The sequence below is a fragment of the Staurois parvus genome, unplaced genomic scaffold (assembly GCF_062004578.1).
Source record: "Staurois parvus isolate SC_StPar_1 unplaced genomic scaffold, SC_StPar_1.0 ptg000154l, whole genome shotgun sequence".
Lineage (NCBI taxonomy): Eukaryota > Metazoa > Chordata > Amphibia > Anura > Ranidae > Staurois > Staurois parvus.
This window is the reverse complement of record NW_028317950.1, coordinates 6,777,712-6,849,800: the sequence shown is the minus strand read 5'-3', so window position 1 is coordinate 6,849,800 and position 72,089 is coordinate 6,777,712. Positions and strand designations below refer to the sequence as shown.

The 72,089-nt window shown below is 44.5% G+C and overlaps 2 protein-coding genes and 1 long non-coding RNA gene across 5 annotated transcripts in view; 1 reads left to right on the top strand and 2 right to left on the bottom strand.

Annotated features, from left to right (window-relative positions):
• LOC149463454 (uncharacterized) overlaps positions 1-7,391 on the bottom strand; it is a 66,416-nt gene extending 59,025 nt beyond the window's left edge. For both annotated transcript variants that reach the window (XR_016312405.1, XR_016312406.1), the window contains exon 1: positions 7,321-7,391. This is a non-coding gene — a long non-coding RNA (uncharacterized LOC149463454). The remainder of the gene's footprint in view (positions 1-7,320) is intronic.
• Positions 1-25,168, top strand: part of LOC149463453 (LHFPL tetraspan subfamily member 3 protein-like) — a 29,862-nt gene extending 4,694 nt beyond the window's left edge. For both annotated transcript variants that reach the window (XM_089674981.1, XM_089674980.1), the window contains exons 2-4: positions 1,313-1,701; positions 16,524-16,760; positions 25,018-25,168. In XM_089674981.1, coding sequence (XP_089531107.1) covers positions 1,323-1,701; positions 16,524-16,760; positions 25,018-25,040 — 639 coding nt within the window. In that variant the 5' untranslated portion in view covers positions 1,313-1,322 and the 3' untranslated portion in view covers positions 25,041-25,168. The remainder of the gene's footprint in view (positions 1-1,312; positions 1,702-16,523; positions 16,761-25,017) is intronic.
• A 9,577-nt stretch (positions 25,169-34,745) lies between these two features.
• On the bottom strand, positions 34,746-47,241 carry PCSK1N (proprotein convertase subtilisin/kexin type 1 inhibitor). The gene is made up of 3 exons (XM_089674976.1): positions 47,084-47,241; positions 38,466-39,070; positions 34,746-37,963 (listed from the first exon to the last, which is right to left on the bottom strand). The coding sequence occupies exons 1-3, from the start codon at positions 47,147-47,149 to the stop codon at positions 37,675-37,677; spliced, it is 960 nt and encodes a 319-aa protein (XP_089531102.1). The 5' UTR covers positions 47,150-47,241; the 3' UTR covers positions 34,746-37,674.
• Between the last annotated feature and the right edge of the window lie 24,848 nt (positions 47,242-72,089).

Here is a 72,089-nt window from a genome sequence, read left to right as displayed (position 1 = left end):
ATGCGCGCCCGCACGCTCCCGCGCACTGGCACCGCCACGGCTCGAGGGGATTCATCGCACGGCTGCACGGCGACAGGATCCCTGACAGGTGCTGACTGAAGACCATATACAGTATCTACTGAATAAAGGAGGCAAGACCAAGTTTCTGTATCAGATTGCACACCTTATACCTATGACATAAGTCCTAGGTCCTGAATCACACTGGAGACCATGGGGTTTATTTACTAAAGCTGGAGAGTCCAAAATCAGACTCCCTTCTGCATAGAAACCAATCAGCTTCCAAGTTTCATTGCCAAAGCTTCATTGAACAAGCTGAGGTTAGAAGCTGATTGGTTTCTATGCAGAAGGGAGGCTGATTTTGGACTCTCCAGCTTTAGTAAATAAACCCCCATATGTCTATGGAATGAAGTCCTAGGTCCCATATCAGACTAGATACCATATATCTGTTGAATGAAAGAGGCAAGTCATCTTTATCTGCTCATGCAGAAGGAGGTGGAATCTAGGGTGATATCTATTCAGAGTAATGGTGAGATCAATTCTATATCAATTACGGTATCTATATATGAAGAGGGAAAATAGTTTGTTGACCTGGATATATGAGTTCAAAGGGGGAAGACTAATTTGAGATCAGATACTGTATGTGGACCAACTGAGAGGGGCGGAATTCTAGAATCTTTACAAAGAGAACACATATATGAAGAGAAAGATTGGTTCAGTGTTTTCACTGAACGATCAGCTTAAAGGTTTATTCCACCGAAAAACAATATTCTAGTTATAGAAAGGGCCTGGTGAGATGAGTCAACCGCTGGCTTTTTAAATGACTTAAATGTTCCAACAGCAAGATCTCTCTAATACATGGTTGAAAGAGTTGGAAAAAGATGCAGGCCCACCCAGTTTAATGTGTGTCTGTGTGTTTTAGTCACTAATATTGCTCATACCCCTGTATAGAGAATCATATTTAAAAGCTGACACTGTTCTTGTCCACCTGGAAGTTTTTTGTGCTACTGTTCAGCTTTATGTGTTCCAACTCCTTCTGTTACCTTCTCCATAATATAAATAAAACAAATACCAGAAATAATGTAATCCCCTCATAATAGTCAAAAAAGTGTGCACACCCAGGAGGAACTCATCACCGAGATGTTACCAATAATGTTCCTGAGGGATAGAACTAGATATTAGGTGGTTTAACTCTGCAGCATCTACAAATAGCTGAAATTTTAATTCTGAATGGACTAACCTTTTAAGAGCTAGTTGGTAAGTCATTTACTTGAGTCTGCCTCTATTTTATTTTGTATTTGTTTTTGTCATCCAGGTGATTCTCAATGGAACCTCATGGACACGTGCAGCTGTACGACACAGACTTTGTCCAAAATGGCCGGGCAGTCACTGTTCTGTGGGCTTCTTGTACCCTTTTCCTAGGCATCTTGGAGATTGTGGTGCTCCTGCAGCCCGCCTGGGTTTTAGGTGGGGAGGGTAGTGGGCAGTTTGGACTTTACCAGGTGTGTGAGGAATCAGACTGGGGCACTGAATGCAGGGGACCACCAGCTGCTCTGGAGGCTCTCCCTCCTTTCCAGACAGCAGCCGGCTTCATGGTTGGGGCTCTCCTGCTGGTTCTGTTCAGCCTGGCCTGCATTGGACTGCTGTGGTTCTGTCACTCAGGGACGGTTTATAAGCTTTGTGCTTGGCTTCAGATCACTGCAGGTAAGACATGGAATGGACAGTGTTAACATATTTGGGGTTTATTTCTTGAAAGTAAACATTTCCTTATACTGAGGCTGCCATTGCTTCCCACCTTCTGAAAATTCCAGCTGTACGGCTGGTTTGATGAGCCACAATTTTTATTTTTTTCCTCAATGCCTGACTTGGAGCATGTTTGCACATCAGGAAAGTCAGAGTAAAATCAGAAGTCATTATCTTCATAATTGTGCTAGGTTAATGACTCAATTAATTGAAGGCAGAAAGTCAACATGACAGCCAGTCAACTAGAAGTTTCAGGAAGGGGGATCAAAGCTATTGCAATATTTGTAGAAAAGTATATTTGAGGTGACTTCCAAGCTTTCAAACTAATGAATGTGGTAGAGCCAAAATTTAAGTCAGGTCATTTCTGTCCATGATCCCATTAATGAGATTTTTCCTCACTTTCTGTCCTTGTGATGCCCTTAAAGAAATTGGGGGAGCTGTTGTCATCAGGACAGGAAGGTATACACAGCAGTAAAAGCAAAACTTCCAACACTTCCCCACTCTACTAAAAGCATATTGAAGTGATTGTCATCACTTCTAGTCCTGGGATCAGGGGCGGACTGACCATTGGGGAACTCGGGCACTGCCCGGGGTCAGTAGGGGGCCCCATGAGATGTCCCTGGTACCTTTCATAGGCTTTGTGGGGAGTGGTTTGAGTGTGGGTGAGGACACAGGGGCCCCATGATCCCCTATAGCCTGGGGGCCCCATGAGTTGTTAGTCCGCCCCTGCCTGAGATCATAATACTTGTCTGTCAATGCCTTCATCCGCTCTTTTTTCCCCAGAAGAATGGTGTCATCTTTTTCAGCCATTATTTGTGGCCACCATCTATTTCTTGGACTGAGATGCAGGCTCAGAGATGACACACTCACGTAAACCCGGATGTGCAGTGCTTGGCTGTGTTCACAAATGTCATCCCCTTGCTGCAGCCTCATGACCTACAAAGTTACAATGTACCCCGTTGATCACTGGAAGGAGAGATGATTAAGTAAATGCTTCCCCCTGCCTGCAGCTGACTGATGACATCATCTCAGCCTAGGCAAAGTCACTTGACATGAGCTCAAGGACTGTTTGTTAAAGTGTTACTAAACCCATTACCCTGCATTCACTATATCTGGTCTCCCACAGTACACACAACATGGAAATGCAATTATTTTCGTAAAAATAAACTGCTAAATACCTTTTCTCATCAGCAGATAGAGCAGTCTTGTGACTTCTATCAGTGTTCAGCAGAGCACTAGATAAAGCTTGTAGGAGGAGTGTTCTTTCTGCTCTAAGAGGATGCAGAACCCCTGAACTCTGTCTGGACAGTGCTGATTGGCCCTGTGCTGATCACATGCACTCTCCCAAGAAAAAAAAAAACTCTAGCAATACACACTAAACTGAGCATGTGCAGAATGGCTACGGGTTCAGTCTGACTTATCAGGAGATAAGAGGAAGATATTTGAACAAGAGGAGGAGCAGAGAAGTCAGGATCAAACAGCCTTTTTACATAATGCAGATGATTAACCCCTTAGGTTCCACAGTGAGTATAACAAGCAGTATTAAAACATTAAAGCAACATTTTAATGTTAAAAAGTAGAGCTGTTAAGAAATTATTCTCTGGTACCTCCCTTCTCCACTTGGTAGCAGCCCAGGTGCCATCCTCTGTTTCTGGAAAGTGACCTGGCTTGAAGGAACAGTGGTCAGTAGAAGGGGAGGGGATAGTACTACAAGAGTCAGCATTAATTCATTTTTTGTAGAGAGGTCAGGATGCTGTGTTGATATAAGAAAAGGTATGTGCATAGGACATCACACCCACATACACCAAATAAATCTGTAATAAGTAAATGGGAAACTTAAAGTGGTTGTAAACCTCAGATGTGAAATTCAAAAAAGCGCATATTACTATAGTGTTTACTTGCTCTCTAAAGCACTAAGTGTTACTTCACTTTGCTTTCTGCTTCCTCTGTTATCAGCATGATTTACTTCTGACAAGTTTTCCTGACACCAAGAGGTAAAAAGATGATGGGAGGGATCTCCAGCACACAGCTTGTGATTGACAGCCTCAGCTCTGTTCTTGTGTGCTGTATGAAGAAGAGTGGTTTATCTTTTCCCTCCAATCAGCTGTCAGAGCTCTTGTACAGTATGTAACTGTAACTCCACCCTCCTGCTTTATGAATCTGGCTACATTCACACCCAAGCTTCATGTTTTCAAGCATTTCTTCAAGCTTTTTTTGGAGCAGAATTGCAAGTTTTTGCTGTTTTTGTCAAGCCTTTTTTCAGGCGTTTTTCCAATTAAAACGTGGAGTGCTGCTGAAAAAAGGGTGGAGAGCTGCTGTTTGCTCAAAAACTCTCAAAAAATAGCTCATATCGTGCTTTTTAGGTATTTTCATTAAAGTCTATGGGGACAAATACGCTTAGTTCTGCCTGTAAAGTATCTAGCATACTTTTTTGAGCGACAAGCATTTTGCTACAGGTGAGATGCTCAGATGTGAACAAGGGCTATTGAAAACAATAGGTTTTTTGCTTGTTGAGCATTTTTGAGCTACAAAACACTCAAGTGTGAACAGGGCCTCAGTGAAAAAATCCATTTCATTTCTGCATTTTACAAGGATGTTCAGGACAAATGGCTGCAAATAAACAGGTACAACTTATGTAAGTGGATTTGTTTCATTGCTGTGTATCACCTGAAGTCAGTCATGTCACTGGGTATATGTAAGGGTTTACAGCCACTTTAAAGTAACATTAAATGCAATTTTTTGGAAGAAAAACAAGCTTTTCTCCATTTCTCTCAGTCCTCGCTGTAGGCTCCTCCCCTCCTTTGGGTGCCCACTGTAGTAAGCCTAGGTGCTAAGGAGGCACCCGTGGATGCACATTCCCATCAGGTCCCAGAGTAAGCTGTGAGCCTATGGCTCCGCTGCCCTCAGTTTCTCCTGTGAAACTGGGGAGCTGGAAATAGCATTGGAAAGGGGACATGGAGCCTGTAAGGGACAAGTTGAGGTAGGACAGGTAGTGGGGCATTTTTTACCATAATGTAGTACTACTTCAAAGTATAACAAAAGACAATACAACATTTTATAGATTTTCTGACAGGTTTAGAACCACTGAGCAATTTGTATTTCTGTCTGTGTTCCCGCTGAGGAAGTTCACTCTTTCTAGTTATCCGGATCATCACTTTTGCTGGGAATGAAAGAAAGAAAATTCAAAAATGTTGAGTTGCCACCAGAAAAGGAATAAAGAGGAAATCTTTCAAAGGAGACACTTGTTCAGATGAGAACTGTCTATGAGGGCATTATACTCACAATGGAAAGATATCCTCTTATTTCTTGTTGAATCTACAGAACAAAATGAGGAGGAGAATCTCCTTAATGGAAAAGATGGCAAAATACAATCTGGTGGCTATTTCAACCCGACCCTAGTCTATCCAATATTAAAATAAAGATTTTGACTTTGCTCTTGGCAGTTCCTGATCTAAATGCTTTCTCTGGGTCAGTGAATAAATATATTGAGGCCGGAGACAGCCAGAAAACTAGCATTTTCAAGAAAGGTAAGCAATGCCAGTATTGTCATATGCTCCAGTTATCAGAACTATCATGTTATTAATTTTCACTGCTGAAAAACAACACATCAAAAATGCTAGACCTGAGGTCAAAATGACGGTCGAAAACAGTAAGAAACTGTTATTATCAACTATTATTAGTGTAACTGTTAGCTAGTTATTACCAATCATCTACTTGAGTGATCCACTGTTTACTTCTCTCTTAAAAAAACATAACTTTAAATAACCACTCCGACAACATAAATCCTTTTGACTGGGTTAATACTTTAGTATGTATCGGCCACAGCTTGATATATGTAAATAATGAACGATCAAACGATTAACATATGTATAACTAGCTCCAGAATCCTTTTTGCAGGGCTGAGTGGGTGTCTCAAACTCTCTTTCCTTATCAGGAGCCAATTCAGCCCCCAGCCGTCCAGGTTATGTTCGGGGCTTACTGGGGCATCCTGTCACCAATTCACCCAACTCTATCTCCCACCTGCCACCTCAGCCCTCAAAAGGGATAACGGACATCATCAGGCAAGTGACGATTCCCTTGTTGACTCCCTGACTGCCACAGAGAAAGAGCCCATTCATTCCAGTCCTGTAGGAACAGGGTAAACATGTCAAGAACCACATTATTGAGGTGGACACCATTCGCCCCGAAAATCAAAACATCTTCCCTCCATGTCCAGATGAGGAGCGACCAGACCATTCCCTGAAGCAGTAAATTTGGTCATAACCATATTGAATTTAATGCGAGCCTTGTAAATGGCTCTGCAATCCCTGGCCTGTTTTCATAAAAAATGCGGAATGATCTCTGATCAGACCAGAAGAACATTAAAATGCTTGTCCAAAAAGGCTGTCAATCATGATGCATTGCTCCAAGAAGGGCTGTAAAAGGGATGACTCCGAGGTTGTTTCCCCCCAAAATGCAGAAATAAAATGTCCGGAGATCCCTCCAGAGCTACCCGATCATGAAGCAATGGGGGCACTTAGGCCCAAGAAGCCCCTGAATTTCTAGCCATACCAGTTTCACCTCGGCTGACGGAAAACCTTATTGCAGTCCACTGCGCCAAATTTCTGCTCTACGAGCCACCCAAAATATAAAGGAATGACCCACGATCCATACCACCAGCCACTTCTGACCTAAAATTAAATTAAATTCAGTGTAGCAACAGAGCATGATATAGGCTGAACCCACAAGACTAACTGCAAAAGAAAGAAAAAATCCATCAGTCTCGGAGTTTAATGAGCCCTTCAATCTATGAGGCCTCAGGTACGAACAGTAGTGGATTGATTCCCACCTACCTATTCTCTGAACCACTTCCTGGGACATGCTCAGCCTAGCAGCTTCCGTGGCCACCCCAATACGAAAACAGTGCACACCATAGTCTGATGCTGACAAACTCGTAATGTGGAAGCCGGAGAGGAACACGCCATCCTCGTGTATGAGGAGGAGCCCCCCAACCTGATGCTGAATTGCCATAAATTTCGCTAAACAAGTCAGAGGGCATGTCCAACAACCATGCAGTTCGGGTAAGTGGAAAGAAATGCCCTGATGAAGCTGATCTGTTTTTGAAAAGCGAAGGAGAATTTAAAAACTATCGCTCCTCTGTCGTACATCTTAAAACTGGAGCCCCCTGAACAGCCGCTTGGTGGGGCTAACTAGTTCGCTGATGCGGAAGGCCTCGTAAAATGCCAGGGAGAAAGCTAAGGAGTAAAGAGCAACCTCATAAGAAGAGTTACCTCTCCCAAGAAACTCACATTTACGCATCCTCTTCTACCCTTTCAAAGTCTGATGAACTAAGAAGGACTTAGTGAAGTCAGGCCATCCTAGTAGCTTAAAAAGGAAGGCTATCATTACCATCTTTCTGTTTATAGCTGCGGGTGCCTTGTTCAATCAAGTCACCTATGAACCACAGAAACAGATCACACCAATTATGTCCCCATTGCAGCTCACCAGCCAACCGCTCCATCCGAAACCACTGCAGACACACCTTGACATTTGCTGACCAGGTAGATGAGGCCAAAGAACTCCTAATGAACCCCCACATACCTGTTAGATGAGGGTCCAAAACCAGTCCAGACAGAAGCTGCCTGCCTGTCCGGATATCTAGCAAGCCAGAGTCGAAACGCCTCTATGCTCACTGGAGACCTCCCCTTTTCCAGCGCTTTCCCCTTGTTTCTGAAGCAAGACTTTGCCTTTTTTGAGACAGTGACTAACGGAGTGGCCATCCCTGCATCCCGAGCACTCATGTCGGAAATGGCAAGCTAAGCCCCGCTATCACTGGGAATCACTGAAACACCAACAGACGCCCTTGCTGTTGGTTCCATGTGCCCTTGCTCCTGCAGAGGTGGTGTCAGACTGGAAGGGACAATGTGTTGAGACTTGTTGTACAGGCCCCACTTAGAATTCATGACCTGCATTCACATGTCCCTATGATCCCAACTAAGGTCCAGGTGGGCAGACATATGCTGCCTGAACTGTTTGTTATATTGGAGCCAGGCTGTTCTCCTGTAAACCCTGTGGGCTTCCTAAATGGAATCAAGATAATCAAAAAGGGTGCGAACAGAGCTCCGGGTGTTTCTCACCCACAACGCTACCCAGGATCGTAAAGGCCAGTAGCCAATTTCTGAAAGTATGGGGAACCAAACGATAGCGCCGCTTGACGTCGTCCTCCTCCTTGCGATGCTCTTACCTTTTTCCCATTTTTTATTCTTTAACTTTCTGTTATAGATGAGCTCCCAAAGGGCCCTCATAACAGACCTTATGAGTGCCTGTTTGCTAAATTCAAAAATAGGGGTAGGCCGGCCAGGTTGTGTTTTTCCCTGCCTGGCACCAAAGCGACACACTCAGTCACAGCAGGCGTCTCTGCCAAGGCCATAATGACCTGAAAACTAGCAGAGGAGGACAGAGGTCCCGTTGCTGTTGCAGTTGCTGAGGGTAAGGAACCCTGCCTCACAACGCTATTCTGTGTAGATTCCCAAACCTTACTGGGGTTCACGAGCCTACTGTTAGACCCAGACTAGAACCCCTCCAGTAAGGCCCTGATGCCCTGTACAAGTCTGTGAACCCTGCCAACCTGTGTGCTGGCCATATGTGTATGTGAAATGGGGTGCAGTATCTCACCTGACAGCGGCATAGACACTTCAATCAAGTATTGGGCCATCAGTACCTGCTTATCCTGAGGCCCCCACCGTGCTGTTCTGCCATCATTGGAGGTGCAGTTTGGCACTCGCCATTAATCCCACCTGACTCCCCAAATTTAATGGCCCCAGCATCCCCTGTGAAGGGGGGAACCGGGGTGGCAGCATACTATCCAGGGCCTGCAAGGAAGGAAAAACAGGGCTGTGACACGGGGGCAGGAGGGAATTGTCATGGGAAGAAAGTAAAACAGGAGAGGAAGAAATGTGGACACTAGGCAGCTGCAAGGGGGAACCAGGGGTGAGGGACAGTGGAGGAAACAGCAGGAACAGGGAGTACAGGTGTCAGGGATCCCGGCCGCTCAGCGTCGCGCGCATGCGCAGATCGCCGACTCTTCCTGGCCGGCGAATACAGAGATCGCGGCGGCGGCCGCGCATGCGCAGTAGCGATCGCGGCCGCACCAATGGAAACTCAGGGCGCCCTATTTAAATCTGCCCTGTGCATTTCCAAAGTGCCGCAAGGTCTTGTTCCTGTTCCTGTGTTCCTGCTAGTACGTTTCCTTGTTGCCAAACTCTGCCTGTTCTGATTACGCTGACCCTCTCCTGCTCTGACCCCGGCTCATTCCTGACCATCCCTCTGACTGACTCTCTGTACCACGCTGCCCGCTACCTGCTGAACCTGGCTTGTGACCCCGACCATCCTCCGCTTGCTCCCTCTGTACCACGCTGCCCGCACGATACCGACCCGGCTAGTCTGACCTCGCTCACTCCTAGCAGTCGTCCATCCATCCCGCTCGGATCGGGATCTGTCATCCCATCCATCCCGCTCGGATCAGGGTCTGTCATCCCCTTCACAGCAGACTCATCCCGGGCACATACCCTCAGCGGGACCCCTCTGCCACCGCCGGGGGTGCCCAGGGACGCGACCTGGTTCCAGTCTTGCACCAAGTCCATCCCCACCATCAGGGGCTCTGGTGAAAAGGCAGACTGGGACTTAGACTCCGCGTCCTGGGAAACCCCGTGCCGTGGACCACTAGAGATCCCGCTGGGCGGAGCCTGACAGTACCTTGCGGCCGTGACTGAGTCTGGAAGGGGAACCTTCCCCCTGGACGATCTGTGCCAACACATTGCCACCCTCACAGAGGGGGTTAGGCTCCTCCAGGAGGGCTATACAGAATTAGGTGACTGTTTGCAGACCTTAGCCACCCCTACCGGGCAGGTTAAAGAGCGCCCTGGGGAAACACTAGTTCTGACATCTGCACCGGAGCCCCGAGTTCCCTTACCGGAACATTTTTTCGGGGATCGAGGTAGATTCAGGAGGTTTCGTATTTCCTTCCAGTTATACTTCGACCTCCAGCCTCGAACGTTCTCATCAGAAACCATAAGGGTCGGGTTCATTATTTCTTTATTACAAGAGGAACCCCAAGCCTGGGCCCACCGACTACTAGAAAACCGAGACCCTCAGTTGGGTTCAGTAACAGCATTTTTTAAAGCGATGGCGCTCTTATATGACGACCCAGATACGGCCACGACGGCCGAAATGTCCCTACGTACCCTAAGGCAAGGTAATCGGGCAGTGGAGGAATACGCCGCCGAATTCAGGCGTTGGGGTGGTGACACCAAATGGAATGAGGCGGCCCTGTCTCACCAATTTCGCATGGGGTTAACCGAACCACTGAAGGACGAGCTGGCCCGAGTTGACATGCCTGAAACTCTTGAGGGCCTAATAACCTTATCTATCCAGATTGACCGCCGGTTGCGGGAACGTAGGAGGGAAAGGTCCAGCCAAGAGCAGAGATCAGCCAGGCGACTTCCAGTCCAGACCAAGTCTCCACGGGTCAACCAGAACCAGGAATTCACGAATACGTCAAATCTCAGGTCAGCAGGAGGGGTTCGGTCTCCACTAACGTCTGAGGAGCGCCAGAGGCGTCAGGTAAACCGGCTTTGTTTTTATTGTGGGGAGGCGGGCCATATAGTACATACCTGCCCTGCCAAGAGGAGGAGGTTTCCTGCGATATTTTCCACGGTTACTCCTAAGGTTAAGAACGACACCAGTTATCTAGCAGTATCTATCTCCTTGCAGCTGCCAGGGAGAACTGTGGTAACTACCGCAATTATAGACTCTGGAGCATGTAGTTGCTTCATAGATCTGGATTTCGCAGCTCAGCAGCAGATTCCTTTACAGTCAAAGGAGACAGGGTTAAATATCTTCTTAGCTGACGGGTCCCAAATTAGGTCAGGGGTAGTGGACCGTGAAACTCCACCTATTTTTACTACAGTGGCCAACCATCACCAGGAGCTTCTCCGCCTGGATGCCATCGCATCCCCCCTGTTTCCGGTGATCTTGGGCCTCCCTTGGTTACAAGCCCATGACCCGCAGATTAATTGGAAGTCTGGATCAGTTCACTTCACGTCATCCTATTGCCAGCAGCATTGCCTCCCTAGTGCGTCTCCGGCACCGCAGGCTTTGCTCTGTCTGGATATGGAGGCAGAATTGGCTCAAGCCATTCCTTTAGCCTACCATAGTTATTTAGATGTATTCAGTAAGCGGGGGGCAGAGGTCCTGCCCCCGCACCGAACATATGACTGCCCGATTGATTTGCTCCCAGGCTCGGAGATACCATTTGGGCGAATATTTCCGTTAACTGAACGGGAATTAGGGGTTCTAAAGGAGTATATTGACGAAAGTCTCCGCAAGGGGTTTATTCGGCCCTCCACTTCACCAGCTGGGGCTGGTATCTTTTTTGTGGAAAAAAAAGACAAATCCCTATGACCCTGTGTAGACTACCGAGACCTGAACAAAGTAACTGTCAAGAATCGTTACCCGCTACCTCTAGTCCCTGAGCTCTTTCAGAGATTAAAGTCAGCTTCTATCTTTACTAAACTGGACCTGAGGGGAGCATACAATCTAGTCCGCATCAGAGAGGGGGATGAGTGGAAAACAGCATTCCGCACTAGATTCGGGCATTTTGAATACTTGGTCATGCCCTTCGGCCTATGCAACGCGCCCGCCACTTTCCAACACTTCATTAATGATGTATTTAGGGACTATCTGGACATCTTTGTTGTCGTATACCTAGACGACATCTTGATCTTTTCCCCATCCTTAGAGGTCCATAGGGGGCATGTGAGGTACGTGTTGGAACGACTCCGCCAACACGGTCTATATGCTAAGGCAGACAAGTGCTGCTTTGAGCAGCATAGCATTTCCTTTTTGGGTCTGACCATTTCCACTACAGGTATAGCCATGGATCCCCAAAAGGTGTCAGCTATCTTAGATTGGCCTATACCCACTGACAAGAAGGCGGTCCAACGATTCATAGGCTTCGCAAACTTCTATAGAAAGTTCATTAAGAACTTTTAAGGTTTAGTTTCCCCGATTACTCAGTTAACCAGACAGGGGGTCTGTTTCCAGTGGACACCAGAAGCGCAGGAAGCGTTTACCACTTTAAAGAGGTTATTCACTGAGGCCCCTATCCTGAGCCATCCTGACTCATCTATGCCCTATATCCTGGAGGTGGATGCGTCTGAAAACGCAGTGGGGGCGATTTTGTCGCAGAGGAAGGGCGTTAAAGAGCTCATGCACCCAGTGGCCTTTTTCTCTAGAAAACTGACTTCCGCAGAAAGGAATTACGATATTGGGGACCGGGAGCTTCTAGCAATCAAGGTGGCACTAGAGGAATGGAGGTATTTATTAGAAGGGGCAGTACACCCAATATTGATATTCACAGATCACAAAAACCTGGAATATTTGAGGACAGCAAAGCGCTTGAGACCACGTCAGGCTAGGTGGGCACTTTTTTTTCGCGATTTGCTTTTCACATTACCTATAGACCAGGATCAAAGAATACTAAGCCCGACGCGCTTTCCCGTATGTTCGGGGACCCTGAAGAGACGCCCCGACCCGACACAATCTTGTCCTCAGGGAACTTTTTGATCCTACAATCTGAGCTCCGCTCCAGACTGCAGACCGCATCCATAGGCATGCCAGGCACACCCGGTATTTCCTTAGTGAATCGGGAGGGGCTTCTTTGGAAAGAAGGCCAGATTGTAGTTCCCGAGGAGACCCGTACCTTGGTACTTGGATACTGCCACGACCACCCGTTAGCGGGACATTTTGGAATACGCAAGACCCTGGAACTATTGCAACGCACCTTTTGGTGGCCCACTATGGCCAGGGATTGCGAGAAATATGTTAAGACTTGCACCGTGTGCCAGAGGAATAAAACTACCAGAAACAAGGCCTGGGGCCTATTACGCCCACTACCAATACCTGACAGACCTTGGAGCATGATCTCCGTTGACTTTATTGTAGAGCTTCCCCCCTCCCAGGAACACACAGCAATCTTTGTGATTGTAGACCGGTTGTCCAAGATGGCTCATTTTGTACCCTTAAAGGACACACCGACAGCCCATGAGACCGCACAGGTTTTTATCAGGGAGGTGGTAAGACTCCACGGAATCCCCAAGGATATTGTGTCAGATAGGGGGGTTCAGTTTACGTCTAGATTTTGGAAAGCTCTATGTGAGACGCTTGGGATTAAACTGTCATTGTCCTCTGCATATCACCCACAAACAAACGGCCAGACAGAACGAACGAATCAGACACTTGAACAGTACCTCAGATGCTACACTACCTTCCTCCAAGACGACTGGTTGACCCTCCTGCCGCTAGCGGAGTTCACCTATAATAACGCGAGTCATTCTGCTACAGGCCAGGCTCCTTTTTTCGCAAATTATGGGTTCCACCCCACTTTTTTGCCGGATTTGATTCCGGAAGTCACGGTTCCGGCCACGCAGGACATGCTGAGCTTTTTATCCTCTAATAGCAAATTGCTCCAAGAGGCGATGGCAAAGGCCCAGGAGAGCAATAAGAGGGCTTTTGATAAAAAGAGAAGAGGGGAGTTGAGTTTGCGGCCGGAGGACCAGGTTTGGTTGTCCACCACAAATTTAAAGATGTCCTGCCCATCGAAGAAATTGGCTCCCAAATTCCTGGGTCCATTTCGGGTCAAACGCAGGATCAATGAGGTAGCATACGAGCTCGCTCTGCCTGAATCTATGAAGATTCATCCGGTCTTCCACGTATCCCTACTGAAACCAGCAACTCCAGACCCCTTCCCGGACCGAAGGTCTAAACCACCGGAGGCAGTAAACGTGGATGGGGAGGAGGAATTTGAAGTTGAGGCTATCCTGGATTGTAGGAAAAGGGGAGGCCAGACTCAGTTTCTGGTGAAATGGAAAGGGTATGGGGCGGAAGAAAATTCGTGGGAGCCGGCCCAAAATGTGCACGCCCCAAGACTTGTGCAGAGATTTTTTCGGAACCAGGCATTAGGAAGGGGTCGGTTGGGCATCCGGAGGCTGCCCGTAGGAGGGGGGCAATGTCAGGGATCCCGGCCGCTCAGCGTCGCGCGCATGCGCAGATCGCCGACTCTTCCTGGCCGGCGAATACAGAGATCGCGGCGGCGGCCGCGCATGCGCAGTAGCGATCGCGGCCGCACCAATGGAAACTCAGGGCGCCCTATTTAAATCTGCCCTGTGCATTTCCAAAGTGCCGCAAGGTCTTGTTCCTGTTCCTGCTAGTACGTTTCCTTGTTGCCAAACTCTGCCTGTTCTGATTACGCTGACCCTCTCCTGCTCTGACCCTGGCTCGTTCCTGACCATCCCTCTGACTGACTCTCTGTACCACGCTGCCCGCTACCTGCTGAACCTGGCTTGTGACCCCGACCATCCTCCGCTTGCTCCCTCTGTACCACGCTGCCCGCACGATACCGACCCGGCTAGTCTGACCTCGCTCACTCCTAGCAGTCGTCCATCCATCCCGCTCGGATCGGGATCTGTCATCCCATCCATCCCGCTCGGATCAGGGTCTGTCATCCCCTTCACAGCAGACTCATCCCGGGCACATACCCTCAGCGGGACCCCTCTGCCACCGCCGGGGGTGCCCAGGGACGCGACCTGGTTCCAGTCTTGCACCAAGTCCATCCCCACCATCAGGGGCTCTGGTGAAAAGGCAGACTGGGACTTAGACTCCGCGTCCTGGGAAACCCCGTGCCGTGGACCACTAGAGATCCCGCTGGGCGGAGCCTGACAACAGGAGTAGCAGCTGGGGCTGCTATCAGCTCAGATGACACACACAGCATGGAGGATCCTCCTGATTCTGCTGCTTTCCTCCTGTGGCTGGTACCAGGACGGGGGCCCCTGCTGCTCAGCTGCTGCAGAGCCCAAGGTGGAGAGGGTGTGAAGTGGTATGCTGATTGCCATACATGGCTCGGTCGTACCTTAGGAGCCGGGGGGGGGGCGGCGACCCTGTGACCAGACCCTGCGACCAGTCTTCTCTTCGATGTCTTCTCTTCTATTGTCCCTTCCTTCTTATACTCTCTACCAAAAACCTGACACTTAATTCGTGCCATCCCTTTTCCTCCACCATTCGCCCATGCACTAAACCTTTTTGCCACCAATCATTATGCCGAAGGAATTGTCAGTAGTCACGATTCCTGCTGTGTTTATAACTCTCTGGTCTGCTCTGATTGTTTGACATGGGGTGCTACTTTTGAACCATTATCAATGCATTTCTCTGTTGTATTTACCCCTTTCGCTGCCAGCTCCATACGTTGTACAAACCTGACAGCAGGGGGTTGTACACACAATCTGGTTTCTGCAGCCAGGGCCAAAACTAGGGGGGGGGGCATCTGCCCCAGGCTCCAGATATAGAGGGGCGCCACCAGGCTCATCCTATCTTCTCCCCCTCCATCTCCCCCGGTACCCAATCTTCTTCACATTATAGGTGCTAGAGCTGCGTCAAAGATCAGGCACCAGGGGACATTGGAGCCACGTTCTTCCTTCACAGATATGAGGTGCAGATTAATTACTAAAAGCTGGAACAGTGGACTGTCAGCAATTTCCCCAGGCCGCCTCGCTTCACATGAGTCCTGTCCCTTCTAGAACCTAGGGGCGCCGCCGCCATTGGGGAGTCACGTGGCCAAGGAGGCCACGTTGATCCAGTCTCCTTTGCGAGTCAAGTGTGTGAGGAAGACGGGAGCACGACATAGGAGCAGCACAGCACTAGAGGATGGGGTGGTGCCCGAGAGAAGAGGCCGTGTTAGGTAAAGAAATCATAGCTAAGTTGGAGTCGTGGTACCAGGAGGAGCACTGTTGCTGGAGGCTGAACCAAGAGAGGAGGTGGAGAGCAAAAGTGAGTGCCACACACTAAAATCTCACCATTTCTTGATCTTGTCACACTTTCAGTCCATTCTGTGTTCATCAACCTGCACTAGATGTCTATGGAAAATAAACATGGCTCCATTGTTATTAAAGACCTAGCAACCACCTCAGTGTTCTATTACTGACACCATCCTCTGCTACACTGACACCATCCACCGCTCCACTGACACCATCCTCTGTCCTACTGACACCGTCCTCTGCTCTACTGACACATCCACTACCCTACTGACACTGTCCACTGCCACCATCCACTGCTCTACTGACACTGTCCACTGTCACCATCCACTGCTCTACTGACACTGTCCTCTGCCCCACTGTCCACTGCTCTACTGACACCGTCTTCTTCCTCACTTGAACAGTCCACTGCCCCACTGACACCGACCACTACCTTACTGACACCATCCACTGCCCCACTGACACTGTCCTCTGCCTCACTGACACTGTCTACTGCCTCATTGACACCATCCATTGCCTTAATGACACCATCAACTGCTCTACTGACTCCATCCTCTGCCCTACTGACACCATTCACTGGCCCACTGACACCATGCACTGCCCTACTGATACTGTCCACTACTAAAAATGTGTGCAAAAAAAATGCAACCGAGCCCGGGCCAGGTTGATTGATCCAGCTGGTTCACTTGTGGAATGGAATGGCTTGCTGCAGTGTGAATGCAAACTGTACTGGAGCACAGTCCTCTCCATAGAGAAATGTGCAGTAAAACAGATCCCTGGTATGGTTAGCAGGGATGTGTCCCTGGGCACACTTCCTTACAAACCCATGGGGGAGTTGGGAGAATGGAACTCGGGCACAGTTCACTTAAACCAGTGTAGGTGTGAGAATAGCCAGACCTTTGTCTCTGTTAACTTTTTTTTATTTCTATTTATTTTAAGCCTCATGCCAAGCTTTGGGTTGCATCCTCTTCCCAGATGGATGGGATTCTGCCGCCGTCCGCCCATTGTGTGGCTACCGCTCAGACAGATATGAGCTGGGGACGTGCTCCGTGCACTGGGCATATATACTGGCCATACTGGGAATATTCGACTGTCTTGTTCTGTCTGTACTGGGGTTCACCCTCGGCAAACGCCATGACGCCCTGAATCCTAGTGAGTTCAAGTACCCCAAAAAAGGTGAGTGATCCTTTACGGTATGTTCGCAAGACAAATTTTCTTTCTTCTTCTTCTTGATTGTTGGCAATTGGAACATCATTGGTATTAACCACTTGCCCTCCAGAGGATTCACCCCTCCCCCCCTTCCTGACCAGGCCATTTTTTGCAATATGTTAGCTGACAGCGACCATGCAACGCTGTACATAAATTACATTTATGTCTTTTTTTCCCACAAATGGAGCTTTCTTTCGGTGGTATTTGATCACCTCTTTTTTTTTATTTTACTTTTTTTTGCTATAAACAAACTGACAATTTTGAAAAAAAAACCCTATTTTTTTTATTTTTTTTGCGATAAAACATGTCCAATAAAAAAATTTAAAAATCAAATTTTAACATAAACTTAAGCCAAAATGTATTCTGTGACATGTTTTTGCTAAAGAAAATCCCAATATGTGTAAATTAATTGGTTTACGTGAAAGTTATAGCATTTACAAATGGTGGTATATATACTGGAATTTGTATTTTTTTATACTAGTAATGGCGGTGATCAGCGACTTATAGCGGGACTGCAGTAGGCATTCTGACACTGGGGATGCCACTGACATCCCCAACGACACTTATACAGTGATCAGTGCTAATAAAAAGCACTGACACTGTACTAATGACACTGGGCAGGAAGGGGTAAACTGTGTGCTGTTTTACCTTGGAGACAAAGCAGAGAAATACACAGCAGCATGTCCTTGCTGGCAGGAGAGAGACCTGTGTTGTTTACAAACAGGTCTCTCCCCTGTCAGGTTTGCATGGCAATCTCCAGGTGTTGGTGGGGAATCTCTGGTGGGGACCCGGTAATTGACAAGCCTAGCCACTAATGGCGGTACCGGTAGGAAGGCATGCACGCGCGTGCTCCTGATAATGCAGATCACGCATACATACATGATTTTGCACTGCCCTGCTGCCCTATAGCAGAGGTTCTACTATAGGGCGGTGGGGAAGCGGTTAATAGTCTATAAAGATCAGCATTTTCCATATATCCAGCTTGTGCAAAAAGCTCTCTTTGAGCCAGCCAGATCCTCAGGTTAGGTTCACACCTATGCATTTTTCATTGCGTTTTCAGATTTGCAGAAACGTACCACAGTCCATTTAACCTGATTTCCTATGGGTCACGTTCACATCTATGTGTTTTCAAATGGTATGTTTTTTTTTGGTCAGGGACTTTTTTGCCCACAGCAGATTGCGGTTTTGTTATAGGCTTCAATGGAAGTGCATGAAAAAGGCATGTTCATGCGTTTTTGTTGCATTTTCTACATGACAACAGACACCTACCTTTAGCAACATTAAGAGATCCCAAAAACACGAAATGCAAAATATGTGAGAAAAACTGCAAACCGCACTGCAAAATGCGCCATAAAAACGCATGAACTGCAACATGCATAGGTGATAAGTGTGAACCTAGCCTTAGGGCCCATTCACACCAGATGCAGTGAGATGGATTTTTGACTGCACTCCAACTGCATAAATAGTCCACAAACCAGGTTATCCTATGGGAATAGTTCACACTATTGCAGTGCAGTAAAAAAAAGTACAGTATGCTGCATTTTTCTGCACAGAAATGCATGCAAGTGCAATGTAAGGCAGTGCAGTGCACATATAAGCCCAAATAAGAAAGAAAATTAATTGACGGCAAAGGAAATGCAAGCTTAGGAAAGATGCACCCCAAAGACATGGAAACACACGTAAAAAAAGGTGTCAAATGCACGTCACTGTGCATGCAAAAACGCGTAGTAAGTGCATTTGCAGTGCAGAAAAATGCAGCTTGCTGTACTGAACTATGCCCATAGGGTAACCTGGATTTTGGACTGTTTATACAGTTGGAGTGTAATCAAAGAAGCATCCCACTGCAACTGGTGTGAATGGGCCCTCATCGTGCAGTTTCTGGTGTGAATGGGCCCTCATCGTGCAGTTTCTGGTGTGAATGGGCCCTCATTGTGCAGTTTCTGGTGTGAATGGGCCTTCATCGTGCATTTTCTGGTATGAATGGGCCTTCATCGTGCAGTTTCTGTTGTGAATGGCCCTTCATCGTGCATTTTCTGGTATGAATGGGCCTTCTTCGTGCAGTTTCTGTTGTGAATGGCCCTTCATCGTGCAGTTTCTGATGTGAATTGGCATCATCGTGCATTTTCTGGTATGAATGGGCCCTCATCGTGCAGTTTCTGGTGTGAATTGGCATCATCGTGCAGTTTCTGGTGTGAATGGGCCCTCACCGTGCAGTTTCTGGTGTGAATGGGCATTCATTGTGCAGTTTCTGGTATGAATGGGCCCTCATCATGCAGTTTCTGGTGTGAATGGGCCCTCATCGTGCAGTTTCTGGTGTGAATGGGCATTCATCGTGCAGTTTCTGGTGTGAATGGGCCTTCATCGTGCAGTTTCCGGTGTGAATGGGCCTTCATCGTGCAATTTCTGGTGTGAATGGGCCTTCATCGTGCAATTTCTGGTGTGAATGGGCCCTCATTGTGCAGTTTCTGGTGTGAATGGGCCCTCATCGTGCAGTTTCTAGTGTGAATGTGCCTTCATCGTGCAGTTTCTGGTGTGAATGGGCCCTCATCGTGCAGTTTCTGGTGTGAATGGGCCCTTAGGCTAAGTTTACGCTTATGTGGGTGGCTGTGGCTGTGGGAATGGCACTTCTTCCTGCACCAGCAACTTTACAGACTTCCGAGCTGCCATTCAGTCTTAATGGCACCCCCTCACATCTAAAAACGATGTAGGTTTGTGGGAACCACCGGGAAATCGCACCATGTGATTTCCCTGCTGCTGCTTTGTAAAGATGGCGCATGAAACGCAGGCACAGCAGTCCATTCAAATGTGCGTGAGAACGCGTCTCAAAGAACCTTAATAGCATTACCTTGCTAGGACCATTTTACCCAGGCATTGATTGTTTGCTGCTGTTACTGCTTTGTCCAACCCAACTCAGAGAGTTCAGGTCCAGTCTGTGAATGTAGAAATCATAAAGCCCAACTCCAGCCAAAATATTTTAATTAGAGTGGAAGGTGTATTTCTGTCTGTCTCTTCTTTGGGGCAATTTCTCTGCACTTCCAGCCTACATAGCGGGAAAGGCCGTGGATAAGGGGGTACCCCCAGACCAGCGGGGGGGGGGGGCAATTATTGGAACTGATCTCCTGTATGGCGCTCTCTGCAGCAGTTGAAAGCTGTATTCTTCTCCACTGACTTTGACCTGCTGCAGAGACAGGCATACAGGGGATCGGTTCCAGTAATTTACCTACCCCTTCCTTTCCTGAATGAACACAATGAGTGATCGGTACCAATCACTCACTGTGTTCATAACTGCAACATAGTAAACTATTTTTGTGGGGATGGGGGGCCCTGTTAGGTTGGCTGTCTTCGTCATTTGGGGGGGCCCTTTCAGGTTGGCTGTAAAGGGCCCTGTGGCTTCTAACAGCAGGTATCAGACAGAAGAGGGAATAAAATAGCACTTCCTCACATCCTGTCTTTTTCTTTAGCAAAGTCTTTATTGAAGAAAAACAGCATAGCTCATACATACTGTAGATAGGTTCAGGCACATACAGACCCACTGAAATGTGTTACAGCCAAAAGAAAAACACACTTCCTGTCTTTTTAACATTTTTAGACAGATCTGGAAGTAAGTGAAAATCTCTCTAATGGGGACACAGACCACACTAAAAATAAGTTTTGTAACAAAGTGCAAAATGTTTAAGTTGGCCTTTTGCCTAAATATATTTGTACAAAAATGCATCCCACGTTTGCTGCTGTTACTGGCAACTATAAAATTCCCGGTGAGCTTTGGGTCCTGTAATTTAGCACAAGCAGCTGCTGACTTCATGAGTACATTGAGCCCTGGTTCACACTGATGTGGTGCAGAACTCGCAGCATTTTCTGTGCGAATTCCACACCGTATCAAAATTGCAGCCCGTTAATGCGAACCGCTGCAGGTGTGTATGTTAACCACTTCAGGTCCAGACACTTTTACCCCCTTCCAGTCCAGGCCAATTTTCAGCTTTCAGCGCCGTCACACTTTGAATGACAATTGCACGGTCATGCAACACTGTACCCATATGAATTGTTTAGCATTTTTTTGAGAGAGATAAAACTTTATTTTGGAGGTATTTATTCACCACTGGGATTTTCATTTTTTTGGTATATAAATGAAAAAGTCGCAAAATTTTGAGAAAAAGTCTTTTATCTTATAAAATTCTTCATAAATCTTGCCCAAAATGTATTCATGTATCTTTTTAGTAAAAAAAAAAAATAACCAAAATTAGTTTATAAAAATTATAATTTTAAATTTTTTTTTTTAACATACTGTCACCCTAGCAGTATAGTGCCACCATAGTGACACTGTACTACTTGTGAGAGGTAATGAAGATTTATTTTTCTTTTTTTACACTGATTGCTTTTACACCCATAAAGGCTGTAAAAGCAATCAGTTCTCCTTCTCTCTGGCTGCATTCCTGCAGCCACTGAGAAATACTGTGAGAGCTGTGGTTGGTCACAGCTTGTCACATGGTACAAGGCTGTTGTGAATAGCCTTGTACCATGTGACCTCTGTGATCATTCACAGATTTCACAAGTAGTAAGTAATGTCAGGAAGTGACATCCTGTTTACTACTATTTATGTGATCACTGATTGGCCAATCAGGGATCACATGAATCCGGACCTCACACAGAGGTCCTGTACAACAATCTGTGGACACAGCGAGCACCGGCTGTGGTGCCGCACGCTCCCAGGGAGCGCGCACAGGCAGTGGAAGAGGGGGGACGTTTATAAACGCCCCCCTGCTTCGGCAGTGCTCCTGTCCGGCCGTTTATCTACATGGGTCAGACAGGAAGTGGTTAAGTTAACAACACCCCAAAAGCGGTCCACAAAATGCTGTGCAATGTGCAGAATCAGATGACATAGGTGTGAATACCCATGCGATCCGATTCTAGTGCGGACCAAAAAAAGGGTCCTGCACCTTTCTGGTGCGGTGCAATTAGAGCCATACAAAATGTACGGCTCCGATCGCACCGCACACAAATCGCATGTGATATGTACAGGAATGCAGTGAGGTTCCTGTGCAAATCACATGCGATCAGGGGCGGACTGACCATTTGGAAACTCGGGCACTGCCCGAGGGCCCAGGGTCAGTAGGGGGCCCCATGAGATGCCCCTGGTACCTTTTTCATAGGCTTTTTTGAGTTTGGCCAAGGACGCAGGGGCCCCATGATCCCCTATTGCCCGGGGGCCCCATGAGTTGTCAGTCCGCCCCTGCATGCAATATACCGCAACTCATATACATGTGAACCCAGGCTGAAGGTTGTCTGATCTCCTTACTAGCAAGACAATACCATGATTCATTGTTATGTCCTTGTAATGAATCTACGTCCAGCTGGGACTGCGAGTCTCCTCTGCTGACCTTGTTGGGCTGTAGCAGTAACATGATGGCAGGCGGTCGTTAAAGAGCTGACTTAGTGTTCTGGTCAGGTCCAGAGACCACAGAAGTAAAAGCAAAGTATGGTGTTAATATTCCACACAGTGGCGTCCCAAGGCAGGTACGGGGGGTGCGTGCCGCACCGGGTGACACCTACTGAACGGGGTGACACCGGACCCGCTGCACGAAAAGGTAAGTTGTAAAGAAAGCCGATGATCCCCGCAGGATGGATTGGATCTGCGGATTGGGGAGCATAATGGATCGGAGTCCAATCCATTATGCTCAATCCGCAGATCTGATCCATTCTGCGGGGATCGTTAGAGGGGGTGTCACCAAGTGTTATCGCACAGGGTGACACCAACCCTAAGGATGCCCCTGATTCCACACAGGTAAATAGCTGAGACACATAGGAACTGTTTTTTTTTATGGCATAGAATTTGTAAAATAATGCACATACTCTTCTAACCCACCACCTCTGCTGTGCTATATGCCTTCATAAATGATAAAGGGTGACAACACTGTTTAGAGCAGGGGCGGACTGACCATTTGGAAACTCGGGCACTGCCCGAGGGCCCGGGGTCAGTAGGGGTCCCCATGAGATGCCCCTGGTACCTTTTTCATAGGCTTTTTTGAGTTTGGGCAAGGACACAGGGGCCCCATTATCCCCTATTGCCCGGGGGCCCCATGAGTTGTCAGTCCGCCCCTGGTTTGCAATTGAGTCTGCAATTTTGGGGTTCCATGTCTATGCCACACCCCCCTGGCAGCAGATTGGACTATTAATAGCAGAGCCACACTGGTGAAGCCTACCCTGCACTACTGTAAATCTGCTTCATACCTCCCTCTTTCCATGGCTTTAGGACTCATGTACATGGGGTGCTTGAAAAACTTTTCTGAACGCTGGAAACTGACTGCTAGAAAACAAAGGTTAAAAATGTCAGTTTAGCTGCGTTTACCTACCGCATTTATGCTCGTTTTTGCACGTTTGCGTTTATAAGAGTTTTTAAAAGATGCCCAGAATGCACTGGAAAAAAAGTAATGAACTATTTCAAACATTTTGTGAGAAATAGAGAGCAGAAGCAGAGAGAACACTACTTTCTGATGGGTGTTGCAACTGTAGCAAAAGTGGCTCATGAAACATGCTTGGCACTGTGGGAGGAGCTACATAGTGCTGTAATGCCTCCAGATGCATTCTGAAGCTCACACAACACTCCTTGTGCTTTTTTGCTGTGTTTTGATGTGTTCAAGTACAGTTATGTGCAGAAATAATGCAGCACGTTCTACCATTTTTTCCTGCATGCGAAACCTGGACCTGACTGCACCGGTGTACTGCGTCCATTTGAATATATTGAAAACACTGTGTGTGCTTTTTTGATGAAGAAAAAAGGCTCTGGTCAGCATCTGGATATGGACCAGCCCAAAAACGTGTCTAAAGGCAAACGTGCATAAACGTGTTTACAAGCTTTTGGCGTTTGAAACGCCGGTAAACTCTACTCCTGAACGCGATATTTGTGCTTTCAAAAAATGCCTGTAACCTCGACTGCCTGTAAATGACTATGTACATGACACATAGGAAAGCATAAAGGAGAGTTCAGGGGCTGCTGAATAAGCCGCACAACTGCTCCTAAACTTCAGTTTAGCAGCTGCAGTGTACATGAGCCCTTAGAATGGCAGTACACCCACTACAAGCCACTTTCAGCTGTCTTAGCAATCCTTCTTTCAGGTGCCAGTCTGTAGGTAGGCCCCTTCTCACTGGGCCCCCCTCGCAGGCTCCTGCATCTCAGCCTTTCTCATATCTTCCGCCTGAACTCTCCATCCTCTGAGCAGGCTCACCCACTCTTAAGGGCTGTCCTGATACCATGCCAAATCTCCTGCCTGGGGATTGGCCAGAATCCCTGAAGAGTGCAGACTAGCTCCTCCTTACCCCCGCCCACTGAGTTCTAGAGACTTCTCCAAGTCTCTAGATCAGGGGGAGATGTCAGTGAGCTGACCTGCAGAGCCTCTCAGCCCTGACCCAAATATGACCCCTTTAACTATCACCCAGGCTGCTACTCAGCCCTCTATCTATAAATGAATTAGCTAGCTCCCCCTAGCTAACTAGGAAGGTGCTACATCTCTATTCTAGTTTGTAATTATACAGTATATATACACAGTACATGATGCAGCCATATTTGCTACATAAGCAGGCTCTGGCTACTGCTGCACAATAATTGATCCTGACTGGTTCTCCTATCTTACTCTAAGTCAAATGTGACCATGGCTACCTAGACTTTTTGTTACCAGAGCAAGAAGGTGGCACCTACTGTATATACACAGGGTGCCCATGCAGCATTGAGTACAGTAGGTATAAAACTGAAAAGGGAAAGGTTTGCACACTTACCAAGCCCCTTTTGTTGTCAAACTTGCCAACAAAATGTGGACAGAAGTCACGTTACATTTTAACCTATGGTTTATTTATTTCAGGTACTTATATAGCGCCGTCAATTTACGCAGTGCTTTACATATATATTGTACATTCACATCAGTCCCTAACCCTCAAGGAGAGTACAATCTAAGGTCCCTAACTCACATTCATACATAGACAGGAGCCAATTAACCTACCAGCATGTTTTTGGGTGTGGGAGGAAACCAGATAAAACCCACGCAGGCACAGGGAGAACATGCAAACTCCAGGCAGGTGGTGCCATGGTTGGGATTTGAACCCACGACCCTAGTACTGTCAGACAGAAGTGCTAACCATTTAGCCACTGTGCTGCCCATTATGGTTACATTACTGTTCTTTTCAGAATCTGTCAAATCAGGTTTAATCTTGTTTATTTCTAATTAATGTTTTACAGATTTCACACCGGAAACCCTGTGACCGTCAGTGACATCAAGATGCTTTGTTTTCCACTGTGATGGTGTTTTTTTGTTAAACAGCAAAATTATTGATTTATGTATTGTATTCTTTTTTTGTGTAATAAAAATAAATGGAAACCGTGAATTGTATTTCAAAGATAAGTGAGGTTTTTCACCCCAAACATTTAGTATGACACTATTGTCTCCCCACTGCATGCAGGAAAAAGTTTTGGGGCTCTCTGCTACTGTGCTGTGTGTACAGATGTGTGCTAGTATGTCCTTATGGGTTCCATGTTGGCCAGTGTTGGTGATGTGGGCCACTGATCCATCAGGGACTCTTTTCTCACACTGTTAACCAAATTACAGGAAAAACAAATGCACGGTCTGACATATTGAGAGACCATGAAAAGTTATTTTCATCCTAAATCACCAAAGGGACTGTTCAGGAGGTTCTAGGGCTTAGAATTGCTGTGTGTTTAGGTGGTTCTAGGGCTTAGAATTGCTGTGTGTTTAGGTGGTTCTAGGGCTTAGAATTGTGCGTTTAGGTGGTTCTAGGGCTTAGAACTGCTGTGTGTTTAGGTGGTTCTAGGGATTAGAATTGCTCTGTGTTTAGGTGGTTCTAGTGCTTAGAATTTCTGTGTGTTTAGGTGGTTCTAGGGCTTAGAATTGTGCGTTTAGGTGGTTCTAGGGCTTAGAATTGCAGTGTGTTTAGGTGGTTCTAGGGCTTAGAATTGCTGTGTGTTTAGGTGGTTCTAGGGCTTAGAATAGCTGTGTGTTTAGGTGGTTCTAGGGCTTAGAATTGTGCGTTTAGGTGGTTCTAGGGCATAGAATTGCTGTGTGTTTAGGTGGTTCTAGTTCTTAGAATTGCTGTGTGTTTAGGTGATTCTAGGGCTTAGAATTGCTGTGTGTTTAGGTGGTTTTAGAGCTTAGAATTGCTGTGTGTTTAGGTGGTTTTAGAGCTTAGAATTGCTGGGTGTTTAGGTGGTTTTAGAGCTTAGAATTGCTGGGTGTTTAGGTGGTTTTAGAGCTTAGAATTGCTGTGTGTTTAGGTGGTTTTAGAGCTTAGAATTGCTGGGTGTTTAGGTGGTTCTATGGCTTAGAATTGCTGTGTGTTTAAGTGGTTCTAGGGCTTAGAATTGCTCTGTGTTCAGGAGGTTCTAGGGCTTAGAATTGCTGTGTGTTTAGGTGGTTCTAGGGATTAGAATTGCTGTGTTTAGGTGGTTCTAGAGCTTAGAATTGCTGTGTGTTTAAGAGGTTGGAGCCTATAATTGCTGTGTGTTTAGGAGGTTGGAGCCTAGAATTGCTGTGTGTTCAGGACGTTGGAGCCTAGAATTGCTGTGTGTTTAGGAGGTTGGAGCCTAGAATTGCTGTGTGTTCTGGAGGTTGGAGCCTAGAATTGCTGTGTGTTTAGGAGGTTGGAGCCTAGAATTGGTGTGTGTTTAGGAGGTTGGAGCCTAGAATTGGTGTGTGTTTAGGAGGTTGGAGCCTAGAATTGGTGTGTGTTTAGGAGGTTGGAGCCTAGAATTGCTGCGTGTTTAGGAGGTTAGGGCTTAGAATTGCTGTGTGTTCAGGAGGTTGGAGTCTAGAATTGCTGCGTGTTCAGGAGGTTGGAGCCTAGAATTGCTGCATGTTTATGAGGTTAGGGCTTAGAATTGCAGCATGTTTCAGGGTTCTAGAGCTTAGAATTGCTGTGTGCTTCAGCGGTTCTAGCATATAGAATTGCTGGTAAAAATCTGCATGGTCTTGGGCTTCATTCTTTGTCATTGACATCTTCGGCTGGTTTTCTGCTGTGTGCAGCGTCTTTGGCTATCATGATTGACCAACCAGGGATGACGTAGCTACTGTACATTGTGAACAGGAATTCATTCATCCTCGCACCAGAATGTCAACATTATGCACTGAGTGGTGTATGCGCAGGTCATTCTATAATCTTTAGGAAATTGCAAGCAGGTAGCTATTTTTTTTCTGCTGGAGAAACATACAGGGACATTTACTAAAACTGGAGCAGACAGAATCTGGAGCAGCTGTGCACAGTAACCAATCAACTTCTAACTTCAGCTTGTTTAGGTAAACTTTAAAAAGGAAAGAAGCCGATTGGTTGCCATACTTCCCTGTTCCAGAATGCTCCATATTCTGGCTGTTCTATTCTTAGTAAATAAGGCTTACAGAATCTTTTGCACTAAAAGTCTTCTTTCATCCAATGTTTCAATTCAAGGCTATGGTTCCACTTTAAAGCAGAAGTAAAGTCTACTGTGGCAGGTGGCTCAAGTACAGTTCTTAGATGGAGGTGAGGTAGGCTTCCCTGAATAAGTGAGTTTTCAAAGATGCAAAGATCATCTAAAGGTGGACAGGGTAGGGGCTCACTGGACATACTGAGGTAGGGAGTTCCAGAGGATGGGAGAAGTCCTGGAGGCAAGCATGAGAGGAGGTGACAAGGGAGCTAGAGAGCAAGATGTCTTGGGAGGAGAGCAGAGGACAATATCTGCAGATGAGGTTGGTGATGTAGGTAGGGGCAGTGTTGTGGATGGCTTTGTATATTGTGGTTAGTATTTTGAATTTTATATGTTTGGCAAGTGGAAGCCAGTGAAGGGATTGGCAGAGAGAGGCAGCAGTCGCTGATTGGTTGGTAAGGTGTATAACTGTAGCAGCAGCATTCATAATAGACTGAAGGGGGGATAGCCTGTGTAGGCCAGTGAGGAGGGAGTTACAGTAATCAAGGCGGAATACAGGATCATCTTTAAGGAGGGACAAAAGGGGAAGCTGCCCTGGGCCCAGTCATTGTTGTGGGGCCCAAAGTAGCTGTCCTATAATTGCCAACTGTACTGGTTTACATTCCCTTTTCAATGGAGGTCTTTGTCCCAGGCTGTGTCCGATATCTCAGTGTGAAGAGCTGCCACTTATGCTGCCCAGCTCTGTTCTATCGCCATGTACAGATGACTCAAGTGTGCAGACGGTGTCAGCATTCACATGTAACTAACGGCGGTGGTCAATGTAAATTCCACCTTACATTGGTGGCCAGTGTAGAAATGTATCGGTTGTTGGTGTAAAATCCCCCATTACATTGGATGTCAGTATAAATTTTTCATTACATTGGCTGTCAGTGCAAATTCCTCATTACATTGGGCATCAGTTTTGAGTTCGGTGTAGAAATCTCACCTCCAATCCCTATCCAGTACTGCCACTGACCTCATCCACCCCAAGCACTGCCACTGATCCCATCCCCCCCATCAGCACTGTCACTCATCCCATCCCCCCCAGCAGTGCCACTTATCCCATCCTCCCTACCACTGCCACTGATCCCATCAACCCTCCCCACAGCACTGCCACTGATCACATTCTCCCCCCCCAGCATTGCCCATGATCCCAGGAGTCCTAGGAGTTTTCTGTCTATTGGTGGGTCCCCTAACCTTCTCAGTCCACAGCTTGCAGGCAGTGAGGAGATGAGGTGCTGCAACCTTGAGCAACCAATTAGTGAGATGTAATTAAGTGCTGTAACCTCTAGTAACCAATCAGTGAGTGGTAAGGCTGTGCAGTAACCTCTAGCAACCAATCAGTGACCAGTAATGATATGCAGTAACCTCTAGCAACCAATCAATGAGCAGTAAGGATGTGCAGTAACCTCTAGCAACCAATCAGCCAGCAGAAATCATGTGGTGTAGCCTCTACCAACAAATCAGTGAGCCATAATATGTGCTGTAACCTCTATCAACCAGTCATCAGTAATGATATGCTGTAACCCCTGGAAATCATTTGCAATTGCTGCCTAATCTTCTGGAGTAAACTGGTTTTGTGTTTAGCTGCTATGTATTGTATGTCTCAGAGCAGGTAGAGAGCAAAATTTCATGGGGGGGGGGGGGGGGGGCAAGAAAATGTTTGCCCAGGGTCCCATCAGATATTAAAGAAGGCCCTGGTGGGATATAACCATGGCGTGGATAAGTAGTTTTGTGGTGTCACTAGTCAGAAAGGGACAAATTATGGAAATGTTGCAGAGGTTGAGGCAGCAGGATTTAGCCAGTGATTGGATGTGGGGCACAAAGGAGAGGTCAGAGTCTAGGAATACACCTAGCACCTGGTTGTGTTGTTGATCTTAATGGTACAGCAGGGGTGGACTTTCAATTTGGAAACTCGGGCACTGCCCGAGGGCCCGGGGTCAGTAGGGGGCCCCATGAGATGCCTCTGGTACCTTTTTCATAAGCTTTTTTTTAGTTTGGGCAAGGACACAGGGGCCCCATGATCCCTTATTGCCGGGGGCCCCATGAGTTGTCAGTCCACCCCTGTGGTACAGTCATGACTGGGGGATCAAGGACGAGGAAATATTACAAGCTCAGTTTTAGAAAGATTGAGTTTGAGGAAGTGGTGTGACATCCATACTGATACAGTGCCTTGAAAAAGTATTCATACCCCTTGAGATTTTCCACATTTTGTCATGTTTCAACGAAAAACGTAAATGTATTTTATTGGGATTTTATGTGATAGACCAACACAAAGTGGCACATAATTGTGAAGTGGAAGGAAAATAATTAATGGTTTTAATCATTTTTACAAATAAATATCTGAAAAGTGTGGCGTGCATTTGTATTCAGCCCCCTTTACTCTGATACCCCTAACTAAAATCTAGTGAAACCAATTGCCTTGAGAAGTCACCTAATTAGTAAATATTGTCCCCCTGTGTGTAATTTAATCGCAGTATAAATACAGCTGTTCTGTGAAGCCCTCAGAGGTTTGTTAGAGAACATTAGTGAACAAACAGCATAATGAAGGCCAAAGAACACACCATACAGGTCAGTGATAACGTTGTGCATAAGTTTAAAGCAGGGTTAGGCTATAAAAAAATATCCCAAGCTTTGAACATCTCAGGGAGCACTGCTCAATCCATCATCCGAAAATGGAAAGAGTATGGCACAACTGCAAACCTACCAAGACATGGCCGTCCATCTAAACTGACAGGCTGGACAAGGAGAGCATTAATCAGAGAAGCAGCCAAGAGGCCCATGGTAACTCTGGAGGAGCTGCAGAGATCCACAGCTCAGGTGGGAGAATCTGTCCACAGGACAACTATTAGTCGTACACTCCACAAATCTGGCCTTTATGGAAGAGTGGCAAGAAGAAAGCCATTGTTGAAAGAAAGCCATAAGAAGTCCCATTTGCAGCTTGCGAGAAGCCATGTGGGGGACACAGCAAACATGTGGAAGAAGGTGCTCTGGTCAGATGGCCTAAAAGCAAAACGCTATGTGTGACGGAAAACTAACACTGCACATCTCCCTGAACACACCATCCACACCATGAAACATGATGGTGGCAGCATCATGTTGTGGGGATGCTTTTCTTCAGCAGGGACAGAGAAGCTGGTCAGAGTTGATGGGAAGATGGATGGAGCCAAATACAGGGCAATCTTAGAAGAAAACCTGTTGGAGTCTGCAAAAGACTTGAGACTGGGGAGGAGGTTCACCTTCCAGCAGGACAACGACCCTAAACATACAGTCAGAGCTACAATGGAATGGTTTAGATCAAAGCATATTCATGTGTTAGAATGGACCAGTCAAAGTCCAGACCTAAATCCAACTGAGAATCTGTGGCAAGACATGAAAATTGCTGTTCACAGACGCTCTGCATCCAATCTGACAGAGCTTGAGCTATTTTGCAAAGAAGAATGGGCAAAAATGTCCCTCTCTAGATGTGCAAAGCTGGTAGAGACATCCCCAAAAAGACTTGCAGCTGTAATTGCAGCGAAAGGTGATTCTACAAAGTATTGACTCAAGGGGGTGAATACAAATGCATGCCACACTTTTCACATATTTTTTTGTACAAAAGTTTGAAAAACATTTATCATTTTATCCTGTGTGGAAGTGACATCATCAGTGGCTCGGCCATGCAAGCAGACATAGCCTGTGAACCCAGAAGGAAGACCAGGTGAAGATGAAAGCCTTCTACAGTGGTGAGAGCGTGCCACTGGAGGGCTTCGTTCTAAGATAAGTCTTTCATAATGTGCTAGTATGCAATGCATACTAGCTCATTATGATATTTCCTTGCAGCAGGAAACTTTTTTTTTCTTTCAACAAATTTATTACCACTTTAAGTTATTCAAACAGATGGGGTCCAGCAAGGGTTTTTTAAGTATGGGGGTAACTAGTGCATGCTTGAGTGGGGAGGGAAAGGTGCCGATGGAAAGGAGAGGTTGAAAAGGTGGATTAGAGAGTTTAGGATAGAGCAGGAAGAAGGCAGCAATAATTGTGAGGGGACAGGAGAAGAGGTGAAGGAGGAGAGTATCGAGTGTGGTGTTGTGCCTGGTATGCTGGTTGAAGGAGAAAGCTTGACACTTGAGATCTCATCACGAATTGTGTCAATCTTGTTCTTGACATGTTCCCAACTTCATGAGCTAGAGTGTACACTGCAGAGCCCATGCACTGTACAACATACCCAGAAATGTAAATAATGGAAGGAATGTTCTGGCCCCCCTGCAGCGCTGCTGGGTTCCTCCCTCCCTTTGCCTGCGAGCTGCTGCGAGGGATCTATCAGGATGGATATGCGATTTACTGGCCCCTTCCTTATCTGAATGGACAGTCAGTAATCAGTACCGATCACTGACTCTGTCCATTCATAACTGAGGCATAGGAAACTGTGTTTACTATACTTCAGTTTGTATAGAAAGAAACCTCAGTGCAATATGGTGCTAATATGATTATACAGTGATGTGCTGCCCGCATATAATGTGTTCCCACATACAGTAAAATAAATAAAGTGCATATGCAGTGCACAAATAATGTTCTAATATATTCGTGTTATAGGTAGATGTATACCATAAATATATATCATTATGCGTAGTGAACAGATATACTCAAATAAATACCAAATATGCATACAAAAACATGCAATTGCTTGTGTCATAAGTGACAAACACATGTGCCCAAACGTGTTTTGAAATTATCCAAAAATAATCATATGTCCATCAATGAAAATTAAACATATTAAGTGCCAAATTCATCACAAATCACTCCCAGTATCATACATCCACGTGATGAACTTGATGTATGCTGTGTTTGAAATTCACCATATTAAACAAACAGTTTTTGTAGTGAATTTTATAATTTATTTTTTTTTATATTATTTATTTTTTACATACTGTCACCCTAGCAGTACAGTGTCACCATGGTGACACTGTACTACTTGTGGGGGGTTATGAAGATTTTTTTTTTTTTTACACTGATTGCTTTTATACCTATAAAGGCTGTAAAAGTAATCATTTCTCCTTCTCTCTGGCTGCATTCTTGCAGCCACTGAGAAATACCATGTTAGCTGTGATTGGTCACAGCTTGTCACACGGTACTAGGCTGTTCTGAATAGCCTTGTACTATATGATCTCTGTGATCCTTCACAGATTTCACACGTAGTAAGCACTGATGTCCGGAAGTGACATTTTGTTTACTACCAGGGGCGGACTGACAACTCATGGGGCCCCCGGGCAATAGGGGATCATGGGGCCCCTGTGTCCTTGCCCAAACTCAAAAAAGCCTATGAAAAAGGTACCAGGGGCATCTCATGGGGCCCACTACTGACCCCGGGTCCTCGGGCACTGCCCGAGTTTCCAAATGGCCAGTCTGCCCCTGCTTACTACTCTTCATGTGTCCAACTGGGACACTGAAGGATAAACTGTTTTCCTATATCAAGATGGCGGCCCGTGTATTTCCTGATGGGGTACGCTGATGACGTCAAGCCACAATACAGGAAGTACACGGGCCGCCATCTTGGTATAGGAAAACAGCATTCAAACACACAGAGTTTATCATGCAGTGTCCCAGGTGGACACTATTAAATGTGAGTGGAAATTTTTGTATTTTAATGAAGGTGTTTTTATTTATAAATACTACACGATGAGGAGCATCTTTTTCATATGTATGGCGTGGAGTTGGAGGAGATAGTAAGCTGACGGTGCAAGAGCAGTAATACACCTGATAGTAAGCTGACGGTGGAAGAGCAGTAATACACCTGATAGTAAGCTGACGGTGGAAGAGCAGTAATACACCTGATAGTAAGCTGACGGTGGAAGAGCAGTAATACACCTGATAGTAAGCTGACGGAGGAAGAGCAGTAATACACCTGATAGTAAGCTGACGGAGGAAGAGCAGTAATACACCTGATAGTAAGCTGACGGTGGAAGAGCAGTAATACACCTGATAGTAAGCTGACGGAGGAAGAGCAGTAATACACCTGATAGTAAGCTGACGGAGGAAGAGCAGTAATACACCTGATAGTAAGCTGACGGAGGAAGAGCAGTAATACACCTGATAGTAAGCTGACGGAGGAAGAGCAGTAATACACCTGATAGTAAGCTGACGGAGGAAGAGCAGTAATACACCTGATAGTAAGCTGATGGAGGAAGAGCAGTAATACACCTGATAGTAAGCTGACGGAGGAAGAGCAGTAATACACCTGATAGTAAGCTGACGGAGGAAGAGCAGTAATACACCTGATAGTAAGCTGATGGTGGAAGAGCAGTTCCATCAATATACCTACCCAGTTAAAAGGGAAAAGCGCAGTTTGACCTGGGATACAGGTCAGATGTTAAGGTGAGCGCAATAGTGTGTCGGGGGTGTGTAGACACTGAAGAGGGACACTATTGCACTTCGGTTGGATTTGAATATCACATGAAGCATGGCAGTATTAAAGGCACAATTCACTACAAAAACTGTTTGTTTAATATGGTGAATTTCAAACACAGCATACATCAAGTTCATCACGTAGATGAGTGATTTCCGATGAATTTGGCACCTAATATGTTTAATTTTCATTGATGGACATATGATTATTTTTGGATAATTTCAACGCACATTTGGGCACATGCGTTTGTCACTTATGACACAAGGATTTGCATGTTTTTGTATGTATATTTGGTATTTATTTGAGTATATCTGTTCACTACGCACAATGATATATGTTTATGGTATACATCTACCTATAACACTAATATATTAGAGCATTATTTATGTGCTACATATGCACTATACTTCAGTTTGTGAATGAATGGGAAGCTGTGTATAGAGCTATTCCTGTCCAGGGGGGGACTGACCATTGGGGAACTAGGGCACTGCCCGAGGGCCCGGGGTCCGTAGGGAGCCCCATGAGATGTCCCTTGTACCTTTCATAGGCATTTTTGGGTGTGGTTTGAGTATGGGTGAGGACACAGGGGCCCCATGATCCTCTATTGCCCGGGGGCCCCATGAGTGTTCAGTCCGCCCCTGTTCCTGTCCATTCATTCTGTGCTGCTGATGCTGTAGAGATGGAGATTGAGGGCTGTATCCTCAATCTCCTTTCTCTGTCTCATAGGTGAGATGTCTGGGGTCTCTTTAGATCCCTGATATCTCAACAAAGCCCCCCAACAGGGCTCCTAAAAAAATTATCAAAAATATAATTGTAAAAAATAAATAAAATTGTAAAAATTAAAAAAATAAAATAAAAAACTACTGACAGCAGTGTTGCAACTACCAGGGTTAGAAAGGTTGCACTTGCGACATGGCCCTGGTGTTCTGCCACCAGCTTGGGGCTGCTCAGTCTAAAATGCCTGGGTCTATTTTTTGTGCCAGTCCGGGCCTGCCTCCATGTTTCTCTCATGATAGGTTTTCTTAATCAGAGAGAATTTAATGTAGCATATTGGGTGAATTTCTTCATTCATGTGACCTCAAATCATTCATGTGACTGTGACATCCCCCCCACGAAGAACTCGCATGAAGAGTCCATTGATGCACAACTTTATATAACTTTTTTGCAGAGCAATATACAATAAATTACATTTCTTTTCAGATCAAAGTGCACATCTAGGCAAGAAGCAAAGTTTAAAAAAAATAATGCACATACAAAAATTGAAACACTCAGACATGACTCTGTAGAGAGCGCGATGTGAAATAACAAACACATATATAGATGTATTATGGGCCTGTTTATCTGGAGCTGCATTGCTGGTTGTGGTTTTCTGCTCCTAGTGTGGTTGGTGGGTTTTGCTTTGCAACAATGAACTGCCCTGCTGTTAAAACATAGAGAAGTCGTTTCTGCAAACCCTCCATAGTCCCAATTTTGTGAATTGATTCTCCTGCCTTTCTGTGCATCCAAGATGGAACTAATAATAAACAACCACCTTCTACAGAGAACCATTTTCTCTGTGAGGACACTTCCATAGCAGGAGCTTAAATCACAAAAAAGGGTCAGGTGGCTATGGGCATGTGTCGGGCTGCTAGGAAAGCTTAAGCAAGATGGAGTAGATTGCAAATTAGTATAGACAACTGCTTTCAATGAAGAATCATTTTCTCTGTTAAGGACATTTTCATATTTGTGAGCTCTAATTACATGAGTGTCAGATGGCTCTGGGCGGCACTTTGTTTGAAGCTACTGCAAACAAGTCCTGATTTGACACACTTGGGCCTTGGGGAGGGATATGTCATTGGCAGCTCAGGGAACGTAGACATTGTGGGTGTATGAACATGGAGATTGTGGTTGTATAAAGATGGAGACATCCTGAGTGAATATCATGGTTTAAACATTCCTGTTTCAGCACAACTGAAAATAGGTGATAGCCGTAATATCCAGCCATGTAGATTAATGTCCAGCCACGTAGATTAAGCTGACATCATACACTCTATAGTTATTAAAGTGCAAACTCCACCTAACACAGCTTGTTCTGTTTTAGGCAGAATGGAGCAGGCTTGATACCTAGTCAGTTGGTTCCTGATGTCCAAGGGCTTAGAAAGAGGTCTTCCACTCTTTGACTGGGCCATCACTCAGACCGACCAGCTGAGAAGTGAGCTGAACTCTTGTCTCTGCTCACTATATGTCACACTCTGGCCCAGGGTTGCAGGTGATCCCCCTCAACTAGGCTACAAGGCACTGAAGAAAGTCATACAAGAGGTACAACTCTGGCTCACTCCACCTGATACTGAGATCACTGTTTTAGGGGGAGTTGCTGTTTACGAAAGGACTGAGAACACTTCATGAATATGGAGCTATTGTCACTTCAAGAAAGCAGCATGGTACACATGCCAACCATAAGCCTAATTTCATTTCCAGCTGGACAAGAGACTGATGTGTTTCCATAGCAACTGATATGATTCCAAGGGTCACAAAAAAATCATTTCTGCAGGCAATGCAGGCAGTGTTTTCAGACCTTATCAATTCTGGAGCCTACTGAGACTCAACAGGAGTTATATACTAAAAGAGATACAAATGGGCAGTCACCATAGCAATCAATCAGATGTTCACTGCCATTAGCATGGCCAATGCTTGTTGAACTGATTGCTGGTTGGTTGTTTGGCATTTGCCCAATTACAGGATGGCTGCCCCTTTTTTGCTAGTACAGGTTGGAGGTTTACAGCTGGCTTTTGAATTCTTGATGTGGGCAGTTCCTTTTTGCTTTTCCAATACTCTTACTTCATTAAGCACTTCCAATAGAGGTAAGGCCATAGCACTAGTTGCAAAAACAGCTAAGAGCTGTAATCCCATTGGATGACAAGGGATGCATGGATAATGTTCTATATCTAGTTTTAAGTTTCCTGAAGTTTTTTAAGACTTTAACTTACTTTCAAGATTGTACAATAAGGCACAGCAAAGGGCACTAATTGCATGCAAAGTGCAGGGACTCATTTACAACCAATGAAAGTTTATTCTTCAACTGAGATGCCTACAGACAATTATAAAATTACAGTCTGACTGGCTGTTAGGGTTTACAGCTTTTTCCAAATATTAATTACTCTTACTTTAAAAAGGCAGCCATTCTCACAAAGCACTTTGACCTTCCAATGCACGTGAACAGGGAGTCTATCTGGAAGGCCAATGGTGACATTGTTGTCTGTCTGCAACAATTCTGTTTTATATTGCCTGCACAAACCTCAATCTTGTGGAAATTCCGGCACTCTCAGATAGCTTTTGCTGAATAGTCAAATTAATCAAAGCAGGGGCAGCCAGTTACTTTTTTTTGTTAAAGGAAAGCTGGTTGAAATTGTCACAAAACTGCCAAAGCCAGCATGGCCAGTTTGAGCTACAAAGGGCATCCTTTCCTTGAAGAAACCACACTTGTGTGGCTGTTTTTTATGACAACCTGCCAAGAGCCACCCACAACTGAAAATGTAAAATTTTTGTTGGAGTTACCAAAACATGCCTGAGAGAACCTGTAGATGCACCCTGGTATACCATGATTCAAGTGAAACTGTCAGCCATTTTAATCTTTAAAAAGTAGACATTTTGAAAACAAGCTTCCTTTGTATGTCTCGCTGATGGAGTGAGCACTTTGCTAAGGGCTTTGACTTCAGGAAAAGCCTTTCTGCTGTTCAGTGATGGAACCTCAGTAACCAATAAGGAAGTCTCATCCTAAACCGAACTTTCACTTTTTAAGTTTACGCTACAGTTTTGCAGTTGGTCGCATGTGGGCACGTGGTAGGCTTTGATAATGAATGGGAAAGTACCAGCATGTCAACAGCTGGCAGGGCAAATTGGGGCATGTAGTCCCTCAACAAATGATGGCCATAGTAAGACCATCTTGGATCTAAAATGGTGGAATTGAAAAGGGGAGTGTGTGTGGAGCAGACAAAACACTGCATGATTGTGTAATACAGATATATGTACACAGACTGGTGTGATCATGGCATGAAAGATTGTATGTGAAATTTTGTATAGAACTATTCAGGAAAATATTTCAAAAGCTGCTCAGTGACCCTTTGATCTGTGAAATGCTGGGCTCCCCTCTGGTGTTCGAGTTCTCCCTCTGGTCTTTTCCTGTGCAGCACCCCATTGGCGATGTAGTCAGGGTTGTCAGTGTCTAGGCGTTTTACACGTAGGAGGTTGGCTGGGGTGTCTTCACTGTGGTCATCCTCCAGAGAGCGCCGCATGCGTCGCTGTGCCTTTGAGTTTAAGCGTTGAGGCATTTCTGCTTCGCTCATTGCTGACAGAACCCGCGTCACCAGGTACCTGTATTGTAAAAAAAACATATACTTTAAAATTTCCAAATTTTCACATCAATTACTTATTTATCTTTAAAAAAATGCATTTTATGCCTTAGGTGAAAGAACTCCTATCTGATTAAAAGGTCAGGTAGCTGATAATGATTATGAGACACAACCAGCCTGCCCGTAGATGGATCGCATACAGATTTGATCCATCTATGGCCAGCTTTAGTCCTCCTCAGAATACTCTTCTGAAGATCAAGGTTGACACACTGATCCTATTTTTTAAATTCTTTTATGTGTAGATGACTGTTAGATTTCTGAGGGCTCAAAAAAATAAGGATTGTGATTATACAGAGGTGAAAGATCAGCTTTTTTTGGATGACAAAACTGTTTAATTTTCAAGGACATTTGAAGGGCATGAACTGAATTAATGAAGAATGTCAATGTTCGTTAAAGCCCGAGTCTTGTGTCTAGCATTGTTTTGTACATACAATTTACATAAAACACAAGTTACTCCAGCTTACCTTAACATCTCTTCATCCATGGGATACCCATCATCATTGCCCTCTTCTGGCTGCAGCCGTAGAGCAGGGCCTTCAAACCCCCGGTTTTGTCGGTAGTAGCTCTGCAGAGCTTGTGCCATTTGGTTGCGGGATGCCTGTGGTCGTGTCCTGCTGGTCACCACCTCAGTCTCATCATAATCTTGGTATGGTCTCTGGTAATCTACCTCAGGCTGAGCAGGGCCAGAAAATGCTTGCAGCTGGTCAGCGTAGGCCTTGTTCTGGTTGATCTGATTCCAGAGATGCAGAAGGTTGGCCAGATAGATGGTCTCCTTGTCCCTCCTCTGGCCTTCTTCTACCAGCTGTTGTAGAGATGGACCATTCCGAGCAGGGTCCACTCTGCGGGGGGAACCCATTCTTTCCAAGGCTTGAGCAAGAAGTTCTTCTTGAGGGTAGGTGGCAAGTCTTGCGAGCATGGCCTGGTTTAGGTCAGCATATAATGGCTCGTTGCGAAGTGCTTCTGGTGGAACGTAGGACATCATATCAGCTTCATAAGGGATATTAGCTGGGAGGCTTCTTCTGACCCGTAAGGGAGCTCCAAGGTCATCGTGAGTAAGTATCCCCAAGGGCTGGATGTGAAAGACAAAATATTTAATCAATAATTACCTCTAATCTCTTACTGATTATCTAAAATGGAGTATATTTAATCCCTAGCAGAAAGTTTATTTGCTCCCTTTTTGTCCTGTTAACTATATAATTTAAAGTGTTTTATTTTGTCTGGTGGATAATTGCAACAAAAGTATTTGTTGAACCTACTAAAAATTAAGTTAGCTCCTAACTTTCTTTGGACACTGTACTGTTATCTCAAGCAGTCTTACCAGACGTGCATGGATTACCTTCTGAGGACTTCAAAACACCTCTCAACATGTTCTGAAGATGAGGAGACAGGGAGTGTTCTGTAGTCCTAATACATTTCCTATCCTTGGGTGACCATGCCATTCTACCAGAGCTACAACATGGTGAGTATTGTCTCACAAGGAAAAGAAGAGTGTTACTGGTAGGATCACCAAGAGAATATAAAGAAAAAAGCTTGGAACAAGAAAACTAATCTCCACATCTAAGGGCTGGTAGGCTGAAACATAATTAATGTTGATTTAGGTTATTTATAAGCTTCTATTATATGAGTCATTTGTAGCACTACAGAGAAGGTACGAGGTGGTATCATAAAGTTTTGAGACTAGTTTTGTAAAACTCCAACAGATGGCAGCACAAGGAACCACCTACCTTCAAAAGACATCACCCTGTGTACATCGGGAGCTGTGCAACTGGCGCTATTCTGACCACATGCATTACCACTCCTACTAGCAAGTTAGAACAAAAAGCAAATATGAAATTCTGTGTGAAATTGGGCAAATCGCTGGTTCTTCACAATGTTGTCAAAACAACGACCTTTGAGTTGGATCTTCATCTTTAGGAAGAGGGCATTTTTTGGGGTTGAGCTCATTGAAGATCCTCCTGATCTTTCGTCGTCTTCCATTGGTGTTCTTCTGTTCTTGAAGCGCATGGGCCACTCAAAACACCTCAAAAAACTTGTAGCATCGCCACAAACCTGCTGAATCATATCAAACGTCTGTGTAGCAGACTTGCCCAGTTTTGTGCAAAATTTCACATTTGCTCTTTGTTCTAACTTGCTGTCCATGATGAAATAGTAGAGTAACGCACGTGGTCAGAATAGCACCAGTTGCACAGCTCCCGATGTACACAGGACAATGTCTTTTGGCATTGATGATGTCTTATGAAACTGACTGTGCGTGCAGCCTTGTGCTACCATCTGTTGACGTGTTACAAAACGAGTCTCGAAACTTTTTGATACCACCTCGTATATTGATCAGGAGTGTGAAAATTGCTTTGTATATTATTACAAAAATGAAAACATTACACAGCAAATATAAATTATGTTTAATGGGATTCACATTACTTCTCTAACTTAGATTATATTTTAAAGTATTACAACTTCTCCAGATATTTATTATATTTCTACAAATGTGATATCATTAATCACACGTTTTAACGAGAATCAATCTCAAATAATCCTTATGTTAGAACCCCGAACATTCTTTGCGTAGACTTACCCATGAAAGATTTCAGTTGACCCCTTATTTAGCTTTCAATCATTTGCCTGTGTCTTGAGACACGGGGTGTTCACAGCAAGGGTGTAACTAAACAGAATTTTATTGTTTCTGCTATAGGAAAATGCATGGAAAGATAGGTAGATAGAGAGATAGGCAGACAAATCCAGGTTTTTCCATTTATTAAACTATAGTATAAATATATATGTGTACCTCTGTGGACCAAGCATTTGTATGCCCAACTATACATCCAGGAACGATCCTACAGATCTATAAATCCCCTAGAGCTGCCACTTTATTAGCATCCCTCTGTACACTCCTAGCATCTTTCAGGTCTCTGGTTGGTGCACATTCCCTAGTGACTGTTATAGCTCCCAGTGCCTTCCAATTAGCTGCAGGCAGACACTAATCAGTGGTTTATCAGTATCTATGACTAATACCCCAAGCATCTGCAGAGGAAGAAAATGTCATTACAGATAATGAGGCATCGCATGAGATCCTTGGACATTATAGCTTCTATACGCACAGCGGGACACAGGGAGGGGCTGTGTACTGTGTAGGTAATATAACAGGGAGCTTCTAATATGAATCTGAGATGGAGTCTGTAACTGAGGTTCATGGATATACTAAGATAATAATTAGAAACCACAAGTCATAATATAATGAGATTGGAAGGAAGGGGAGTTATCAATGCAGAAAAAATAAAGGATTTATTTTTAGATGGTGCTCAAGCTCTATGGACCTGGGCAGCCTGGGTATGTGTCCCAGGTCTAGTGACACCTCTCTGACAGAGCATGTCACATGAACTGTGAAAGCAATGGATATATGGTCACTAATCACTGAATACCTATCAATCATGGGGCACTGAACACCAATATATAAATAGGCACTGATCCCTGAACACCAAAGTCATGGGGTACAGACCACTGAACATCAGTGTCATGGGGTACAGACCACTGAACATCAATGTCATGGGGTACAGACCACTGATCACCAATGTCATGGGGTACAGATGACTGAACACCAATGTCATGGGGTACAGATGACTGAACACCAATGTCATGGGGTACAGACCACTGAACACCAATGTCATGGGGTACAGACTACTGATCAACAATGTCATGGGGTACAGACCATTGAACACCAATGTCAAGGGGTACAGGCCACTGAACACCAATGTCATGGGGGTACAGACCAACTGAACACCAATGTTATGGGGGTACAGACCACTGAACACCAATGTTTTAAGGGACATTTACCAGCCATCACTAAGGGGGTACTGATCAATGAACGTCAATGTATAATGGGACACTGACCACCTAATACCAGTCAATAAGGGGACACTAATTAGTGAACACCAACATAAAAGGGGGAACTGACCATTGAGCACCAATGTATATTAGTGGCTGACCACTAAACACTAATGTATAATAGGGCACTGACCAATGAACACACGTGTCTGAAGGGGCACTCACTACTGATCACCAACATTTAGGACAATCACCACTGCTTAAGGGGATACTCACTAGTGAACATCAATGAAAAGGGCCCTCTATTCCTTACAGCCGCACTCTATAAACTGTGTTATGCATTGAATAGTCTTAACCAATACAGTCTTTTCACTGTGTTGTGCATTATATAGTCTTGACCCTCACACTGTATAAACTGTGTTGTACTTTTCATATTGCTGATCACTGCACTCTGTATGCTATAATGTAGATTACATAATCCTGACAACTGCTCTGCATATGCTATGCTGTATGTTGCTTAGTCCTGACCTCTGACCCTATACACTATCTTGAACATTACATAGCCCTGACTTCTGCACTCCATATGCTATGTTGTATGTTACATACTCCTTAAGGCTGCAACCCATAAACTCTGTTGTCTGATACATAGTCCTGACCTCTGCACACAACACTATGCTTTATGTTACTTTAATCCTAAATAACATAAAATCCTAAAATGCACCACTTGAACTATGTTGCACACTACATAGCCCTGTGCTCTACACAGTATACTATATTGTATTTCACTTCATCCTAAATGCTACACTCCATGAACTATGTTGTACATTACAAAGCCCGGACCTTTGTACACTATACTATATTGTATATTACATAATCCTAAATGCTGCCCACCATAAACTGTGTTGTACATTACATAGCCCTGACCTCTGCACACTATACTATATTGTATATTACATAATCCTAAACACCGTCCCCCCCACCATAAACTGTGATGTACATTACATAGCCCTGACCTCTGCACACTATACTATATTGTATGTTACATAATCCTAAACACCGTCCCCCCCCCCCATAAACTGTGATGTACATTACATAGCCCTGACCTCTGCACACTATACTATATTGTATATTACATAATCCTTAACACCGCCACCCCCCACCTCATAAACTGTGTTGTTTATTACATAGCCCTGACCTTTGCGCACTATACTATATTGTATATGACATAATCCTTAACACCGCCCCCCCCCCATAAACTATGTTGCACATTACATAGACCTTTGCACACTATGCTATATTGTATATTACATAATCCTAAACACCCCCCCCTATAAACTGTGTTGTACATTACTTAGTCCTGACCTCTGCACACTATACTGTATTGTATATTACATAATCCTAAACTAAACCCCCCCCCCCCCACCCATAAACTGTGTTGCACATTACATAGCCCTGATCTTTGCACACTATACTATATTGTATATTACATAATCCTAAACACCGCCCCTCATAAACTGTGTTGCACATTACATAGCCCTGACCTTTGCACACTATACTATATTGTATATTACATAATCCTAAACACCGCCTCCCATAAACTGTGTTGTACATTACATTGCCCTGATCTTTGCACACTATACTACATTGTATATTACATAATCCTAAACACTGCCCCCCATAAACTGTGTTGTACATTACATAGCCCTGATCTTTGCATACTATACTATATTGTATATTACATAATCCTAAACTAAACACCCCCCCCCATAAACTGTGTTGCACATTACATAGCCCTGATCTTTGCACACTATACTATATTGTATATTACATAATCCTAAACACTGCCTCCCATAAACTGTGTTGTACATTACATTGCCCTGATCTTTGCACACTATACTACATTGTATATTACATAATCCTAAACACCGCCCCCCATAAACTGTGTTGTACATTACATAGCCCTGACCTTTGCACACTATACTATATTGTATATTACATAATCCTAAACACCCCCCCCCCCCATAAACTGTGTTGTACATTACATAGCCCTGACCTTTGCACACTATACTATATTGTATATTACATAATCCTAAACACCCCCCCCCCATAAACTGTGTTGTACATTACATAGCCCTGACCTTTGCACACTATACTATATTGTATATTACATACTCCTAAACACCACCCCCCTATAAACTATGTTGTACATTACATAGCCCTGATCTTTGCATACTATACTATATTATATATTACATAATCCTAAACTAAACACCCCCCCCCCATAAACTGTGTTGCACATTACATAGCCCTGATCTTTGCACACTATACTATATTGTATATTGCATAATCCTAAACACCGCCCCCCATAAACTGTGTTGTACATTACATAGCCCTGACCTCTGCACACTATACTATATTGTATATTACATAATCCTAAACATCGCCCCCCATAAACTGTGTTGTACATTACATAGCCCTGACCTTTGCACACTATACTATATTGTATATTACATAATCCTAAACACCGCCCCCCTATAAACTATGTTGTACATTACATAGCCCTGACCTCTCCACACTATACTACATTGTATATGGCATAATCCTGAACACTGCCCCCTATAAATTTGTTGTACATTACATAGCTCTGACCTTTGCACACTATATGTTATGTTGTATAATAACTTTTTGTATCCTTGTTTGTGAGGTTTATGTGTGTCTCTGAGACTGTCACTGATGACATTGTAATTGAGACACAGTTTGTGCGCAGAAAGACTTAGGCATATGTGTGCCATGTATGCAGCAAGTAGAGAAGGGTTCTAGGTAACCATTCCCCTATAAGCCCCCCCTGTGGCTTGGCACAATCTGGCCTTGCCCACCCTTTGCTGTGCCATGCACAATTTATCTCCTCCCCAGGGTACCCCACGTATTTCCCAATCCTAGCAACAAGATGGGGAAGGATAAATGTTGAGAGAAAACCAGACAGACAGAGAGTGTTATTGGATGGAATGGAAAGACTGAAGGGTGGGGAAGGGAGGGGACTGGGGAGACCAAGACTACCTGGCTGAGCAATAGATGGAAAGAAGAGAGAAAAACAGCAGGTGGAGGAGGAGGGAGAGGAGACCTGAAGGGGGCAGAGGGAGAGAGAGACAAAAGGTAAGAAGGAAGGAAGAGAAGAGATTGGGGGTTAATATAAAGGGGGAGAACAAAGGAGAGGAAAAGAGATAAAGGGAGAGATGGTGAAAGAAAGGAGATGGGGTGGGGAGCGAAAAGGAACAAGAGAAGAAAAGAGAGAGGGAAAGAAAGAGAGGGGCATAGAGGAGGAGAAGGAGACAAAAGACAGAGGGAAGAGAGAAGTTAACGGAGAGTGGAGGAGAGGAATAGAAAGAATGAGTGAGAGAGGGAGATGGGGGGAAGAGAAGAGGACAGGAGGTGGGGGGAGAGGAAGAGAGAGGGATGAAATGAAAAAGAAGAGGAGGTAGGTAAGAGTTTGAGAGAGAGAGAGGGGGGTGAAAGAGAGCAGGAGGTAGGTAAGAGTTTGAGAGAGAGAGAGGGAGAGAGAGAGGGAAAGAGAGAGGGATGAAAGAGAGGAGGAGGTAGGTAAGAGTTTGAGAGAGAGAGAGAGGGAGAGAGAGAGGGATGAAAGAGAGGAGGAGGTAGGTAAGAGTTTGAGAGAGAGAGAGAGAGAGGGGGGGGGGGGGTGGAAGAGGGGAGGTAGGTAAGAGTTTGAGAGAGAGGGATGAAAGAGAGGAGGAGGTAGGTAAGAGTTTGAGAGAGAGAGATGAAAGAGAGGAGGAGATGGGCAAAAGGATGAGAGAGAGAGAGAGAGATGGGGGCAAAGAGTAGAGGAAAAAAAGAAAGAAAGAAAGAAAGAGAAAGAAAGAGGAAAGAAAGAAAGGAAGAAAGAAAGAAAGAAAGAAAGAAAGAAAGAAAGAAAGAGAGAAGGTAACCGGTGCCATGGAAGAGGAAGAGAGAATGAGAGAGAGATGGGGGGAAGAGAAGAGGACAGGAGGTGGGGGAAAGGAAGAGAGACATGAAAAAAGAGAAGCAAGGTAAGAGGATGAGAGAGAGAGATGGGGGTAAAGAGAAGAGGAAAGACAGAAGGTAACAGGAACCAAAGAAGAGGAAGAGTGAAAGAGTGCGAGAGAGAGAGAGAGAGAGAGAGAGAGAGAGAGAGAGAGAGAGGGGGGGGGGGAAGAGGACAGGGGGAAAGGAAGAGTGAGATGAAATAAAAGAGAAGAAAGGTAAGAGAATGAGAGGCAGAGAGAAGGTGACAAAGAGAAGAGGAAATAGGGAAAGAGAGAAGATAACAGGAGCTGGGGGAATGGAAGAGAGAGAAAGAGAGAACTAGAAAACAATGGGGGACAAGAGAAGATGACAGGAGGTGGGGGAGGGGAAGAGAGAGAAAGATGAATGGAAAGAGAAGAGAAGATGAGATAGGGAAGAGGATGGGAGAGAGAGAAATCAGGGGAAAAAGAAGAGGAAAGAGGGAAGGAGAGAAGGTAACAAGAGCTGTGAGAGAGGAAAAGAGAGAGAAGGATATGGGGGGTAAGAAAAGAAGACAAAAGCTTGGGGAGAGGAAGAGAGAGATGAAGGGAGAGATGAGGACAGGAGGTATAGAAGATATGAAGGAGAAAGGGAGAAAAGAAATAAGAGGAGAAAAGGTATGGAAGAGGATCAGTGAAAGAGGGAGAATGGGAAGAAGAGGAGAGGAGGTATGGAAGAGGATCTTTGAGAAAGGGAGAATGGGAAGAAGAGGAGAGGAGGAATGGAAGAGGATCTGTGAGAAAGGGAGAATGGGAAGAAGAGGAGAGGAGGAATGGAAGAGGATCTGTGAGAAAGGGAGAATGGGAAGAAGAGGAGAGGAGGAATGGAAGAGGATCTGTGAGAAAGGGAGAATGGGAAGAAGAGGAGAGGAGGAATGGAAGAGGATCTGTGAGAAAGGGAGAATGGGAAGAAGAGGAGATGAGGTATGGAAGAGGATCAGTGAGATAGGGAGAATGGGGAAAAAAGAAGAGGAGACGGGGAAAGAGAGAAGGTAACAGAAGGTGGAGGAGAGGACACGAGAAGGAGTGGAGAGAAATGTGGACAGGAAAATAAAGAGGAGGACATCAGAAAAATAATGAGAGAGGATGAAGAGAAGAAAAAGAGAGCAATGAGCGAGGAAGCTATAAGGAGAAGAGAGAGGGTGACATAGCAAGGAAAAGCAAGGTGGCTGATGACGATTACTGCCAGAAAGAGATTCCCCCAAAATCAAGCAACAAACCTTGCCAAGGGTGCTGGGGACAGACAAACAGACAGTGACAGCCACCAACACGACACAGGGGCCCATCCTGATACGAAGACGCTGCCCTGATTCGAGAAGCTGTGACTGCTGGAAGAAGAGACTGAGGTCTGGCAAAGAACAGGGGGGAGGGAAATGGAGCACCTCCTCCCCTGCTGCATTGTCACAGCAGCCTGGAGGAGACAGAGCCTGGGTACCACTGATGCTACCTGTCACTTCATCAGAATTCACTGATACAAATACATGCTGACCTTCCACCTCCTCCACATATAGAGAAATCAAGACATTACACCCAGAGTATGGGTGCAGGCAGGAGAGGATGAATGCAGACAATATATTTTAGAATTAGCATTTTCTTGTTTTGTCTAGAAGAGCTTGTGGCCATCTTTGCCAAGCCTGCAATCTTTGCTAGATGTGGTGTTATATCATTTATTTGGAGGGGACATAATGATGTGGGCACTAGGGGTGATTGGTACCATCAAAGAAGCACCAAAGGGGGTGGAATAATGTAGCAATGGAAGTTTAGAAAGTACAATGGACAGGAAGGGTATGGTTACAAACCTGGGCAATTCAAACTAATCATGTGATGGAAAACACTTGTGATAATGTTTTTGTAAACAAAAACCACATATCAACATGGTCAGTAGATTCAAAGATATCAGCAGCTGAACTTACCTATAAATCCCAACTTTCCAGTAAACATAATGCTTTATTCTGCACCTTCCATCTGCCAATTGGTCTTCTAAGGTGATGGGAAGCCCTGAAGACCAAAAGAAAGGCTCCAAAGCTGGGAATTGATGGAGTCAATCTTGACTTTCAAGAATAAAGTTGTGATTTGCTTATGAATTTAGCTGCCCATATCTTTTGTTCTACAAAGATAATATCTGCTTATCTATTTTTTATCATATGCTCAGTTTGTCGGCATGGCGGTAGTGATGTAGATGTAGACAGCTGTGCTGTCTGTCACTTCCCTGACAGCTTGAGGACGAGCTGATCGAGAAAGAAGAGTTTCTCTCTCTCGATCAGCCTTGTCCCGTCCAGCACACACCCCCACCCCCTAGTAAAACACTCCCCCTCACTCAAATAACCCTTCCCTGCAAAATAAAGTTAACCCCTTCCTCCCCATTGCCATTAGTATAGTGTCAGTGTTTTTTTTTTTTGCACTGATCACTGTATTAGTGTTTTTGGGGATGTCAGTGACCCCAAGTCAGTACCCCCCAATGTCAGAATGTCCGCCGCAGTCCCGCAGTCCTGCCATAAGTCGCTGGTCGCTGCCATAAGTCACTGATCGCTGCCTTAAGTCACTGATCGCTGCCATAATTTGCTGATCGCCGCCATTATTAGTATAAAAAATAAATAAAAATCCCAGTATCTTTCCCGCCATTTGTAAACGCTATAACTTTCACGTAAACCAATTAATTTACACGTATTGGGTTTTTTTTTTTAGCAAAGACATGTCGCAGAATGCATTTTGGCAGAAATTTATGACTAAATTTGATTTTTGCATTTTTTTTTACTGGAAATGTTTTATAGCAAAAAGTCCAAAATATTGTTTTTTTTCCTCAAAATTGTCAGCCTTTTTTTTATAGCACAAAAAATAAAAACCGCACAGGCAATCAAATACCACCAAAAGAAAGCTCAATTTGTGGGGAAAAAAAGGATGTAAATTTCATTTATGTACCGTATTGCATGATTGCGCAATTGTCCGTTAAACTAGTGCAGCGCTGTATAGCAGAAAAATGTGACAACTCATGAGGCCCCCGGGCAATAGAGGATTATGGGGCCCCTGTGTCCTTGCCCAAACTCAAAAAAGCCTATGAAAAAGGTACCAGGGGCATCTCATGGGGCTCCCTACTGACCCTGGGCCCTCGGGCAGTGCCCGAGTTTCCAAATGGTCAGTCTGCCCCTGGCGCCAAGTCTGGGAAACATGAGGAGCCTACAGCCAGGATGTGTTCTTCTGAGCTATGCTAGGCACCTTGCGCAGGGTCACTCTCCCCACTTCACACAGATGGGGTACCTTTGCTTTATTGCCGTTTTTATCAGTTAACTCATTGGGCGCCAAGTCTGGGAAACATGAGGAGCCCACAGCCAGGATGGGTTCTTCTGGGCTATGCTAGGCACGTTGTACAGGGTCACTCTCTCCACTGCACACTCATGGGGTACCTTTGCGTCAGTGCCGTATTCATTAATGCCCTGGGACAAGGCTGAGGTTGCCCCTAGGGAATACCTGCCCTTAAGGCAGACCTCTGCTCTTAGAGATGAATGTACACCATGTACAGTTGTGGCCAAAATTATTCAACCCCCAATGCTGTAAAGGGGTTTAGGGACTATAGTGTACATTTGGAATTGTATTCAGAATCAAATCCTACAAGGACGTTGTAACTACCCAAATGCAACTAAAATGACATCAATTGTTTATGTAATACAGTAGTAAATGGTTCTTATGTGGTTTCTTCATTGCCACAATTATTCAACCCCTTAAAGACTACCACTCTGAAGAACAGAGGTTCATACAGGTGCTTTCCATCAGGTATTGAAAACACCTGTGGATGTCACCGAGCAGCAATCAAGCATAATAAGCACCAATTAGGCAGCTTTAAAATGACTGTGATACTCAGCTCCTTCTAGACATTTACTGGTGTGGTTACAAACATGGTGAAGGCAAGAGAATGGTCCAGGAAGACAAGAGAAGAGGTGATTTCTCTTCACAGGAAGGGCAATGGCTATAAGAAGATTGCAAAGATGTTAAACATACCAAGAGACACCTTAGGAAGCATCATTCGCAAATTCAAGGCAAAGGGCACTGTTGAAACGCTACCTGGTCGTGGCAGAAAGAAGATGCTGACTTCGACTGCTGTGCGCTACCTGAAGCGTAGAGTGGAGAGAAGTCCCCGTGTGACTGCTGAGGAACTGAGAAAAGATTTGTCAGATGTGGGTACAGAAGTTTCAGCCCAGACAATAAGACGCACACTGCGTAATGAAGGCCTCCGTGCCAGAACTCCCAGGCGTACCCCCTTGCTGTCTCCAAAGAATAAGAAGAGTCGACTGCAGTATGCCAAAAGCCATGTGGACAAACCACAAAAGTTGTGGGATAGTGTTCTGTGGACTGATGAAACAAAATTAGAACTGTTTGGGCCCATGGATCAACGCTATGTTTGGAGGAGGAAGAACAAGGCCTATGATGAAAAGAACACCTTGCCTACTGTGAAGCATGGTGGAGGGTCAATCATGCTTTGGGGCTGTTTTGCTTCTGCAGGTACAGGGAAGCTTCAGCGTGTGCAAGGTACCATGAATTCTCTTCAGTACCAGGAGATATTGGATGGAAACGTGATGCAGTCCGTCACACACCTGAGGCTTGGGAGACGTTGGACCTTTCAACAGGACAATGATCCCAAGCATACCTCCAAGTCCACTAGAGCATGGTTGCAGAGGAAAGGCTGGAACATTTTGGAGTGGCCATCGCAGTCACCAGACTTAAATCCGATTGAGAACCTCTGGTGGGACTTAAAGAAAGCAGTTGCAGTGCGCAAGCCTAAGAATGTGACTGAACTGGAGGCCTTTGCCCATGAAGAATGGGCGAAGATACCCGTAGATCGCTGCAAGACACTTGTGTCAAGCTATGCTTCACGTTTAAAAGCTGTTATAACTGTAAAAGGATGCTGTACTAAGTACTAAGATTGAATGTCACTTGGGGGTTGAATAAAACTGATAATGCTGTGAGCACAGAAAAGACATTTGTGGTTATTTCATTATAACTGTTATGTTATATTTGTCTGACCTACAAGTGCCTCTTTAATGTAAATGTAAGCAAGATGACTGAATGATCAAAAGCAATGTCAAACTGGCCAAAACACTCAATTTCAGTGGGGGTTGAATAATTTTGGCCACAACTGTACATTTGCATAACAGATGTTCTCCAGTTAACTCTCAGGTCCCCGTGTAAATTTACATCTTCCCTCTGTAGCTTGCAATTAGATGAGCCTTGCTGAACAGCCATCCATCCAGGCTTTCCCACTACCGGTCCAGATAGCAGCCTGGAACCCCGCCATGTAAATAACGAAGCTCAATTGTGCACTTGCCTTCAACTCTTTTTCTTCTTAAGGTGGACCTCTACTCTTAAAGATGAATGTACACCATGTACATTTGCATAACAACTGTTCTCCAGCTAACTCTCAGATCTCCCGTGATGGTGCTGACCAGTCAAAAGCCATCTAGCCCGTACTGTTGTCCCTGCTGCACTGAGAAGAGAGAAAGCTGCGTGGATTTAAAATCCCCAGATTTTCCTACTGTGACATTATGGAATCGGTGCAGCAAGGATTCATGCACCACTCCTATGTGAACTCAGGCAATGACAAGCCTGGGTTCACACACGAGAAGTGGAGAAACTGCATGTCATTTGGATAGGAATCCCACCGCATTCCTGTTCAAATCGTATGCTATTTTTTGTGGTCAAATTTTTTGTATAGATGCAAATCACGCCGCAAAGTATCGGTTTCAGGTATCAGGAGCATTTTCACAAGTACGAATGAAAATACTTGGTATTGGCACCGATATCAGTGCATCGCTAACTTCTACCATTTTTTGAATGGTAAATTATCATAATTTTGAATTATTATTTAATGATATTTGTCAAATCATTAAACGTATTGAGAATTTTTGTTTGAATGGTTGTTAGAACTCCGTTCGAAAATCTACTAGTGTGCCTCCCCCTTTTCTTTCTGAGCTCTAAGTCATTGCTACAAAAACTAACACAAATTAAAAAAAGTTAGCAGAGTGGAACGAAGAAGTAAAATAAATAATAATTAAGGTTAAATAAAATTTTAAACAACACATTTTAGGATTAAAAAATGGCAATTACCTATGAATTGATTAATTTTGTTCGCTGATGGGCCTTTTATAAAGGTACTAGAATCATGTTTCTGATACAAAGCAGGAAAGAAAAATGAATGCATGAGTTAATACAAACTAACTAGAGCTCACTAAAACTTAAAGCAGAACTTTATTTTGTTGATAAATCACTCTGAAAAATAACCCCCTAACATTTCTAGCTGTGGATATCTTGGGTAAGGGCAGATGTTCATGAAGCATTTACTTCCTGGAATCCATCTATCTTTAGCTCAGGCATGCAAGCAGGAGGGTATGCTTAGCTTAGTCCAGAAACCAGGAAGCAATTGAAGAAATGTAAAAAAAAAGTTTAAATCACGTAACTATAATACACATATTTATTTACTAAGGCTAGTAGCATAAGGATTAAAAATAGTTAATGTCGATTGAGAGTTCAGTTCCACTTTAATAAGGGGCTAAAATTCTGTTGAAAATTTTCTCTGTCTCTTCTCCACTCCTTCTGCACATAGCAGTACTTTACGAATAAAGGTATATTAGTAGATTTCAGGAATACATGAATGCAGGGCAGGACCCATGCTGTCAAACTAATAGTCCAGTTCCTAGTTTATATCTGTAATCAGAGGAACTCCATGACAGCTGTGCTATGAGAGAGCTCTTGATACAGACTAGGTGGCTTTCAGACTTAGGTCCCCTTCACACAGGTGGACTCCGCCAGTGGATCTCCCTGCTTAGCATGGGATCTGTCTGCTGATCCCTGCTGAGTAGGCAGATGACAGGTCCATGTCCGTTCTGCTTATGCAGAGCGGACAGGGACACCGCCTGCTGTCTTCTATGGGTGTTTACACCCGACTGTCATCCAATCTGCCTAGACGGACAGGGAATGGATTCCCATTAGTCTGTTTTTAGTAGATATGATTGAATTGGGTGCAGGCAGATGTAAATGGACCGCCGTTTCATAGATGGCATTAGATTGTCCGATTGGGTCTGCCAGAAAAACGAACAGGCGGACCTGATCGGTCTGTCCATGTGAAAGGGGCCTTACAGCAGAGTGCTACTGGTTACACAGGGAAAACTGCACTTTCCCAGTGTATTCTGCAGGACTGAGCTATCAGTTTGAACGCTTAGACCTACACTGTATGTAGAAGATGGTCATGCAATGCAGAGGCAAGGGAGACTTCCACCTCAGCTATGTCCCCCCACAGAACAGTGCTCAAGGAAGGTGCCATTCACATACCAATAACACAGTCTAGGGCAGCAATGGGCAAACTACGGCCCGCGGGCCGTATACGGCCCGGCGGACCTTTTAATCCGGCCCGCGGAGCGTGATACTGTCAGGATGGCTGTCAGGATGTGTGTAGGCGGGGCAGCGTGACGAACGTGAGGGGAGCTAGGCTCCTCTCACAGTCCGCCCTGAAGACCGGAACGGCGCGGGAACACGGCGAGAGGAACGCGCAGAGCAAAGGTAAGTGAATTGACACAGGGGGGACTTGGCTTACTACTTGGGGGGGAATAGTACTATGGGGGATGAAATACTATATGAGGGATGAATTAATATGGGGGATGAATTAATATGGGGAATGAATTACTATAGGGGGGATGAATTACTATATGGGGGATGAATTACTATGGGGGATGAATTACTATGGGGGATGAATTACTATATGGGGGATTAATTACTATGGGGGATGAATTACTATGGGGGATTAATTACTATGGGGGATGAATTACTATGGGGGATGAATTACTATGGGGGATGAATTACTATATGGGGGATTAATTACTATGGGGGGTGAATTACTATATGGGGGATTAATTACTATGCTTACTATGGGGGAATATTACTATACTTACTATGGATGACACATACACATCATTCATCTACTCTTGGTCCGGCCCCCGGGTCCAATATATGAACCCATTGCGGCCCTCAAGTCAAAAAGTTTGCCCACCCCTGGTCTAGGGGATGAATTTTTAAGATTTATTGCTTGTAGAAACCTTTAACAAGAGAAGGGTTAGGACATGGGATACTCCAAAATGCTTAGCACTTAGTGATTAGAGGACATTTTTCTCCTTGAGTAATTGTGATGTTGGGACAGTTTAATGCCTCACAGCAGGGGACCATGAGGCAGGTCTCCAAGCAGTCCAAAGATTTACAGCTGAAGACCATGTGGCAAGTCTCTTTGGCATCTTTTTATTTTGCTTAACTGTTGGTATCCAGTGCAGTCTCCAGAACACTACACAGTCACAAGGGTCTGTTTAGGTTCTTTACTCACAAGTCCCCAGGACAGCTTGCATGGTCCAGTGAGTGAGATGGCATCTCTCCAGACCAGATTCCTTGTGGTGAGCTCCTGCAATCAGTTTTCTAGCAAAGTCCATCCAGACCCTCAGCCCCAACACCACTGATGCCTCTAGAACAGCTGTACAGCCCACGGCCTACCTGAAGGAAGCAGCCCCTCAGGCTCTGCAACTCTCCTGGGGAGAAGGAATCCAGCTCTCCAGTACTTCAGACTATTTATAACCATTCCTGCCCCCCTCTGGACACTTTCCTCCAGGTTTTGCCTGGCACCCGATAAATATTCAAGCTGGTTCTGCTAATCTTCTGCCCAAAGCTCTGGAAGCTTCTCCCAGAGGTGGATGAAGCAATAAAACTCCCAGCCTGTGAAACCCTGTACAGACCAGGACAAACAATTACTGCTCCCTTGATCACAGAAGGAGACAAAAACTAAATTTATGTAGCATCCTATGTTAGGAGGGTGCTACACAGCATAATATATCACATTAACATTTTGATTCACTGCCTTGGCTCTCCATCGCTTCCAATTAGAGAACATTTTACATTCATTGACCTGATATGATCAATCCCTGCACAAAGGAGATTTGGAGAAGGGTCAAAATGTGGGTCCTACACAATCCAGAACTGTTGTAAGGTACGCTTGTATCTCTTTACCATAATACCGGCTGTGGAAATTAAAAATCCACTCAAATCTGGTGCAGCTGTGCATCATAACCAATCAACTTCTATGTTTTATTATCAAACCTCAATTTAACAAGCTGAAGTTAAAGCTGATTGGTTACTATAGCTGCACAAGATTCTGTGCTCACAGTTTTAGTAAATCCCCCCTCAATGTGACTCTGCTGGAGAGAAGATAACACACTTCATTAGTTTGGTGTCTAGTGTCAGAGGAGATCACAATGGAATCTCTCCAGGAAAATGGCTGCCAGCCCTTTTTTCGAACGTACACTCAGTTTGAAGCACAACAGGTTCAATCTCCAAAAACATGTTCTTTTAAAAAGCTTAATCATTATTGCCTCCTGACTATGTAGGTGTATACATCATCACTTTCCTCAAACCTCACTCTAGAACTCACTTTAAAGTATATCTAAAGGCAAAATGTTTTTCCTTGTAATTAGAGAAGGGAAAGGGTAGAACCCCTCTGTTGATTTTAATACTTTCTGTGTCCCGATAGAGAGACACCCTCTATATTTGTTCTCTTGTTCCTGAAAGTTAGGGAACATTCAAACTGAGTTTCCATCAGAATTGCAATAAAGCAGAAATCTTTCATTGGGGGCACTGGTGACAGCTGTCTGAAAGGGAAATCTCAACTGGGACACAGATAATGATCCAAAAATCCACACAGAACAGAGCTAAATTTACCTTTCCATCAATGGTTCCTGTCCCTGGCTGGCATCTTCTTTTCCTAACAAAATATCTTACCAAAAAACTAAGTAGAGCATCCCACTAAAAGAGGGAGGGGAAATGGGAGGTTAATAATTAACAAATGACCTGTGGTATTCCACATATAGGCAATAATCAAGGTGCAATATAAAAAAAGCAGCATAGATTTGTAAACTTACACAATATTTACACAGCCTAACTGGAAGAGCCCCACCACAATATAGGCATTAGAAAATGCACCCCTGCCAAAAATAAGGAGAGGTGGGGAGACTTAGTAATAGGTTTTAAACAAAATATAACTATATATATCCACTTACGTATATAGTAACCTTACACTAATATTTACAGCTTATCCTATCTATTATTATCTAAGCACACAAATGTTATATGCATTAGTACTTCAGCGGAAGGATCACTGTTTTCATCTGGATAAGAAAATAGTTAGCATTTACATCCTATAAAACTAATATTTACAATCTACTTAACAGTATAATGATTGAAGCACTATTCCCGTAGGGATAATCCTCCAAAAGGTCACTAAGGTAAACATAACATTCCCTGATCACAAATGTTCTATATAAACAGATCACTGATGTAGCGGTGCACAACTTATACTAAAGCACATAAATTACTATTTTGAGCATTCAATTCTACTTACTAAGCTACCATATTCTACTCTATATTAGGCTATAAGGCCCCTAATTGGCAAATGAGAGCACACTTAAATATTTACAGTGACTAACCGCAATATGCAAGTAGCTTGCCGTGAATAGTCCTCCAGAGCCCTGGAAAACAAAGTAGATTGTAAGCTCCAAGGAGCAGGGCCCTCCTATCCCTCTTGTATCGAACTGTATTGTTGCTGTATTGTTTCCCGTTATATTGTAAAGTGCTAAACAAACTGTTGGCGCTATATAAATCCTGTATAATAATAATAATAATAATAAAAGAAGATGCATCCTAGCTAACGATACTTATTTTTTGTACATATATACAAATTTAGGCTAACACATTTAAGTCCTTAGCCAGAGATAGTCACATCATGGAACAATGTGTAGAGTCTAGTGTGTAGAGTCCAGTAAGTTGAGTCTTGGCTCTGCTAGTCAGAGTCCATAGACCAAGGGAAAGAATATGAAGCTCAGCTCAACTGATTTTAGCAGGTGACCCTTTCCTGGTTCACCAGGAGCACAAACACTTTTTTGATATTTTCCGAGTTTTTGTAAAGTGTGATATAAGAACTTGCTGGAGGTCTTCTCCTCTACAGTGCTGCCCCTTTCCACAAAGGTAGCAACGTGGGCAGCATGTTGGTAGAAGACTTTTTTTTCTTGAAGGAATAAAGATTGCCCCCTATGTTGTGCAACAGTTCAGTTCTCACGCACATTGCAAGATGAAAATTCACAAGGTTACTGCTCCCCTTACAGACATCTTCTTGTAAGGCTACGTTCACACTAGCATTGTGTGCAGGCGGCAGAGAGGCATTTGGGAAGCGGTAAAAACGCTTCCCAAACGCCTCTGCCAATTCTGCACATTACAGCATATGGTGCTGTTCTAACGGGAGCGTTAGCGTCGCATCACGGCAAAACGGACGCCTCTAGTCGAGTCAGGAGGCGTTGAAGCCTCCTATTCTAGTCTATGGTGCCGCTCCGCAAACGCCCGGCCGGCGTTTGCGGTGCGGTTGCGATGCGGTTGCGGGGCGTTTGCGGAGCGGTAACACCATTTAAACTTCCTTATAGGCGTTTGTGGGGCGTTTTTAACGCTCGGCAAACACCTAGCAACCGCCACTAAACCGTGCATGCGGCGTTTGCCGAGCGTTAAAAAACGCTCTGCAAACGCCAGACCAACACTTGCCAAACGCTATAGGGCGTTTGGCAAGCATTGGTAAAACAGTCCAGTGTGAACAAGCCCTAAAAGTGGTAATGATTTTTCCCTTGTGTTAAGCACAGTTCAGTCAACAAACAACTTGTAGCAAAGTTCACAAGGGTTTCCTTCCCTTGGGTGCACTTCTTTCAATGGCAGCCACTGTCTCGTCATAACAATGGCTCACTCAAATTTACCTTTAACAGATTCCTGGGCAGAAGCTGAAGTACCCTCTCCATAAATTGCAAGGATAGTAAGGGGATGGCTCCTTGTTGGTTGCTTTTCAATTCCACACAAACTCAAACTTGTTCCTTAGAACTTGAAGTTGGAACACAGTAGAAAGAGGTCTCCTTTTTTTTCATCTGGGGTAGACATTAGTGGGTTGCTGTCCTCCGCCACAACAACAACCCACTTTACTTGGCAACTTCATCAAATGGACATGATCTGTAGATTCTTCCCAACTGCTATGCAGAGCCATACAAAGCAGTGTGGTGGAGCTGACAGGGTAGAGAACATTATTGTTTACATACAGTTCTTCCCCCCCCCCCCGTCGGTAATACTCGGCGATCACTGGGTGCTGGCGGTGCCGGCGAGCAGGAACCCGGTGATTGACAGCCAAGGCCGCGAATAGCGGTGCAGGTAGGGCGCGCATGGCTTTCGCGCGTCCCCTACCTGGAAATGTAAACTCACTTATATATACATTATTTTATGCACCCCTGCTGCTCTGTACCAGTATTTCAGCTAGTGACTAAATAAACAATGCCTACCCCAGATGAAAAATGTAATGAAGTAAATCAATTAAATATAAACTGTTTTCAAACCAGTAAATAAATAAACAAACCAATAAGATGTTTGGTGCTGTCTAAATCCCTTAATATAAAACCAGGCAAGTTTACTCAAAATGTGGCAGATGGCAAATAAACATAAATATAAATATATATAGGTGAAATAAAAACTAAAGACACAATCAAAAATCAACACTAAGCAATAAAATAAGTTCAAATAGAAAAAAACATATTCCAAAGTAAAAATCTGTGATAATAGTCTATTTTATGCACTGTAATCCATATAGGTGTTTCACTGTACTGAATGTGAAAGAACTCCAAATGCACCAAGCGCTCAGGATATAAATCTTTGTGCTCGAAACAACTGTGCTCTTATGTGGCCTCTCACCTCAAGATCAGACCACACAGGTCCAATAACGCTTTCAATTATTTGTTATTTACAGGTACTTATATGGCGCCATCAATATACACAGTGCTTTACATATATATTTTACAATCACATCAGTCCCTAACCCTAAAGTCCTTAACTTACATTCATACATACACATAATAGGTCCAATTTAGACAGGATCCAATTAACCTACCAACATGTCTTTGGAGTGTGGGAGGAAACCGGAGTACCCAGAGGAAACACAGGCAGGGACAGGGAGAACATGCAAACTCCAGGCAGGTGGTGCTGTGGTTGGGATTCAAACCAATGATTTAATCGTCAGACTTTCAGCCCCAGCTGCTCTATCTGTTCACCTTTCCGATCCAGATATATATGTCAGCCACAGATCTAGATGCTCTGAATCAAATAATACTGACCATAGTGTAGTAAGAATGAAATATATATGCCTTTATTAAAATATCTAAATGCACTCACATTTGACCGGCAGTAAATCACGCTGATAGCAATAATAATAGAGGTCCGTTAGCATTCCCTCCGCCGGCATCTGACATCAATAATTGACTATTTTTAGTCCTTATGATGCTAGCATTAGTAGATAGATAGGAAATCATATCATATTTACTTGTTTTAAACTGATTTTTTTTACGTTTCTACAATTACATAATGGCTTTTTGCCTAGGCACATGTAGCACTGCCCCCTTAGGGGTCGCTGAAGTTTTGGTTCCCCCTATAGTCCTGCACAGCCATGCAACACACATGTTTACAACTACTTGTATCCAGGAGACAGTAACCAGTCCTTGAGCTTTGTTTGGAGTTTTATTAGGGGATTTGAACTGGGATGGGGTTAGGGGGATGCCCAATGGAACCAGCGAAACTGAGGAAAACGTCCTGGAACTATATACAATTTTTCCTATGGCAGAAAATTCTCTTCTTGGAGAGCTAGCCAGCATCTTTGGTTGTACCACCCCAGACCCTAGATTCTCCTATTTCAGCCGATCTGGGTGAGTCCCTGAGCAGGAGCCTGTCACTTTAAAGTAAAACAGTCTCGGGTAGTAATACGGTGGTAATCTGATTTCCCACCAGAGTGCTCCTTCTCCTATTTGTCCCAGGGGGTGCAGGTCTACTCACTTAGTCCTTCTCCGGGGTTGCTGGTGGGTCAGTGACTGCTACCAGACCTTCTAGTTGGGCCACTCCTTCTCTGCCATACAGGTAGTCCTCTCTCAAGGGGCCGGTGAAGCTTTCCTCCTTTCAAGATCCTCCTGCCTGGAGTAGAGCCCCTCTTCTATATGGCCCCCTCCCAGGCTCCTGCTCTTCAGCCTCACTTCCTCATCTTCCACCTGAACTCTCCTCCAACTCTCCTGCTGATGAGCAGGCTCAGTTACTCTTAAAGGCTGTCCTGGCCCATTGCCAAGCCTCCTGTTGAGGATTGAACAGGATCTTCTAGCAGTACAGACCAGCCACTCCACAGCTTTCTCCAAAGTTCTAGAGCAGGGGTAAGTCCCAGAGAGCTGTTCTGCAGAACCTCCCAGATCTGACCTAAATTTGACCCACCTGGCTATCACACCCAGGCTGCTACTCTATCTGACAATTAAAGCCAAAGCTCCCCCTAACTAACTAGGAGGGTGTTACACAAATGATGTCATACATTTCAGGAGTCTTCTGGAGGGAAGGAGGGGTTTTCTCAGCTAAGCACGCCCTCCTGTGTGCATGCCTGAACTAAGAGCAGATAGATTCCAGAAAGTCAATGCTACATGAATCATCTGCCCTTATTCAAGATGGCCACAGCCAGAAAAGCTATGGGGTGGTTTTGTCTCAGCAAAATAAAGCATAAAGACATGGATGGGGAAGTTTGTTTTGAGTATTAAAAATGGATGAAATAGCATTTTTGCTTTGTGGTGCTCAGATGCAGTGTAGTTCCACTTTATGTTCTCGGCATCGCCTGCCTCAAACGCAACCTGCATAGGTGTAAACCTAGACAAACTTTTTGGTTCTATAGACTTCAATACAAACCCGGCAGAAAAGCATGTAGTGTGTTTTTGATGTGTTTTGCGTTTAAAATCTGCCCAGCGGCAAAAAAAATTAAAAACTCAAAACGTATCAAAAACGCAATGCAGAAACGGCTCAAACGCAACCTGCATTGGTGTGAACCTAGACTTAAACTTTTTGGTTCTATAGACTTCAATGGAAACAAAGCAGAAAAGCATGTTTTTGCTGTGTTTTGGTGCATTTTTGCTGCGTTTTGTTATGTGTTTTGCGTTTTAAATCTGCCTAGCAGCAAGACAAATGTAAAAATATTTAAAAACGCAATGCAGAAACAGCTCAATGCAACCTGCATAGGTGTGAACCTAGTCTGATGCAGGCCATAGACGGGGAGAAAAACGGCCAATTTTTCTTTTAAAAAACAAAAAATCGGTCATTCAAGCGGCCGACGTTACCAGCAATGGTAAAAAAAATCGGCCGATTTTCATCCCGTCTACAGCTGGCAAAAAGTGTCCCTGCAGAGAGCTCTGCTATTTCTTTGACAGTTCCTTGACATTTACAGCGGTTGCAACAATGTATCTATTTGTATCCATTTAGGATACAGATGTTTTTATTTGGAAACAAATAGATACATTGTTGCAACCGCTGTAAATGTCAAAGAACTGTCAAAGAAATAGCAGAGCTCTCTGCAGGGACACTTTTTGCCGTACTGGAATTCCTCTTATTTTTTATCCTTCTTCTTCTTCTTCTTCATCATCATCCTCATCTTCTTCTTCTTCTTCTTCATCATCATCCTCTTCTTCTTCTTCATCATCATCCTCTTCTTCTTCTTTTTTTTCTTCATCATCATCCTCTTCTTCTTCTTCATCATCATCCTCTTCTTCTTCTTCATCATCATCCTCTTCTTCTTCTTCATCATCATCATCATCATCATCCTCTTCTTCTTCTTCATCATCATAATCCTCTTCTTCTTCATCATCATCATCCTCTTCTTCTTCATCATCATCCCCTTCTTCTTCTTCTTCTTCTTCTTCATCCTCTTCTTCTTCCTCTTCTTCTTTTTCTTCTTTTTGTCTTCCTCTTGCAGGTCACTGCTCATGCGCAGATTTTTTATCGGTAAAAAATCGGCCGATTTGCCCATCATTGCCGCGAAAATCGACCAATCGGCAAAATCGGCCGATTTTTTTCCAACTTTACCGATAAAAAAATCTGCCAAAATACCGAAAAACGGCCGAACAAATAGCCCACTAACGATCCGAAAATCGGCCGATTTTATTTTCGGCCGAAAAATCGGCCGATTTTCGACCCATCTATGGCCTGCATTAGTGGAAGTGAGACACCAGGCTGCCTTGGGAGGATAGGAAGCATGTGACTCCCAGATGTTCATGGTCCTGTTTCCTGGCCCACAATTAAAGAAGAGGTAACCTTCTGGGCTCTTCTACATGGGCACTAGCAGGAAGCCGTGTTTTCTTCAGGGACAGGTGGCCACCTTTTTGGAGTACCCAGTTGGGATGCTGAAGCCTATACATGGACGTTGATACAAGGACTCTTCCTTGCTTAGAGGTATGACATGGGCAGCCTTAATCAGCTTTGGTAGTGAGAACTGAACTGTGTCTACAATGAACTGTGCAGGACTGTGATTTATTAACTCTCTATGTGCCAGAACCTTCAGTAAAAGTTACAAAGTGCCTGGTCTAAAGTCTCCCAAATGGGTGCATGTATGGCAGGTGTATCCAAAGAACAAGGCTTACAATGGGGTGTGTGCCACCAAGGTCTACAAGTGCGAAGGGCCGTATGTGAACATCTTAGGCTCCATTGCATTTTTTAGTGCTTTTTGCAGAAGCACACTACAGTCCATTCAACATGGTTTCCTATGGAACATTTTCAAATCTCTGCTTCTTTAAGCTGCTGCGTTTTTGGAAAGGGTCAGGGACTTTTTTTTTACCCTAGGTTCACACCTAAGCGTTTTCTGCCGCATTTTTCAGAAACGCAGTACAGTCCATTTAACATGATTTCCTTTAGAACAGGTTCACATCTCCGCGTTTTCACCTTTTTTGGAAAGGGTCAGGGACTTTTTTTTTTTACCCTAGGCTCACACCTAAGCGTTTCTACCGCGGTTTGCAGAAACGCAGTACAGTCCATTTAACATGATTTCCTATGGGACAGGCTCACATCTCCGTGTTTTCACCCGGTGCATTTTTGGAAAGGGTCAGGGACTTTTTTGAACGCAAAACATTGCGTTTTTGGTTCTATAGATTTCAATGGGAATGCTGCAGAAAACCATGTATTGCATTTTTGCCGTGTTTTTGCTGCGTTTAAAATTTGCCTAGCAGCAAGAAAAATGAAAAAAAAAAAGAAAACAAAAATACCTCAAAAGCACAAATGCAAAAACGCAATGCAGATACACCTCAAACGCAACCTGCATAGGTGTGAATCAAGACTTACACTTTTTGGTTCTAAAGACTTCAATGGAAACCTGGCAGAAAAGCATGTAATGCGTTTTTGCTGTGTTTTGGTGCGGTTTTGATGCGTTTAGCATTTTAAATCTGCCTAGCAGCAAGAAAAATTTAATCAGTGCTTGCAGTGCTAGTGCGTTCCGGTTGCATTTTTTTTGTGCACAGAACTGGATTGGAACGTGGTAAAACGCACTGGAATGCACCAAAAATGAATCGGAATGCACATGTCCCTATTTAAATTGAAGAAAAAGATAGGGGAAAAAATTAACTGGAATGCATTAAAAACGCACCGGAACGTGCCAAAAATGCATCAAAAACGTGCATGCAAGAACGCATCTGGGACACATCCGGACTGTGTTTCTTTAGTATGAACCGGCCCTTAATAGGGACATGTGCGTTCCAGTGCGGTTTTGGTGCATTCCAGTGCATTTTTGATGCGTTTTACCGTGTTCCAGTACAGTTCTGTGCAGGAAAAATGCAGCCTGTTTTACTTTTATTTCTGCAACCGGATTGCACTGGAACTGCAAACACTGATGTGAACTATGACACTGACAACCATATAACCTACTTTCTGGGCATTTTGGATGGAGAAAAAAAGCAACTGAAACACATGTAGTGTGAACTGGCCCTTAGGGCCGGTTCACACTATAAAAACGCAGTCCAGATGCGTTCCAGCATGCGCGTTTTTGATGCGTTCCAGTGCGTTTTTTATGCATCCCAGTAAATTTTTCCCCCTTCTATTTTTGTTCAATTGAAATAGGGATATATGCATTCTGGTGCGTTTTTGATATGTTTTACCGCGTTCCAGTACAGTTCTGTGCAGAAAAAAATGCAGCTTTTTCTACTTTTTTTTTTCTCTGCAACTGGAACGCACTGGAACTGAAAGCGCTGATGTGAACTATGACATTGACAACCATATAACCTACTTTCTGTGTGTTTTGTATGCAGAAAAAAAAGCAACGGAAACGCATGTAGTGTGAACTGGCCTTAAGAGTATTAAAGTCCTAAACAAACAACTTGGTAAAGGGTGAGTTTTAAATCAGTGCAGTTCTACTTCTCATCAGTAGAGGGGGAAGTTCTCCATCTCCTCTTATACATCCCTTTCAAATATGCCGCCACTATAGTTCAGCAATAAAGTGAACGCATGCATCTGGTCCAGGGGTGGACTGACAACTCATGGGGCCCCCGGGCAATAGGGGATCATGGGGCCCCTGTGTCCTTGCCCAAACTCAAAAAAGCCTATAAAAAGTTACAGATGTTATCCCATGCAGATCTGGTCACATGATCTGCATGGGATAACAAACTATCCAAAGTCCACCTTCTTTGCAATTTATATGTGCAGATGAAGTCTATTGTTTTGTGTAACAAATGGTATCAACCAGTTTTTTATTTTTCTTGCGTCTAAGATTTTGCATGTTCTCCCTGTGCCTGTGTGGGTTTCCTCTGGGTACTCGGGTTTCCTCCCACACTTCAAAGACATGTTGGGAGGTTAATTGGATCCTGTCTAAATTGGCCCTAGTTTGTGTATGTATGAATGTAATGTTAGGGACCTCAGATTGTACACCCTTTGAGGGTTAGGGACTGATATGAATGTACAATATATATGTAAAGTGCTGTGTAAATTGACGGCGCTATATAAGTACCTGAAATAAATAAATAAGATAAATGGCTAAACCTGTTTACACACCGATCAGCCATAACTTTTTGACCAATGACAGGCTAACACTGATTTTCTCATTACAATGGCATCTGAACATCAGCAAGTAAACATGTTGTCCCTGAAGTGGAGGTGTTGAAAGCAGAGAAAATAGGCATGGTAGTTTGTTGTGTATGAGGCTGTGTAGCTGTCGGGGGTTGCCAATTTCTGTAAATTTACAGTTTGCAATAATTAGTGGATTCAATTACAGATACCAGCTACTCATAAAATATATAATATAGCCGCGAGCCAGCTTCACAACTGTGCATGCGCAGTTCCAAAGCTGGCCAGGCAGGGGAGGCCCAGAACACGTGGTGAGTGATGTCATGGCTCCCACTTGGTACTGAGAGTGGGACTCTGGGATGTGGTAGGACCGTCCAAATGGAGAGGAAGAATCATGGAAGAAGATTCAGTGGCAGGAGTGGGAGCGTCGAAATGGGGAGGAGTCAAGTAGGGGAGGACTGTGGCCTGAATGAGGTCAGTGACAGCCACCCTGACCACCCAAAGTCTGGGGGGGGGGGGTCACTGATGTAAGGGCTGACTCAGAGTGAATACACTAATGTAAGGTGGGAGACATTGATCTAAAGGTTCCCCCTTATATCATCAGTGCCCTGATTATCAGTGCAGCCCCATCAGTGCTTATTAGTGTCTCCTCATCAGCGCAAATCAAAATGTTCTTTTTTTATTTAGCAAAAAAAAAAAAACACACACACACACAATGGTGATTAAATACCACAAAAGAAAATGTAAAAAATTTCGTATGGGTACAGTGTTGCATGACTGCGCAATTGTCAAAGTGCCACAGCGCTGAAAGAGCCTGGGCAGGAAGGGAGTGAAAGTACCCAGTTTTGAAGTGGGTTAAATTAATGAAAAATAAATAAAAGTACATCAAAATTGTTTGTTACACAGTCTGTAATAAAAACCACAATAAACAATGATGTACAAGTCTAGTAAAAATGACAACAAACATCAGCAACATCTTTTATTTTTTAGTATATACCTGCCCTCTAGTGGCCATTTTTTAGAACAACACATTTCAGGGAAAACAAATGCAAGAAATCTAGTTTACAGTTCAACCCCTTTCCCTGCCAAGTTCTGATTGTATTTTATCATAACTGTGTCGGAGTTAGTCATTTTGCCTTTGTGTTAACTGTAGCATGATGACCAACATCTGAATTAGTTTTAACATTTGAGAGAAGACCACATTTTGCACCAGTTCTAGGTGCATTCCCTTCAAAGTGCCACGTAAAACGAGGTGCTCTCCTCCTTCTTCTTGGTCCCTGTTTAAATTTGTTAGGAACTGAAAGGGTTCCCCCATAGCACAGAGTATTTCACGAGAGGAGAGTTAGGTAGTGGGTAAAGCAGAGAGGAGAGATGGACAGCAGAAGCAGCACAGTCCTTCAGCAGTACAGAGTGTTTCAGGAGAGGAGAGATAGCAGAAGCAGCAGAATCCTACAACAGAAGAGTATTTCAGGAGAAAAGAAAAGCAGAAGCAGCAGAGTCCTTCAGCAGCTTGGGGTATTTCAGGAGAAGAGAAGAGAAAAGCAGAAGCAGCACAGTCCTCCAGCAGCTTGGAGTATTTCAGGAGAAGAGAAAAGCAGAAGCAGCAGAGTCCTTTAGCAGCTTTGAGTATTTCAGGAGAAGAGAAGAGAAAAGCAGAAGCAGCAGAGTCTTCCAGCAGCTTGGTGTATTTCAGGAGAAGAGAAAAGCAGAAGCAGCAGAGTCTTCCAGCAGCTTGGAGTATTTCAGGAGAAGAGAAAAGCAGAAGCAGCAGAGTCTTCCAGCAGCTTGGAGTATTTCTGGAGAAGAGAAAAGCAGAAGCAGCAGAGTCCTCCGGCAACTTGGAGTATTTCAAAAGAGTAGAATCGCGTAAGAGAAGGAGCAGAGTCCTCTCACAGCACACAGGACATTTCAGGAGAGCACAGTCCTTCCTCAGCACAGAGTGTTTTAGGAGAGAAGAGTCAGGTAGTAGAAGAAGCAGAATCCTCCAGCAGCACAAAGTATTTCAGCAGAGGAGAGTTTGATACTGGAAGAAACGGACTCCTCCCACAGCACAGAGTATTTCAGGAGGCAGAAGTTAGATGATGGAAGCAACGGTCCTCCAGCAGCCCAGAATATTTCAGGAGAGGAAAGACAGAAGAAGGAACAGAGTCCTCCAGCACAACAATGTCTCTTAGGACAAAAGAGTTAGCTGGTGAAAGGAACAGCATCCTATAGCAGCACAGAGTATTTTTAGAAGAGTAAGATAGAGGACAGAGCAGAGCCCTAAAGCAGCATGGAGTATTTTTTGGAGAGAAGAGTCAGGTATTGAAAGGAACAGAGTCCTCCAGCAGCACAGAGCATTTCAGGACAGAAGAAGTGCTAAAGCAGTACACAGTATCTTGAGACAAGAGAGGTAAACAGTGAAAGGTGTTGACTTGGCCTCCAAATTCCCCAGATCCAGTGAAAGGAAGAGAGTCCTATAGCACAACAGAGTATTTTAGGAGGGAAGAATCAGAGAATAGAGCAGAGTCCTCCAGCAGCACAGAGTATTTTTAGGAGAGGAGAGATAGGAGCAGAGTCTTCAGCAGTGCAGAGTATCATAGTGCAGGAGAGTTAGATAGTGAAATGAACAAAGTGCTATAGCAGCACAGAGAGTGCAATAAGGTAAAGGAAGGAGCAGAGTCCTCCAACAGCTCATAGTATTTCAGGAGAGGAGAAGTAGAAGAAGCAGAGTCCTGCAGCAGCACAGAGTATTTCAGAAGACCTCACTAAGGTAGAGGAAGGAGCAGAGTCCTCCAACAGCTCAGAATTTCAGGTGAGGAAAAGTAGAAGAAGGAGCAGAGTCCTGCAACAGCACAGAGTATTTTAGGTGAGCAGACTCTGCAGAAGGGGCAGAATCCTCCAAATGCTCAGAGTATTTCAAGAGAGGAGAGTTAAATAGAGGAAGGGGCATAGTCCTCTGGCAGCACAGAGTATCTCAGGACAGGAGAATTACAGAAGAACTAGAAGGATTGGAGCCCTTCGGCAGCTCTCTTCTATAATGCTTTGTGGCACTAGAATCATAGATGGTCTTGTGGATGGACTGTGTGTTTTTTAATCAGGGAATGTCTCTTGGCATAATACATTGCTCAAACAATTAAAGGAACACTTTTTAATCAGAGTCTAGAATCAAGTCAATTAAACTCCTGAGATACTGATCTGGTCAGTTAAGTAGCAGAGGGGGTTGTTAATCAGTTTCAACTGCTTTGGTGTTAATGAAATTAACAACAGGTGCACTAGATGGGCAACAATGAGACGACTCCCAAAACAGGAATGGTTTTACAGGTGGAGGCCACTGACATTTTTTTTCACTACTCATCTTTTCTGACACTAGTTTTTGCATTTGGCTAGGCTCAGTGTCACTACTGGTAGCATGAGGCGATACCTGGACCCTACAGAGGTTGCACAGGCAGTCCAGCTCCTCCAGGATGGCACATCAATACGTGCCATTGCCAGAAGGTTTGCTGTGTCTCCCAGCACAGTCTCAAGAGCATGGAGGAGATTCCAGGAGACAGGTAGTTACTCTAGGAGAGCTGTACAGGGCCATAGAAGGACCTTAACCCATCAGCAGGGCCGGTATCTGCTCCTTTGTGCAAGGAGGAACAGGATGAGCACTGCCAGAACCCTACAAAATGACCTCCAGCAGGCCACCGGTGTGAGTGTCTTTGACCAAACAATTAGAAACAGACTTCATGAGGGTGGCCTGAGGACCCAACATCCTCTAGTGGGCCCTGTTCTCACTGCCCGGCACCATAGAACTTGATTGGCATTTGCCATTGAACACCAGAATTGGCAGGTCCACCACTGGCACCCTGTGCTTTTCACAGATGAGAGCAGGTTCACCCTGAGCACATGTGACAGACGTGAAAGAGTCTGGAGAAGCCATGGAGAACATTATGCTGCCTGTAACATTGTTCAGCATGACCGTTGGGGAGGCATATCCATGGAGCGATGCACAGACCTCTACAGGCTAGACAATGGAACCCTGACTGCCATTAGGTATCGGGATGAAATCCTTGGACCCATTGTCAGACCCTACGCTGGTGCAGTGGGTCCTGGGTCCCTCCTGATGCACGACAATGCCAGGCCTCATGTGGCGAGAGTATGCAGGCAGTTCCTGGAGGATGAAGGAATTGATACCATTGAATGGCCTCCACGCTTGCCTGACCTAAATCCAATTGAACACCTCTGGGATATCATGTTTCAGTTCATCCAACGCCGCCAAGTTGTACCTCAGACTGTCCAGGAGCTCAGTGATGCCCTGGTCCAGATCTGGGAAGAAATACCCCAGAACACCATCCATCGTCTCATTAGGAGCATCCCCTGACGTTGTCAGACATACATACAAGCACGTTGGGGCCATACAAACTACTGAGGACCATTTTGAGTTGCTGCAATGACATTTCAGCAAAATGGACTAGCCTGTTGCGTCATTTTTTCACTTTGATTTTCGGGGTGTCTTTGAATTCAGTCCTCTGTATGTTGATAATTTTCATTTCCATCAAACGATGGGGCATCCTTACATTCCTAACACATTACCCAGTCCATATCAGGATAGATATCCAGCAGGAGATATTTTCCCAATGAGATCTGATGTGTTTTCAAAGAGAGAAGAGTCCTGCTGTAAGTCTTAGGGATGACCATAGGGTCAAAGGTTTATATAAAACAAAGTTCGAATACATGTGTTCTTCCATAAGGTTTTATTTATTTTCGAAGACTTCATTGGAAATGCAATTTCTCTGTGGCATTTGACAGGTTAATTTTTTTTCCCACAGTGTCACTCTGCTGTTACATGTAGCAGGTTGTTGCGAGGGCCATCCTATGTCACCTGGGATGGGGAGTCCGTCCTGTCAGTCTGTCTGACTTTTCTGCCAATGTCAACTCCACTCTGCAAGGGAATGTAAGGAAGAATCCCGACACCGTAACCCAATTCCACTGTGACGTCTCAGGACAGACCATTTGCAAGGCTCGTGGGTCTTTGAATGGGAACAGTTCCAGGAGGTCACAGGCAACATAAGTCTACATCTTTGACCAGCACTGAGCAGGACGTTATGATGGCCATAGATTATACAATTTTCTCATGATATTTCCTTTAGATTTACCATCAACTATATACTGCAAGGGCCTTCCTGATTGCATGCAAGTTGAAAGTGTTTAGGTTTGATCTTATATTATATAGTTTTGGTAAATCTAAAGAAAAATTGAACAAGAAAATTGTATAATGTATGGCCAGCATTAGTCATGTGACATTATAATATCAAAGTAATCAACCACCAGTGGCTCGGTCTACACATGTTGTTCTAAGCTGACTTTCATGTGGCTCCCGACAGCTTCCTCACACCAATCTACATTGTATCAATACCCACGGCATAGAATCATACCTAAATTTCCAGACGGTTGTCTCATAGTTGCGGCACATTTGTGCCAGCTTAAATTGACCTTTGACATAAAAATAAAGAAAAAAAATAGAAATGATGACGGACTTCGGCTGCTTAGCTGCACTCTGAAAAACAATCCACAACAAATTGTGGCGGTGGCTTTATATTGCCTCCTCACCATCTGTTTTAACCCCCCAAAAGCCACACTGTCACCCTGCGACAATGCATTGCATGTGGCTGTGGCTTAGCCCAATTTACTTGCTGGCAGTACTGTCTGCCGAATGTGACAAGTGCCGCAGCCAAGAACCAATGCATAGTGGCCGCAGCTTGTGTACATCTGTCAGCTTAAAGTGTTACTGAACCCACAACCGTAAAATCAGTCTGTATATGCAGTAAATCATGCTTGTTATACTCACTGTGGAACCTAAGATGTTAATATTCTACATTGTGTAAAAAGGCTGTTTAATCCTGTCATCTCTGATCCTCCCCTTCTACTGTCCCCAATCCATCTGTTGATAGAACAGAGCCTTGGGGGTAAGCTGCACATGCTCGGTTTGGCGTGTATTGCTAGAGAGGTTTTTCTTTTCTTTGGGAGTGTGTATGATCAGCACAGGGCCAATCAGCACTGTCCAGACAGAGGATCAGAGGTCATACAGCCTCATAGGACAGTCAGGGGAGAATGAAAACTCCTCCTACAAGCTTTAACCAGTGCTCAGCTGAAGTTACAAGATTGCTCTAACTGCTGATGAGAAAAGATATTTAGCAATTTTTATTTACTAAAATAATTAAATGTACTGTGGGAGACTGGATATAGTGAATGCAGGGGAGAAAGAAAACTCCTCTTACAAGCTTTAACCAGTGCTTAACTGGACACTGATTAAAGTTACATGACTGCTGATTATAAAAGGTATTTAGCAGTATATATTTACTAAAATAATTGCATTTCCATGTTATGTGTACTGCGGGAGACCATTATGGTGAATGCAGGGACCTAGGTTTAGTAACATTTTAAGGGGTGCGCTTGGAGGGGGGCAGTAAAAACACAGCTCAACTGGGTGTTTTTACCACCTCCCAACCACAAGTATAAACGAGCCCTAACACTGCAGAGCCTTTAAAATTAAAATAAACCCTCAAGATAAATTACTGACCGACTCTTCTTTTCGTTCACGTTTTTGGAAGTCCGTTCCTTTACACCAGTGTATACATCTGAAGGTCACCTCTCAACAAAACAAGGCTGATGGCAAACATGGCCAAAAAAAAGGCTCTGTCAACACAAGTCCTTAAATACGGGCTGTTTGTAGAAGCCTTGTGATCTTTCCATGCTAATTAACTATTCCCGTCTTAATGCGTTCCCTCTAACGAAGCTGAGATTTTTCACTGCTGGCCTGGCAACTCTGAGGCTCAGTTCTTTAAACCTGTTCCAGCAGCTATTTTCCGAATGCCATAAGTTTGCCGTCACAATGGTCGGAATGCGTAGGCCAGGCATTGCAGGACACAGGAGAATTATTGGTCTTGTAGCTGTTGGCTACAGCGGCTGGTGTTAAGTACCGTCTAATTGTTCCCATTCAATATCGTATACACATTGACTGCCCCGTCTTGTGTTTGCTTAGAGAATTCAATGGAAGTAGGCAAAGGTTATCAAGCTTTTCTCCCAAGGCTGCCTTGTGCCCTGGCTGGTGATATATGACCCGGTGACGCACAAAAGTCCCCAACTGATGGACTCCAGTTTGTGCGATTTTGAGTTGAAAGTCCACATGGCTATGATAGGGTCTTGAATGATTGTTAATGCAAGAGATCTTTTTTTTTTTTACCATGGCTGGAAAAATCTGTTAAGCTAGAATTTTTTTTTTCTTTTGGTTTTGATGGGCAACCCCACTGCAAGTGTTAACTGCTTGTTTAGTCTAGG

Coding starts and splice junctions, on each gene's coding strand:
- PCSK1N (XM_089674976.1), bottom strand. CDS start 47,149: ATGGGCCCCTGTGTCGTGTTGGTGGCTGTCACTGTCTGTTTGTCTGTC. Junction 39,071..47,083: donor TCCCCAGCACCCTTGGCAAG/GTTTGTTGCTTG, acceptor TTTCACATCCAG/CCCTTGGGGATACTTACTCA. Junction 37,964..38,465: donor ATGGATGAAGAGATGTTAAG/GTAAGCTGGAGT, acceptor TTTACAATACAG/GTACCTGGTGACGCGGGTTC.